This window comes from Balaenoptera borealis, assembly GCF_965194805.1.
Source record: "Balaenoptera borealis genome assembly, chromosome: X".
Lineage (NCBI taxonomy): Eukaryota > Metazoa > Chordata > Mammalia > Artiodactyla > Balaenopteridae > Balaenoptera > Balaenoptera borealis.
The window spans coordinates 88,126,225-88,198,313 of record NC_138881.1 but is presented as its reverse complement, the minus strand read 5'-3'; the positions used below and the strand labels follow the sequence as shown (position 1 = coordinate 88,198,313).

General features: G+C 38.9%; 1 protein-coding gene across 2 annotated transcripts; it reads right to left on the bottom strand.

The window, feature by feature from the left end:
* Positions 1 to 43,562: 43,562 nt before the first annotated feature.
* On the bottom strand, positions 43,563 to 70,874 carry FAM199X (family with sequence similarity 199, X-linked). 2 transcript variants are annotated; one of them, XM_082377395.1, is made up of 6 exons: positions 70,329 to 70,874; positions 62,325 to 62,544; positions 53,181 to 53,330; positions 52,642 to 52,803; positions 51,426 to 51,563; positions 43,563 to 50,010 (listed from the first exon to the last, which is right to left on the bottom strand). In XM_082377395.1, the coding sequence occupies exons 1-6, from the start codon at positions 70,523 to 70,525 to the stop codon at positions 49,840 to 49,842; spliced, it is 1,038 nt and encodes a 345-aa protein (XP_082233521.1). In that variant the 5' UTR covers positions 70,526 to 70,874; the 3' UTR covers positions 43,563 to 49,839. The 2 variants fall into 2 exon arrangements, with proteins under 2 accessions (XP_082233521.1, XP_082233520.1); XM_082377394.1 differs by having other exon boundaries at positions 51,297 to 51,563; positions 70,329 to 70,873.
* Positions 70,875 to 72,089: the final 1,215 nt, after the last annotated feature.

Genomic DNA, 72,089 nt, shown 5'->3' with positions numbered 1-72,089 from the left:
TAAGACCTGCCATTTGGGCACGTCCAAAAGGATTAAATACAATGTAAACCCCATCAACTAGTACACTAAGAGGACACTAAAGTCTAATTGATAGCTTGTTTGTTTGTTTGTTTGTTAATAGTTGGCAAGTGTTTAGGGAGAAGCCTCTTTTGTGACCCCTGTCCCCACAGGATTGAACATAATTGGACCTTCCTGCCTTAGGAATGAGTGATGGGATTGGGGACTCCTGGTTAAGGAGTGGAGCTGGCAGGGCCTTGGGTACCCTAACACTCTGGGTAACAGTGGCTCCTGTCCAGCATCCTGAAACTGAAACTGGGACCAAATGAGCTGACCTTGTCCTGAGCCCAGAAAGGTTTGGAGGGTAGGGCAAATTGGAGAACACAAAATTGACAGTGGTGACAATAGGGTGCCCAATATCTTATCTGGGGAAAAGGATTTTGGGTTTAGTGAATTTGGGTTTAGTTAAGCTAAACTTTCCTTAACACTAACGGCTGAAATATCAAGGCAGTGTCCAGGGCTTCAGCACCTCTCATGTCCCAGCAAGACAAGCCACCAAGTCCCTGGGACCCCCATGATCAGGCCTCCATTGACATACCATCTGTTTTGAGTCTTACGAGGTTTCAGAGAAAGAATGATCTGTTAAACGTCATTGAAGGAAACCTGTCTAAAAGTGCACCATGCCCCTATGGATTAGTTACTTCAGACTGAAGATGGGCTTTTCAAATAGGGTATGGTTCCCCTCGGTATGACTTTAATTGGACCCATCTTTATCCCACACTCAGCTTCCCTCACAACCATGATGACACTACTCCTGGTGAGAAGGGGGTGGAGGCAGCTGGACAGCGATAGCCCAACATTTCTTTACCTTGTTTCCAGGCATAGACATTAACAGCAGGGACCCGGTGCAATTCATCAGTTAGGCCTGCATCTAGGACTCGGAAAAAACCTATTAAGGAATATTAAAAATGAGAGACAAATCAATGTGCCAAAGTCTGGACTAGGCTTGGTTCACTAAGGGTTAGCTGAGGGAGGTGTGCTGTTTGCTTTCCTAAGATATTTTAGCAATAAGGGAATAGCTTCTCCTGCCTGTAGTGTAAAATCTCAATGGCAGACTTGCATGGTGTGTGTTTTCTATTATGACATTAACTGTTCAATATACTAAACCAATCTCTTTTTCCCTCTGATTGAAGGTTTGGTTTCAGAACAGAAGGGCCAAGTGTAGAAGAGAAGAGAGGGCACTGATGCTCAGAAATGTGCCCCCCGTTGCCTTGGGCCCCCATATGGGGATAACCTTTGATGAGCCCTATCAGGCAGTCCCTGTTTTAGAGCCTCCATGGGGATATGTTCCTGCAGTGCCACAGCCAGTCATGGCACTTGCACCACCTATGCTACCCGGGCCACCACCTCTGCCACCCGGCCCACCACCTCTGCCACCCGGCCCACCACCTCTGCCACCCGGGATGCCTTTGCCACCCCCACCACCTGTGCCTCCCTTTGCTGTGGGCCCTGTAGGTATGGCATGGGGCCCTGTCATCAATGGTCATCTCATGGGTCCCATTTTCTGAATATGGTATTCATGACAGTTCTTCCATAGTATCTTTGTACCAGATAGAAGTTGTTCACAGAACGTCAAAAGCAATTCACCAAAATCCTGTTGGATAAATTGAATAAATGGACAAAATCAGTACCTGTTGTTTTTGGAGAAAACATTGTGTTTTCAATAAAGATGCAAGTTAGCAATATATTGATTTTTTGGTGTCAAATGGACTAAGTTGGGTACGCGTGGGAATGGCTAAGACAATGCAATTCAAACAGAATGTCGAAGAAGCTTCCTTTCATAATGTAATAGCTCTGAGTCACCAGAATAGGTAACGGAGTCCTCCCAGTGCCTGTGGCAGGTTTACACTGACCACACGTTCTCCTCCCCCCATCCCCATCTGTACCCTGACCCGTTGGGAGCACATACATGTGCAAGGTGGGAAGGGATGACCCTCTGGTGAGAGTACAGTGTGTTTCCAGGCAGGGACATGTTCTATTCAAGGAGCTCAACAGCCATGGACTCTAAGGGAATCTTCCTAAGAGGCTGCTCACAGGGCTGTAAGGAAAGGACGTGGCAGCCAAACATCCATCCGGTACTCTCCAAATTCTGTTCACTGCCCTCCATTTTATGGAGGTGATAGGGGAGTAGGAACCATTCTGGTTCCAAGACACAAGAGGGGGCTCCATTAAGATCAGAAAATGGTTCTCTGTTTTCTCACCCCGCACTCCCAGCCCAAAAGAAACTATTATTGTAGCTTCCCCAGCCCAGAGGCAGACAGTCACACTTTGAGGTGTATTTTGTCACCCTCAACATCCGAGAGATGGTCCCCTGAACAGAGTTCCAGAATAGGCACTCATTAAAAAGAAGCAGATCTTTGCTTTACCCATAATGTCGTCTTCATGTAAAACTGCCAGGTGAGAAAAGAAAAACAAAAATGGGAGGTGGGAAAAGGAGGCCAGGCCAACTATTTTTAAAATATTACTTTCTTTTCAGTAGAACTCATGCTTCTGATCAATTTCTAGCAATGTACAGTGATTTTATGAACAGTCATGCTATGAAGTGACTGCAGTGACTTCAGATAGGGGTGTCACAGTGACACCAGAATTTCCTCGCACAGGAAGTGGGTTGGGGAGAAGGGACTTACCGAAGACAAGTTTCACAGCAGTTACATGTTCCTAGTTTGAAGGGAGGCTTTATTTTCATGGAAAAGCATATGACTTTTGCAGTATTGTCCAATACTTTGCATTCCTTTCTTCCCTCCCTTCACACATATGGATGCCAAATGTCAGCAAGGTGGTTGTATCAAATGTGGGACTCCTGCAGAAAAGAGGTTATTGCTACTGCGGAGGCCCCAGCCCCTGTTGGGAGTGAGGGACCTCCAGGATGCGCCTGTGCATACCCATTGCCATCCTCCCCCAGTGATTTTGAAACAACCATTCTCATTTCCCATTTTTGCCCCCTTTCCTTGTTGTTAAACATCAGGTGCCTCAATGCTGTAAGTCCTCTTGGAACTATGGGATCCGTACAAATTGAAGCTCCAGGACCCCATACAGCCTTGCCACCCTGAGACTCAAACAGTACCCAGTGCACAAATCCCACAGTTCACCCTCAGCTGCAGTCTGGCAAACACAGAACATTTTTTCATCTCAGGCTGCCTGGAAGAAGCAAAAAAGTAAATACCCTTCCCCATAAGTGGATGGGGTCTTCAAAGAGACATATATACTATTTTAAAAAACATAGGACTTCCCTGGTGGCTCAGTGGTTAAGAATCCGCCTGCCAATGCAGGGGACATGGGTTCGATCCCTGGTCTGGGAAGATCCACATGCCGCGGAGCAACTAAGCCCATGTGCCACAACTACTGAGCCTGTGCTCTAGAACCTGCGTGCCACAACTACTGAGCCCACGTGCTGCAACTAATGAAGCTCGCGCACCTAGAGCCTGTGCTCTGCAACAAGAGAAGCCACTGCAATGAGAAGCCCACGCACCGCAATGAAGAGTAGCCCCCACTCACCACAACTAGAGAAAGCCCGCGCACAGCAACGAAGACCCGATGCAGCCAAAAATAATAAAATTTTTTAAAAAACCAAAAAACAAAAAAGAAAACACATCTACTTCTTCCAGGTGCCAGATGATTTAAGGAAGGATGGTGGGATGGGGGCAGAGGAAATATGCAAAACGTTTCTGCGTAAGATAGGTTCCGCTCAGTCTGGGTTTTAAAAGGGAGAGGTCTTTTAAAATAATCTCACAAAGAGCATCCTCTTAAAGTGCATTTCAAATATCCCCAAAGCATAGATCAGAAATTAATTATTTTAATATAAGGAAATTATTTCCATTTATTAAAAATCATTAGAAATTGACTATGGGCAAATATATTTACCTGAGATAGATGGTCTATAAAGACCTATAAAGGTGGCAGTTTTGGGTGACAAATTTTAAAAACATAATCTCAGGAGAAGTACAAGTGCTTCAGCATTTTACAGTAATAATTCTGGATGTGCTCTTTCTTTCTAAAGTTGTTTCACATTGATGAACACATGACAGTTTTCACAATAGTCTTTTTTTTTTAATTTTTATTTTATTTTTGGCTGTGTTGTGTCTTCGTTGCTGCACGTGGGCTTTTCTCTGGTTGCAGTGAGCAGGGGCTACTCTTCGTTGTGGTGCGCGGGCTTCTCATTGCAGTGGCTTCTCTTGTTGTGGAGCACGGGCTCTAGGCACGCAGGCTTCAGTAGTTGTGACACATGGGCTCAGTAGTTGTGGCTCGCGGGCTCTAGAGGGGAAGTGCAGTAGTTGTGGTGCACAGGCTTAGTTGCTCCGTGGCATGTGGGATCTTCCCAGACCAGGGCTCGAACCCGTGTACCTTGCATTGGCAGGCGGATTCTTAACCACTGCGCCACCAGGGAAGCCCACACAATAGTCATTTTTGTGGTCAAATTAAGCAGGGAGAAGGTATGAGGTATTTGGGGGGAAAGAAAGCTTTTTTGATTAGAATTAGATTTATGTAACCTGGATCTTGTTTCAAACAAATCTAGTCAGAACCTTGGAGGTCTAACTTGGAAGAGCCTGAGAATCAAAATCCCAGCCATCCTTTGGACTACAAGTACTTAGGAAAAAAGGGCAAGGAAAGGAGAGACTAGAAATAATTATTTGGTTGAGAATACAAGTATCTTCCTTGAGATTGGTGTGAAAAGTGACTTTTTAAACAAAGAGTTACAGTACTGTAAGTGTATTTTTATTTATTTATTTATTTTGGCAGCATTGGGTCTTCGTTGCTGCGCACGGGCTTTCTCTAGTTGCGGCGAGCGGGGGCTACTCTTCGTTTCGGTGCACAGGCTTCTCATTGCGGAGGCTTCTCTTGTTGGGAGCATGGGCTCTAGGCATGTGGGCTTCAGTAGTTGCGGTGCATGGGCTCAGTAGTTGTGGCTCACGGGCTCTAGAGTACAGGCTCAGTAGTTGTGGCACACGGGCTTAGTTGCTCCGCGGCATGTGGGATCTTTCCAGACCAGGGCTCGAATCTGTGTCCCCTGCATTGGCAGGCAGATTCTTAACTACTGCACCACCAGGGAAGTCCCTGTAAGTGTATTTTTATAAAGGGGAAGAGAGTTTGATCTGAGTTGTTTTCAAAAAAACAATCAGACATTTGCTTGCATTCTGAACATAGGGTAATATGCTTAAAGTTGGGCGTGCTCTGAACACATACAGATATACTGTTTTCCCACCCAGACATTTATTGCTGGTATGACTCTCGGAATTGATGAAAACCTGAAAGTAAAATACCAGAGTCCTTCCCTGTATTTCCTGATTGGTAAATCCTACTTTGTCTAATTTGAATCCTGTAGCCCAGGGCCTCCTGTTGATGGAGGTGGGGGAGCTGGTATAAAGTGGTACATAGGCAGGGGTTCTCAGACCTTGAATGGACACTTGCTGTCAAATCATATCATAATGTAACTCTCATCACATACCCTTCTTCCTAAGAATGCTGCACGATTATCATTTGGGGATTCATTTCAGGCTTTCCTAATGCTCCCTCCCAACTAGTCAAGGCAATAGAACGTCCCAAAGAGAATGAACTCTTGTGTCAGACACCTCCTCTTCTTAGCAGACACTTTCTCATCTTCCTTTAATGTACTTCCACACAAGGTCACGTTAATTTGGCAAATGAGACAAATGTTCACAAGTCCTGCAGTCAAAGGACAGTGATGACAGAGAATCAGTCCAGTCATTTCATGCCACTCTTCCAAGCCAAGTGCCTTTCTTTTTCTGAGGGATACTCAGCTTAGAGGAAGAGACCCTGGTATTCTCTCTGAACTGGAGGGGGCTTTCACGGTCATCCAGTCCACCCCCTTCATTTTGCAGATGAGAAAACACAGGCCCAGAGCAGTGGAGTGGCCTGCCTTGGGTAGCATGCACAGTTCATCCTGGAGAAGGCCAGCCTCTGTGTGGCCGTACCCTCCCCTGGGCCCAGGATTTCCAAGCCAGGGGCAGCACACACGAGGCCAGGTTCAGCTCCTCTGTGCTCATCACCTCCATCCGCCCAGAACTCTTTCCTTCAAGGGGCTACAAACTCAAGGCTCCTTCCCAAGCTTCGGCACTGGGCCATTTTACCTCTAGGAAAAGTAAGCAGCTTCCCCTGAAGGCATGCAGTATCCTGGTGTCTACTCTTGAACACTGAACAGCAGGGGCTTGAGAGAGTGATGCAGTTTGTACCCTCCTCACAAAAGGCCAAGTGTGCTTCCGTTACAATAACCCGTGTTTCTCCCAATCCCCTGGCAAAGCTGTGCCTGCCAACTGGCAGCACAGAACATAAGCCATAGCCAGCTCTGGGCTTGTGTTGAATTAACTTTTTTTGTAAAGTAGGCTAATAGTTTGGAAACTGTCATTATGCAATTAGTATTCATTTTGAAATGTGGTTATTTATGCTTTGCCTTGATCAATGTCACACTCTCTCCTTCTCAGATGTCACTGCAATGCTCTGGGGCAGGGACCCAAAGTGCAATGGTGTAAATTTAATTTTCAAATGCACCCGATGGTCTGCATGCCTCCCCATGCAAAGCATAGATCTTAAGGAGACTGTCTGGATTCCCAACATTTACATGCAAATATTTTTAGACTCTAGGAATACAAAAGACTCCCTCTGAAAGCACACTCTGTTGTGCTTCACAAACAAGGGGACACAAGTGATTGAAGAGGCGGCACCCAGGCATGGGCAGCGTAATTGATACACCTGGACCCTTCTGAACCACAGCCCAGACAAAACTAGGGCCTCTCTGAGAACTGCAGAGCTGGAACACAATTTTCTATTCTTGGCCCAAGAATCTTGGTTTAGGAAAAAACAGGAGGCAGAGTAGAGATTAAGGAATAGTCTGACCAGTTCCCCTTGAACAAGGGAGACAAAGAGATGAAGCAAAAGATGTTTTGAAGTCAGGAGTGGAAATAAAAGGCCTTGGTGACCCACGTGCATGGCTGGGCCCTGAGCTCTTGCTGGGGAGTAGGGAGCTGGGGAGTTAGTGGGCACTGGCAGCTGAGTAGTGTCTCTGGGAGGTAGCCAGTGGGGCACAAGGAGGTGGCCCTGGCTAGCTGAGCTTTACAAAAAAGAAGAAAGGAAAAACAGAACTCAGGTTAATATGCAAATCAGTCCCTAATATCTCCGTCCATAGTCCCCATCACAAGATAAAACAAGGCGGCAACTCTTTCTCTTTTCCTCTCATCTCTACATTCCTTTAACTCAAATGATCACTTCAAGGGGTCTCACCAGGATTGAAATATTCATGAGGAAAGAGGGAAAGTCAGCACAGAGAGGGAACCCTATTACCATGTGATTGCCCCTGGCCCAGGTCCCCAGCCCTAGCACCTCAAAATAAAAACAAACAAAAAAACCCACCCAAAATGGTTCTATACCTTCATTTTATCCTGAAGGAATTTCTAAGGGTGTCCAGTGAATTCCATGGGCTCACCTACCATGTCAAAACCTCAACTCCAACAGGGAGTCAGATGGAAATATTGCAGGGTGCTAAGCTGGTTCTTCTGTTGTTTATTTAACACAAAAGCTTAGACTTCAGGAATCTGCATGGCCAAATCTGTTCTTGCATTAGGTGAACATATTCTATAGCCTCATAACTCTCTCGGCTTAACACTCTATTTAAGAGAGTGATAGTTTAATTAGGTCCCGTTTGTTTATTTTTGTTTTTATTTTCATTACTCTAGGAGGTGGATTGAAAAAGGTCTTCCTGCAACTTATGTCAAAGAGTGTTCTGCCTATGTTTTCCTCTAAGAGTTTTATAGTATCCGGCCTTACATTTAGGTTTTTAATCTATTTTGATTTTTTTTTTGTATGGTGTTAGGGAGTGTTCTAATTTCATTCTTTTACATGTAGCTGTCCAGTTTTCCCAGCACCATTTATTGAAGAGACTGTCTTTTCTCCACTGTATATCCTTGCCTCCTTTGTCATAGATTAGGTGGCCATAGGTGCGTGGGTTTATCTCTGGGCTTTCTATCCTAATGAAACTTCAAAGCTTTTGCACAGCAAAGGAAACCATAAACAAGCGAAAAGACAACCCTCAGAATGGGAGAAAATATTTGCAAATGAAGCAACTGACAAGGGATTAATCTCCAAAATATACAAAGAGCTCATGCAGCTCAATATCAAAAAACAAAAACCCAATAAAAACTGGGCAGAAGATCTAAGTAGACCTTTCTCCAAAGAAGACATACAGATGGCCAAAACGCACATGAAAAGATGGTCAACATCACTAATTATTAGAGAAATGCAAGTCAAAATTACAATGAGATATCACCTCACACCAGTCAGAATGGCCATCATTGGAAAATCTACAAACAACAAATGCTGGAGAGGGTGCCAAGAAAATGGAACCCTCCTACACTATTGGTGGGAATGTAAATTGGTACAGCCACTATGGAGAATGGTATAGAGATTCTTTAAGAGACTAAAAATAGAGCTACCATATGATCCAGCAATTCCACTCCTGGGCAGATATCCAGAGAAAACCATAATTCAAAAAAATACTTGCACCCCAACGTTCATTGCAGCACTATTTACAATAGCCAGGACATGGAAGCAACCTAAATGTCCATCAACAGAGGAATGGATAAAGAAGATGTGGTACATATATACAATGGAATATTACTCAGTCATAAAAAAGAACAAAATAATGCCATTTGCGGCAACACGGATGGACTTAGAGATTGTCATACTGAGTGAAGTAAGTCAGACAGAGAAAGATAAATAGCATATGATATCACCTATATGTGGAATCTAAAAAAGTGGTACAAATGAACTTATTTACAAATCAGAAACAGACTCACAGATGTAGAAAACAAACTTGTGGTTACCAAGGGGGAAAGGGGGGGTGATAAATTGGGAGATTGGGATTGACATATACACACTACTATATATAAAATAGATAACTAATAAGAACTGACTGTAGCACAGGGAACTCTACTCAGTACTCTGTAATTGCCTATATGGGAAAAGAATCTAAAAAAGAGTGGCTATATGTATATGTATAACTGATTCACTTTGCTGTACACCTGAAACTAACACAACATTGTAAATCAACTATACTCCAATAAAAATCAATTTTTTAAAAAGTGATCAATCCATTCATTCCAAACAGAAAGTAAGGAAGCTGGTTACCAGCTGTGATCCTAGTAAACATGTGGGACATGAAGAGATGAGGAAGTCATCTTCACAAGTCATGAGATCGCTGTCCAGGAGTAACAAGCAAAGTCAAGGCCAGAAACCAAGGTCCTTTAGCCTCACCCTACTCCTCCTTATCATTTCCTCCCCTGAGAACCATGAGAAAGCCTCAATTCACTGGCAAAAATCAAAAGGTTTTTTTTTTACATCTTTATCGGGTTATAATTGCTTTACAATGTTGTGTTAGTTTCTGCTGTACGACAAAGTGAATCAGCTATATGTACACATATATCCCCATATACCCTCCCTCTTGAGCCTCCCTCCCACCCTCCCCATCCCACCCCCTAGGTGGTCACAAAACAGCGAGTTGATCTCCCTGTGCTATGCAGCTGCTTCCCACTAGCTACCTGTTTTACACATGGTAGTGTATATATGTCAATGCTAATATCTCAATTCGTCCCAGCCTCCCCTTCTCCCGCTGTGTCCACAAGTCTCTTCTCTACATCTGCGTCTCTATTCCTGCCCTGCCACTAGGTTCATCAGTACCATTTTTCTAGATTCCATATATACGTGTCAAACGGTATTTTTAATAACTCTTTTAATACCTCCTCTGCTACATTTCAGGGACCTGTGCACAAGTGTAGCTTCTTCTCCCATATAACTGATAAGCCTTATAACATTATACACCATCCTCTCAATTAAATAACATCCCATTTGCAAGGAACTTCAGTTTATCAGGACTGTATATTTATTACAGGAAAAAACAAATTGCCAGGAAAGCCTTTTTCTCCCTTTTCTTAAATTTTAATTTTCCTGGGGTTTTTTTCCTGTTGCTTTCATTGTGTTATGCTTTGTATAATCTTTTAAAGAAAGTCCCAGGGGTCAGCACACATTCAGTCTAATTGCCTACATCTTTCCCAGTTACTGTCTCAGCAAAGAAATTTGATCTCCAGAAGGATAAGTCTGAAATACTACAACCTCACAGCCTATCCCCAGAACATGCCATGCTCATTTCTGACCCTACGTCCTTGCTTGTACTAGTCCTGTGCCCTCCCCTCATCTAGCTGAATCATTCAGGGCTTACCTGCTTCTCTTTTGCCTTTTCCTCCTTCTGTCACTGCTCCTTCCTTTCCTAATCCCTCCTACCCAGCTGTTGCCTCCCTTCCCTACATTCCTGTAGGCTTGAGGTATGGATCAGAACCTTCATAGCTTCTGGCATCTCACTGAAACTTAACCATTTCATAGATGCAATTCTTATATCCCTTACCTGCACAGGAAGCACCTGAAATTTCTGCCCACTGCGTCTCCTATTTTCTTGTTCCCCAATTGCACCGAGGATGTTGCAGAGTTCAAAAAACAAAAATCAAAACAGTGGTAATGGATGGTAACAGCTAAAATTTCCTGAGGGCTTATGATGTGCCAAATACTGTGCTGAGCAATATGCATGGATTATGATGATCACTATTTTGCAGATAAGGAAACTAAGACACAAAGAGGATAAGTAACCTGCCCCAAATCACACAGCTGATGAGTGGCTATAATAGAATTCAAACCAAAGTCTTTTCACTTTGATGTATACATACTCGTTGAAGTAAACTTTGAATTTTGTTTACTATGCTCTAAATTTGAGAGGAAAATGGACTAATGAATGTTTTCACAAGTTTTTCAACAGAAAAGATGGAAATACACAAAAACATGATTTTCTTGTTAAATTTCAATGCATCGGAAAGCTCCATTAGGAAGAAGAACCCCATTTCTTGGACATTCTGATGTATTAAGCATTTACTTTAATATATCATCATGCAATTTTCTGGATAAAACTTAAGCAGGTAAAATCATTCTGTATCAACCTGGCTTTTTTTTTTAAATTTGTTCTTCTACCTGAACTATTGGATATTTAACTGCATCCCTTTTTCTCTGTTTTAAGCTGTCCTTTTTAAAAGAGAACATGATCTCCCTTTCTCTGGGTGAATTATAAGCAGTCTATGAACACACAATATCATTGGAATCTGGAAGTGTCATACTTTAAAAAGCAAGGCAAAATCAGAGCATGAACGTGACCAACTCTCTCCTACTTTGAATCCAATGCTTCCAAAATGTTCCTATTTTAGTGGGTTTGTGTGTTTGCATGTTTTTTTAGTTTATTGGTATGGTTTGTCTGGCAATACTTATAAAAGCAGTTCGTGGATCACATATATGGCCAAATGATTTTCAGCAAGGGTGCCAAGACCATTCAATAGGGAAAGGACAGTCTCTTCAACAAATGGTGCTAGGAAAACTGTATATCCACTTGCAAAAAAATGAAGGTGGACTCTTACCTTACACCATATCCAAAAATTACCTCAATGTGGATCAAAAACCTAAATAACCTCTTCCCTTAGGGACCTGTTGCACTCAGATGCTCTGTCCTGGTCAGGCTCTGAGCTCTGCATTATTGGCTCTTCTCTCTTTTTTTTGGCATTATTGGCTCTTTTCTCTTTTGCACAAATGTGCACATGAGCTCTTTAGCTTGAAAATATCCCAATGGTCACATCAGTCTATTTCATTCTGTGCTTCTTTTGGGCATCAGAATGTCCCCCACTAGCTGCCGAGTTGCTCCCAGTGAGGTCAAACAAGAAACAATTGTCCATTTATGGCAGAGTTTTTCCAATGTGAAATTCCAACTGGCTAACCCAAGGAATTCGGGAAATATTACGTAAATCTAGTGGCCTAATACAGGGGTCCCCAAGCCCCGAGGCGCGGACCGATAGCGGTCCGTGGCCTGTTAGGAACCGGGCCGCACAGCAGGAGGTGAGCGGCAGGCGAGAGAGCAAAGCTTCATCCATCGCTCGCATTACCGCCTGAACCACTCCCCTCCCCGCCCCGCACCTACCGTGGAAAAATTGTCTTCCACGAAAACCGGTCCCTGGTGCCAAAAAGGTTGGGGACCGCTGGCTTAATATCATCAAACTCCTTCCTATAGAAAACATGAACAATTCTTCATCAGAGAAGAAAGCCTGGTGAGCCAGGCACTGACAAAGCCAGCGCCCCAGAAGGGTATCCCTGCTCACAAGTCTGCATTAACTAAGAGGTATTCAGGAAGGAAATTTTTTAAAGTCCTTTCAAAAACAGATTAGTGATTAAAATTTTTTTTTAGTCTTGCAATCTTTTAAACAATTAGTGGCATAATTGGTAAGGACCCACATATTCAAATGGACATAGACTGTAAAAAGCCCCACCCCCACCCCTACCCCCGCCCCTCCAGTCCCACCCCCACCCCTACCCCCGCCCCTCCAGTCCCACCCCCAAATCTCTGCCTTGGGGCTCTGGGTGCCAGCCACAGCCGCTAGAGGGTCTCAGATTGAGAAGAGGGGTAGCGAATGGAAGCCGAATGCCCCCGTAGCCCACGACACACAGTGGTTTAACTTCAGCGAAAAGGGGATCAGTGTAGTGATTCTGGAAATGAAAATGATTCCATCCTGTGGGCTGAGCTGAGCTTCCACTGGAACCGCCCGCGGCAAGCACGCCTACACGGGTCGCCCGCGCCTGCCTGCCCGTGCGCTCTGCCGCCCCGGGTTTCCCATTCAAGAAGCACATGCTGCTGGCCTCTCGGAGGGCGGGCGGGCGGGCGGGGAGGGGAGGGAGTGTTCTCTCTGGGACTAAAGCTCTTACCCACCAACCCTGGGGTGCGTAGACCACCACTTTTGCAAAGTTGGCTTTTATAGGCAATCAACACTAAAACTTACCCCCTGGTTTCGCCAAGGTCAAGCGACAGGGTTCCCCACTGAAAAAGTCCTTATTAGAAATTTCCCGCAATTCCCATCCCAAGTCACAAAACTTTTCTGATTAAATTTAGCTCATGAGTCTCACCCTGTGACCAGTTGTTTCTGCATAGAGGATATCCAATAGTGTGGTCAACTTTTTTTTTCCTTTAACATCATTTCATAAATTCTTTTACACATTTGATCATATTCTTCACATTGATCATTTTAATGTTTGCATTCGTATATTGGAATTTGCTTATAGTTTTTCCCCCTGGTAGATTATGAGCAATCAATAGCTATTTGTTGAATTAATAAACATCTTTGTGTGCATAGTTAGATATAGACATGGATATAGAGAGGTTGTTTTTTCTTTGAAATTATTTTCGCAGGCTACATTTATGGGCCTGGAATACATTAGTCAGAGGGTAATAATTTTTTCATTGCTCTAGTTACATATTGCTGTAGAAGGAGTTCTGCTTAAAAACACAGGGTTTGGACTTCAACACAGTTTGATTAAGCTGGTTCTGCCTATACTAGCTATGTGAGGGTGGACTAGTTACCCCACCTCTCTGAGTCACAGTTTCCTCCGTTATTAAATGGGAGAAACCAAGTCCCCCTGCACAGAAATGTTATGAGGAATGTGGGTTGGTTACTGCAGTTATTATGATCATCATTTCTAACATTATGTATTTCCCCCAGCCTCACAAATATTGGGTTTTATCTTTCAAAACAATTTTTTGGTTAAGTAGGTATACAATGGTACTTTTTTGTATTTCTACTTCATTGTCCCATAATGAGGTATACATATTTTTCAAGTATTGATTTATGCTATGTGCTTTTTTTGTTCTGTGAATTGTCTGTCCTCTTCCCCACAGTTGTAATTATACTTTATCAAATAATTGTGCTTATGAAGAGTTGTCTATTCTATCCTTAGATTTGATTTTACCTGATTTTAACTCAGTGAAAATCCCAGCTGTGATCAATTGTGCCCTATAGTAGATGTGTAGTTCTAATTTTTTCTGCATTGCTACCCAGTTGTTTCAAAGTGCTTACTTAATATAAAATATTTTGCTCATTGCTTTATGGTGTATATTTGACATCTGTTAATGTTATATATGCTAAAGCTACTTCCAACCTCTCTCCTCTGTTCCATTGATAAATATCTCACTTTTGAGCCAGCATGACAGTCTTAAAGATTACTGCTTTGTAGCTTGCTCTAATTTGTGGTGAGATGAGTCTTCCTTATTACTTTTAAGACTATTTTTTGGTTTTCTTGCTTATTTTCCCCTTTTAATCGAAATTGTGTTAAAGTTAGAAAATCATTGGGAACAAATTGTCATACTTACAAGTACGCTATCTTCCCGTTCAAGAGCAGGTGTATAGCAGGCCATTTTACAAATAACACCTGAAACTTAAACAGTCTGTTGGTATTGCTGAAGTCCCACAACTGTCCCTAATCTATTCTCTCTTTAGTAAGAGGGGCCAATTCTCTTTCTAACATTCAGCAGCTGTGGTAAGCAGAATAATACCTCCTCCCAAAGATGTCCATGTCCTATTCCCTGGAACCTGTGAATGTGCTACGTTATATGCCAAAGGAGAATTAAGGTAGAAGATAGAATTAAGGTTGTTAATCAGCTGACTTTAAAATAGAGAGATGATCTGGATTATCTGGATGGGCCCAATGTAAGCACAAAGGCACTTAAAAGTAAAAGAGAGGGGCTTCCCTGGTGGCGCAGTGGTTGAGAATCTGCCTGCTAATGCAGGGGACACAGGTTCGAGCCCTGGTCTGGGAAGATCCCACATGCCACGGAGCAACTGGGCCCGTGAGCCACAACTACTGAGCCTGCGCGTCTGGAGCCTGTGCCCCGCAACAAGAGAGGCCACGATAGTGAGAGGCCCGCGCACCGCGATGAAGAGCAGCCCCCGCTTGTGCAACTGGAGGAAGCCCTCGCACAGAAACGAAGACCCAACACAGCCAAAAATAAATAAATAAATAAATAAATAATTAAAAGGTGCTAATAATTAAAAAAAAAAGTAAAAGAGAGAGGCAGAAGAGTAGGTCAGAATGATGAGATGTGAAAAGGACTCTGAATGGCCTTGCTGGCTTTAAAGATGGAAGAGAGGGATCATGAGTCAAAAAAAATGTAGGCTGGAAAAAAGACAAGGAAACATACTAGTTTCCAGAGCCTCCAGAATGCAGCTCTGCTGACACCTTGATTTCAGCCTAGTGAGACCCATGTTGGATTTCTAACCTACAGAGCTAAAAGATAATAAATATGTATTGTAAGCCACTAAGTTTGTGATAGTTATTTACAGCAGCTCTAGGAAACTAATTCATTAGCTAAGTGAAAGCTGTGCAAGGATTCTCCTTATATGGACCCTTGTGCTCTCTGCCCTTAACCTTACTTCCCTGAGGCCAATAAAAATTAGCAGGCCTGTCCTTGGCCCCTGCCTTTTTGGCTCCCAGAACACAGGCAATATCTTTCCAAAAATTAGTTGTTTCTGTTTGGTATATTCTATACCACTTTGTTTAGCCCACCCACTTTTGCTCTTTGATCTCATCCCTAAAATACTTCAGAATCTGTAGGTGCTAAGAAATGGGGAAAAGTGAGCAGGGGACCTTGAAATCACCCTCCCATTATACCACCTCCCTGGGGTGGGGGGTTGGCGATTGATCAGATTTGTGACATGTTTACACCATCTCAAGACTTTCTCAAACATACGTCTTCCCCTTAAACTCTAGAAAGATTTCCAGAATCACTTGGCACTAGTTTTCAAGTATCTGAGAAGTTAGCTCTTAGGATGAAAAGCCAAGAGGCTTTGTGGCAGACTGGATTATGGAATTTCCACATCAAACCTGTTGTGCCTTTGACAATTAAAATCTTTAGAATTAGAATGAAAAATGCTCTTTCATTTCAAAGTATAAAGCATACTTCATTTTACTTCCCATATAAAAATGTATAGAAACACCAATCGTGAACCACAGGTTGCTGGGATAACGTAAGATAGAACTGATCCTTTTGCTGAGGCACTTTGGTGGCTATAGTACTATTATAAACCTCCCTCTTTTGGTAGCTTTCATTTATTGAGCCTTTACTCTGTGCCAAGTGATGTGCTAAATAATTAAAATGAATGATCTTATTTGATCGTCCCATTAATCCTAGGAGTTAGGTACTATTATTTCCATTTAAAGATGAGGAAAAAAATAAATAAATGAAGATGAGACAGTTGTTGCCCAGTCACAAAGTGAATAAAAGCTAGGATTCGAAGTCAAGTCCGTCTGACTCTAAAGCCCTTCCTCTGTCAAGATTAATAATGTGGTAAAGCACTGGGATGCTAGTGTTAGAGCGATCTGGCTTCCAGTCCTAGCTCTGCCGGTTGTTTGTTCCAGCTATTTATTCCTGAGAAAGTTACCTAACCTCTATGTCTTCAGCATTCTTCTCTCTAAAATTGGAATAATAGAGAACTGATGAGAGGAATAAATAATATAACTTGTGTACCTATCATAGCCCCTGGCCACAGAGTTAGTGCTCAGGAAAGGCTCACTACTATTACTCTATACTGCATCCTATCATCACATATGCCTTTCATATGCGGCACAACAGAAAGAGGCCTGACTACGAGTCAGGTGGTCTGGGTTCTTGTGGCAGCTCTATTACTATCTCTGTAATTTGCAAAACCCACTTAACCCATTGTATCTATGTGGTTTCATACAAAATTGTGAAAGCAAAACCCAGCCCCATGTAAACAAAGTTGTTCTAGGGAGCAAGTGAAATCAGACATATTTTTTTAAAAAATCAGAAAGGTATAAAGGGATAAAGATCTCACACAGACACAAGGAATCATTCCATCTGTTACTTTCTAGAGAACAGGATATCCTAGTCATATTTCTACTCCCATTCCCCTTTCCTAGACCAACCCTTCTTATTCTTATTTCTCCTCAAAGAAAGAGAAAGGAAATCAAATGAAGTGAATAATATGGAGAAGAATTAAAACGTTAGAGTGGATACTTGATGATAATGAAGAATTGGTCATGTTTTGGCTGTGATAGCAATACTATGGTTCTGTTGATAAAATGGGTCTATCTTTTAGAGACACATATTGAAATATTTACTGATAAGATGATATAATGTCTGGATTTGCTTCGAAATAATCCAGGGGTAGGAGGTAGCAGTGCTGGAGAATGGGTGAGGGCACTGATGTAACAAGATTGGCTATGAATGCAGTTGTTAAAACTGGATGGTGTGTGCATGGGGGTTCATCTTATGATTCTCTCTACTTTTGTATATGTTGGATTTTTTCCATAATAAAACTTGAAAAAAATCAAGGATTGCAAACTCACATGCCTACAGAGCCAGGCAGGTAACATAAATAAGTGAAGCAAATTGGATGGGAACTGTGGAAAACTGGGAAAGAATATGTCTCATCCAAAAGGGACGGCGGTACTCAGTTCCAGCTGACTGTTGCTGGATGGGAACGTGGGCCTGGGCAGCCAGATTTTCCCATTTTTTTCAAGAGAAGCCAAAAATAAAAAGTTTTATATGAAATCTTCCAATCCTTAAATGTTGGTAACTCATTCAAATATGTTTTATAGACACTGTGTTGGCCAACTAAAACAAGTTTGAGGACCAGATCCAGACTGCAAATGCCAATTCATAACCTCTGCCTAAAAGGCTAACTTTAGGCAAATTTCACAACTCGGAAGCAGTAGAAAGTAATGGAAAGCCCTTCCAAAATCAACAAAATTAGAATGCCATCATTCTGCCCTGACCTTCCTCATTACAAGTCCTGCTCCCATATATGTGTTGTTCTCCATCTTCCATTCCTACCTCTGAGTTTGTCTGACTTTATCTTTTACTCTTATTACCTAGTTCTGATCTCAAATCCCAGACCACTGAGAACCAAGACATCATGAGGTTCCAAGACAAGAGGCCTCACGATAAGAAACCAAGCTTTAGGCCCCACCTGACCTGACTCTTCTTTCTGGCACATTTTGCTGCTCTTTTTCATGATAAGCAGGTAACTTGGCAGAGTCTTAAGAAACACTGTGCCTCATGGGGCAAGAGAATGGGCTGGGAAGGGCAAGGCATCCTAGGGGAGCAGCAGGTCTTGTGTTATTCTTGAAACCCAAAGTAATTCACTCCTGACCAACAACCCACAGGGCAGGCCTTTAGTCATGGCGGTGGAGGGAGAGGGTAGGTCTGTTCTGAGACCTCCACTCTCCCTCCCTCCCTCTCCCGTGACTGCGAGCTTATGAGATGTCTGGTGGGGTGATAAACATACAGTTTTTCTGAGAGGTCAAGGCAGGCTTCGTTGAGAAGCGATGTTTTAAGCTCACATGAGAAGGATGAGTAGGAGTTAACCAGATGGCGAATGGATGGAAAAGGATTTTAGGCAGTGAAGACAGTGTGGGCAAAAGCCCCAAGGTAGGAGAGCAGTTGGCGCTTTTGAAGAATTGACAGAAAGCCAGTGTGCTGTGGAAAGGAGGAGGGTGGCTAGAGATTTGGCTAAGGTAGCAGGCAAGAGCCAGATCATGCAGAGCATTGTCAGACCCAAAATGGAGAGTCCAGTGAGTCCATGACACTGTGCTGGACATTATGGAGGCTACAGACACAGGGCAGACCTGGTCCCTGCCCTCCATTGGCAGACAGTAGCCAGCAGGATATTAGGCAAGTGCCACCAGGGTTGCTGAAGAATGTTATTCAGAGGTATTGAGGAGGAAGCAGTTACTTCTGAATGGAGGGAGAGAAGAGGTGACGATTACTTGAACCTTGAAGGATAAATGGAATTTCAACAGAGAAGGTGGGTAGAGAATTTCTGGCAGCGGGAGCAGCCTGCACAAAGGAGCAGAGGCAAGGCAGTTCGGAGCATAGTGGGGAAGAAAGGAGAGCAAAGTTGGGGGTGGGAACAGTCTTTAAGAAATGATGCTATCCTCTAGTAGGTCTGGTAGAGAATGGACTTGAGGACGCAGGGAGGAAGGGTAAGCAGGGCCAAAATGAGAGAGTAGCATGTACATATATACACTACCAAATGTAAAACCGATAGCTAGTGGGAAGCAGCCGCATAGCACAGGGAGATCAGCTCGGTGCTTTATGACCACCTAGAGGGGTGGGATAGGGAGGGTGGGAGGGAGGGAGATGCAAGAGGGAAGAGATATGGGAACATATGTTTATGTATAACTGATTCAATTTGTTATAAAGCAGAAACTAACACACCATTGTAAAGCAATTATACTCCAATAAAGATGTTAAAAAAAAAGAAATGATGCTATCGTCGTACAATACAACTTTGGGGAGACCTTGAATGCCAAGCTAAGAAGCTTTGTCTTCATTCTGTTGGTAGTGGAGAGTTACTGAAGACTTTTGACTAGAGAAGGCCTGTGTTTTAGGAAACTCTCTCTGGCAGCAGTATGGACAGGGAGAGAAGCCATAGCATCAGGCTTTTCTAGCAATGTAACAATGCCTAAATGTGGCTGGCAATAGGGAATAAGATCTGCCAAAAACAGGTCTAGATCTAATGACACCTTAGGGGAAAAGGATACTTTTTGTGGCTGTGATGGTCCAGTTTGGGGAAAGGGGGAGGTCCAAATAATGAAATGTGGTGACAGGAACACTGTCTATTCTGTATAAGTGGTTGATTTGGGGCAGGGGGGGAGGGACAGAGAGACTGGAGTGAGAATGAGAATCTTATTTATCGTGGATCACGAAAAAAGAATAATCTGCCTGACTTTTCACACAAACATCTGCCCTGGCCCAATCAACCATAAAAAGAAGAACCATCAAATACGGTGAACAAACTGACATTGGCTACTGTACAGCAAGACACTTACTACATAATCAAAGTAAACTTTCCAAGAGAAGCCGACCTGGTATCTCCAACACTTTATCACTTCTTTGACTGAGAAGAGCTGGATGTCACCTACAAGTATAGGATAAAGCAAACAAATTGCAATGTTACCTCCATAGATACTTAGATGGTAAATGGGGAAGGTACTGAGAATCCGGTATCAGAGCTAACAGTAATTTACTGGGAGATCATTCCTTTTGGTCCTAAAATCACTTGCCTCCTGTAAGCAGAGGCAAATAAAGCTGGGTCTAACGGAAAATGAGCATGATAATATCACTCTTTAAATAGTGTTAACAATATGGAAATACAATAGACACATATACAAGATATATAGCAAACACTTCCCAAAAACATTTATGTTTTTATACTACCTCAAATCATGTTAGCTTTTCAGTTTCTCTCAGTACAGGAATATTATTCTTTTTTAAAAAAAAAAATCAGCAATAATGAAACAAACCAAAAAATTTTTTAACTTTTGAAATTACCTCAGCAAATAAGTTAGGACCAAAGCTAAGCCATTATCTCCGGTTAAGAATATTTAGTGAAAACTTTTGAAATCTTCCATGAGTTGCTGAAACACACAGTTTAAGCATTCAAAAATCGGTGTAATTACCATATTAACAGACAAAAAAGAAAAACGGTTTCAATAGATGCAGAAAAAGCATTTGGCAAAATTTAACCTCCATTCCTGATTTAAAAAAAAAAAACCACTCTTAGCAATCCAGGAATAGATGGAAATTTCCTTAATCTGTTAAAGGCAACTATGAAAAATCTCCAGTTAATATTGTAATGGTAATAGACTGAATGCTTTCTGCTTAAGAACAGAAGCAAGGCAAGGAGGAAGTTGAGGGACTTGAAGCTATAGTCTCAATTTTCTCTGTGAAGGAGGTAATATTCTCTGCCTATACCCGGTACTCTAAGTTTATCACTCTGTTACTGTTCACAGATATTGAAGAACTAACAAAGAAGGAAAAGAAAACTTGGCTTTGGCAAGTAATGTAAAAGCCAGTCATTTATTAGAATCGCTTGCTCTGTAATAATCCACTAAGCATCACTGCACCAAGCACTACACAGGGCACGATGCGCACCTCAAGGATTTCTGCTCTAGTGAGGTAATAGTTCTCAAACTTTGGTATGCATCCAAAACATCTGGGAACGTATTAAAGTGTATATTCCTAGGCCTCACCTCCAAAAAGTCTAATTCAGTAGGTCTGGAGTGGAGCCTGGGAGTCAGGGTAGCTGTGTTTTTAAAAGCTTCTCTCAATCCCTGGTACTGATGGAGGTGGTTCCTAGAGTCCATTGGATACATATTGTAATAAAGACATCACAAATATGGCAACCTAATTTTGCTGTAAGGGCACTGGATGACTACGCTGTCACTTGGCATTCCAGCTTCCAAGTCATCAGTTTATAGCATCATAAACCACAAAGACATAGTCTTCAAACTTTCTCTACCCCTGCTTCCGAGGACCCCACTCTCTTCCGGGCTTCCTCCCTGTTCTCTGGCTGCCCACTTGACAATTTGATACGGACTGGCTATGTATTGAGATATGTGAAATTCCCAGAGGGAGAAGCGTTTTGTGGACCCCTCCCTGCTGAAATCATATTTGTTCCTGCTTCTCTACCTTCTTGGTCATTCCTCCTCTCCTCAGCCTCTGAAGGAGTCTGACAGCAGCGCTTGCTACTGGGATCATCTCTCTTCATCAGCAGGGCTATCTATGTACAAAACCATGGATCACATTATATGTGTAATTAAGACCATTTAACGTCAAAAGTAATTGTATGCAGTGAAAAGATACACTGGTAAACTGGCCCAAATTACAACTGTTTTCTGTCCACATTAATTTGTTTCGTACATGCCAAGTGCAGTTGAAAGAACAGCTGTCTGACAGGCCCTGAAAAGCGGCACTTGCTGTGAGTAATTTAAATTTAGCACTATTATCGTTTACAGATTGATTCTGCTTAAAATCAATAAGGGAAGGCCTGAAAGTTTTAAGCTGATGCTAATCACTTTGGTTCGGTAACTCCTTGTAGTTAAGTTATATATTTTTTCCTTCGTCTCTTAGTCATTGTAGCCTCTTGGGCAGCAAACCGTTTAACTGATCTTTAAATATTTCACAAGTTCTCTTTTCTTTCCCATCCCTGTCATCAAATTTAGCATCTAGAAATTTTTTGCAATAGAAAACTTTCTTCGGAGAGAGTTGATCACAAGTTCCGGGGGGTGGGGGTGGGCGGGAGAAGCAGCTAATAGAAATAGATCTTGAGAACAAAATAGGGCTGGTACCTATGGTAACTTTATTATGCCCTATTGACATCCTCTACTGTCGGCACAAGTCTTAGAATGAATATTGGCCTTGGAAGGACACTTAACAGATCATCTGGTTCAAGCTCCTTTTCTCAGACAGGAAAACTGAGATCCCAGAGATTCGAGCCTTGCCTTTCTTCTTCCCTCCTGTCCTCCCTCCTGCTAGCCTTCACTTGCCTCTGAGCCAGCCTAGACTCTAAGGTTAGTCATTTAAGTCATTTTATGCCTAGAACGCAGGAACCCCTGACCCTTTTGACCTGCTTTGTCAGTCCCCAAAACTGGGGAACCCCACTGGTTGCATTTACTGAATCCTCCTTGACTCACTCTCTGGGACTTGCATCAACCTACTGCCAAATCTAATGATTCTACTTCAGCAGTATTTTCCAAGTCAACCCATGCCTTCCTAATTCTTAATGCCAACAATCAAGTTCAGGGGCTTAGTGCTTTCCCCTGAATTATTGGCACAGCCTCCTAACTGTTTCCTATCACCAGTTTCTTTGTCTCCAACCTCATCTCCACTGCCACCCTCAATACAGCTGGAAGGCTAACATTCCTAAAACCAAGTCATCTTATGACAACTTTGCTTGAAACCTGTCAGTGGCTCCCTGTAATGGACAACACAAAGTCCCAACTTCATGGCCTGATATTCGAGTCCTGCTAAGAATTGATCCTCATTTATCCAGCCTCATCTTCTATTCTCCTTGCTGTACCATGTGTCCCAAACTAGACTACTAGCCTTTTCCCAAATGTACCCATGTTTCCTCTTATCCTCACCTTCATTATTAATCTTTCTAAGGACCAATTTAAATGTTCCCCCTGCCGCATGACACGCTAGAAAGTCTCTCTTCTTCCTCTTTCATAGCGCTTAATTATAATACAATTTTAAGAAAAATTTTGATTCTTTTATCCTTCCTACTCAAACTATAAGCTTCTTGACAGTGTGAACCATCTGCTTAATCTCTAATTCAAGCAAAAGTTGTGGTTTTAGCATGCAGCCACTGGAGCAGATCTGTGCAATGAAAATATAATGTGAGCCACATGTGATTTAAAATTCTCTAGTAGCCATATTAAAAAAGTTAAAAGACATAGATAAATTTAATTGTGCTCATATATTTAAATTCATATCAAAATATTAACATTGCAACATGCAATAATATAAAAATATCATTGAGATATTTTATATTCTTTCATACTACATCTTTGAAACCTGGTGTGTATTTTTTAAATTTATTTTTATTGAAGTAACATTGGTGTATAACATTATGTAAGTTTCATGCGTACAACATTATATTTCTACTTCTGTATACACTACAGCATGCTTATGCCCCCCCAAAATTTAGTTTCCATCTGTTACCATACCCATTTCACCCTCCCCACCACCACCCCTTCCCCTCTGGTAACCACTACTCTGTTCTCTGTTCTCTGTATCTACATATTTGTTTCTGCTTTTTCATTTATTTTGTTTTTGTTTGTTTGCTTTTATATTACACATATGAGTAAAATCATACAGTATTTGTATTTCTCTGTCTGACATTTTTCACTTAGGATAATACCTCAAGGTTGATCCATGTTGTTACAAAAGGTAAGATTTCATCTTTTTTATGGCTGATTAGTATCCATTGTGTATGTATGTATATATATATATATATATATATATATATACCACATCTTTATCCATTTGTCCGTCGATGGGCACTTAGTTTGTTTCCCTATCTTGGCTATTGTAAATAATGCTGCAATGAACATAGGGGTGCATATATCTTTTTGAATTAGGGTTTTCGTATTCTTTAGATAAATACCCAGAAATGGAATAGCTGGATCATATGGTAGTTCTATTCTTAATTTTTTGAGGAACCCTCCTACTATTTTCTATAGTGGCTGCACCAATTTATATTCCCACCAACAGTGTATGAGGCTTCCCTTTTCTCCACATCCTCACCAACACTTGTTATTTCTTGCCTTTTTGATAATAGTCACTCTGATAGGTGTGAGGTGATATCTCACTGTGGTTTTGACTTGCATTTCCCTAAAAATTAATGTTAAACATTTTTTATGTGTCTATTGGCCATCCATATATCTTCTTTGGAAAAATGTCTATTCAGGTCCTCTGCCCGTTTTTTAATTGGGTTGTTTGTTTTTGTTGTTGTTGAGTTATAGGAGTTCTATATTTTATGGATATTAACCCCTTATCAGATATATGATTTGCAAATATCTTCTCCCATTCAGTAGATTGTCTTTTTGGTTTGTTGATGGTTTCCTTTGTTGTGCATAAGCTTTTTAGTTTGATGTAGTCCTATTTGTTTATTTTTGCTTTGCTTTTCTTGTCTGAGGAGGTATATCCAGAAAGATTGCTAAGACCGATGTCAAAGAGTATGCTGCCTATGTTTTCTTCTAGAAGTTTTATGGTTTCAAGTTTTACATTCAAGTTTTTAATCCATTTTTGTATAGTGTAACATAGCTGTCTAGTTTCATTTTTTTCCTTGTGGCTGTTCAGTTTTCCCAACACCTTTAATTGAAGAGACTGTCTTTTCTCCATTGTATGCTCTTTGCTCTTTTGTCATAAATTAGTTGTCCATATATGTAAGGGTTTATTTCTTTTTTTTTAATAAATGTAAATATTCTCTCTTTTAAAAAAAATTTATTTATTTACTTGGTTGCACCGGGTCTTAGTCGCAGCATGCAGGATCTTCGTTGCCATGTGTGGGATCTTCGTAGAGGCATGTGGGATCTGTAGTTGCAGCATGCAGGATCTTTCAGTTGTGGCATGTGGGATTTAGTTCCTTGACCAGGGATCAAACCCGGGCCCCCTGCATTGGGAGCATGAAGTCTTAACCACTGGACCACCAGGGAAGTCCCTTAAGGGTTTATTTCTGATCTCTCAATTCTGTTCCCTTGACCTATGTAACTGTTTTTCTGCCAGTACCATGCTGCTTTGATTAGTACAGCTTTGTAATATAGTTTCAAATCAAGGCATGAGATACCTCCAGCTTTGTTCTTTCTTCCCAGGATTGCTTTGGCTACTCAGGGTCTTTTGTGGTTCTACATAAAGTTTAGAATTTTTGGTTCTATTTCTGTGAAAAAAATGTCCTTGGAAATTTGAAATGGATTGCATTGGATCTGTAGGTTGCTTTTAGGTAATGTGGACATTTTAACAATGTAAATTCTTCCAATTCAGGAGCATGGAATATCTTACCATTTATTTATGTCTTCTTCAGTTTCTTTCAACAATGTCTTATAGTTTTCAGTGTACAGGTCTTTCACCTCCTTGGTTAAATTACCAGGTGTATATTTTAAATTTACAGCATGTCTCAATTTGAACTAGTTACTTTTCAAGTGCTCAATAGTCCCTTGTGGCTAGTGGCTAGCAAATTGGACAGTGAAGCTCAGGAGTCTTGCTGCCATGGTTCAAATCCTGGCTCTGTAACTTATAGCTGTGTGATCTGGACTAATTGCTTAACGCCTATGTGCCTCAATGTGAGTATCTATAAAATGGGAACAATAATAGTACCTACCTCTGCAGTGAAGATAAATGAGAAAATATGAGTAGAGAGCTTTAGTATCATCATCTTTGTAGTTACTGCAGGGTCCAGAGAACATCCATGATTGCCAACAATGAAGGCTTATTGAGTTGAACTGAATTCTGCTGAGTTCCTCAAATAGTGGACGGATTAAAAAGTAATGCTTTGGAGTGAGAGGGCCATAGGTTTAAACTCTAGTCCTGCCCCTTCTTAGCTCCATCCCTGACCCCACTTCTCTCACCCCAGCAGCCCTCTTGTCTTTTCTGTTCTGTAACACCACTTTAATAGCTATACCTGCTCAGGTAGGTGCCTATGCTCCTTTATCTCTGGACAGGAAAAGCCCCTCTGAGATTGATAACCATCCCCACTCTCCACATCTCCCCCTTACTGCGCATGTGCAGTTGGTCAGTGGCAGCCGTTTTGTCTCACTTTCCTCCCCATCCCCCGACCTGACATGACTTTCTGAACTCTTCCTCAAACATGGTTGCTAAGTTGTTAGAAATCATTGCTCTGACCAGCAAGCGCCTAGGTAGTGTATTTTATTATAAATGATTTATCCATATTCCAGGCTTTGTAGCAACATCAGCCCAAATGCACAAACTCAGGTGTAAAACCTCAGTCCCAATTGCCCTCCAGTCATCTCTATGACCTTAAATCAGTGACTCTCAGTGTGGTATGGGGAAGACAAGAATCAGAGTCACTTGGAAGAAAGTGTTAAAATATAGATTCCCAGGTCCCACCTAGATCTGCTGGATCAGAATCCCTAGGCATAGAGCCTGGGGATCTGACTTTTTTTTCTTTTTCTAAGCAACTCTCAATTGCAAATCCACATGAGGATGGAAGGAAGGGTAATGAGAGCATGGAGGATTGTATAGAAAAAGAGGGTGGTAGTGTCAAAGAAAAACTTTGCTTATCTCACTCTTTTTCACTTATTACTTTTCTGTTCCCCCTCACCCATGAAGGGCAGAGCGTAGGCAGTGGCAGAACTGTTGCTGGTTATTCTGACTCTGCATCCAGAACTTACTGGGAAGCCTGCTCTTGTGTCCAGGTTGTATATACACTTAGGACAATTTGACTAATCAGGTTATAGAAGTATGCTAAAAGGAAGTAATGGTATGGCATGTTCCCCTTCCTAGGGCTGTAAACTTTTTAACAGGATTCTAGGAAATAAATCTTAAATGCAGGAATGACCTATGATAGAATTTCAACCCTGCAGCAGATTGGTGGAAAGGAGAGGGAGCTACTGAGAAGTGGAGACCCAGAGAGAGGAGATTAAGGAGAATTGTAGCAATTCTTTTTTTTTTTAAATATGATGTATTTATTTATTTGGCTGCATCAGGTCTTAGTTGCTGCACGCGGGATCTTTCATTGCGGCTTGTGGGCCCTTTGCTGAGGATTGTGGGCTTCTCTCTAGTTGTGGCATGCGGGCTCCAGAGCACTCGGGCTCAGTAGTTGTGGAGCACACGGGCTTAGTTGTCCCGCAGCATGTGGGATCTTAGTTCCCTGACCACGGATGGATGCCGCATCCCCTGCATTGGAAGGCGGATTCTTAACCACTGGACCACCAGGGAAGTCCCCGAGAATTGTAGCAATTCTGCTGATATACTGTGCTGGCAATTAACCCATAAAGGGACTCATTTTCTATGTTGCTCCCTGGAAACAACCCTCTTAGGGAATCACTGGGTGCTGCCAGGTAGCATTCTTGTTTAGCCTGAACCCTGGTCTAAAAAGCATCTCGTTCCTAGGAAGTGTGCGCCCCTCTAAAGTGCACTGTGCATATGATGGTGGCTCCATGAGTCCAGCTGGACCTTGGCAAGACCACAAGGCTTGGTTAGCAAATCCAATGGAAGTGGCTGGTGGCTGGCCAGATCTATTTGGTGACCTCAGTGGTTCTCCCTTCTCTCGTCTGTGTGGGTATTGAGTTAGGTCTAGTGTTATCAATTACAGTGTTTGTATGGGAATGAATTTTTTAAAAATCATGAACCATTTTGCCTAAAGAGTCATCACATTTTAACTAGAAAAGCCATGGTAATAGGCAGCCATCCTTATGTGTTCAACAGGAATCTGCAAAGCGCCTATTTGGTATGCAGTACTGTGCTCTGTGCTGTCTCTTTGCCCTAGTGGGTCCCTTTGCCAAGAATGCATGACTGCTTCCTAATCTTGTCTTTTAAGACAAAGCTTAAATTTCTCCTCCTCAGTCTTCCCAAGTCTTAAGTGACTCACTTGCCAGTCACTCTCCATCACATTACCTGATTTTATCTTCTTCATAGTGCTTTTGTGTACCTGAAATTATCATTTCCTTTTCCCCTCTCTCCCTCCTTCACTTTCTCCCTCTCTCCCTTTCTCTCTCCTTCCCTCACTTTCTCCTTTTTCTCTCTCTTCCTCTCTCTTCCCCCTAACCCCCTAGAATGTAAGCTCCAGGAAAGAAAGCATGTCTTGTCTGTCTCTCAGTTCAATATTCCCAGTGAGTAGCCACTCAAAAATTATTTGTTGAGTACATGAGTGAGACACTTGGAAGATAGGAGTCTTCAGCCAGGTCTTAAAGGGCTTGTCCATGGATCAGAAGGGAAACTAGCTTTCCAGGTGAAGAGACTAGAATAGAAGGATCAGTGACCTGAGTGTGTTGGGGGTTGGAGGCGGATCAGAGGGGAGCAGCCAGTTCATGGCCCAGGGGCCAGGTTAGGAAGCATTGAATGCTGTCATTGGAGGAATGGGAAGGTATGGAGGGAACAGGAAGAGTACGTAGGATGCAAAAACCACAGATGCTGTGGTGAGGATGTACATGATTTAAAGAGCAGTGAGGAAAAAAATCATCTGGTTATTGAATAGGAAGAAATAATGAAAACAGGGTTTAACAGAGTTTATCCTAAAAGAACAAACTAGAGCAAAATCCAGTCAGGTTCTACAAGTGCACTTGTTCCTTAAGTAAATCCTTGTGGGTGAACACAGCCTAGAACAGGTAACTGCCTCAACTCTCTCATGCTTCTTTTGTCCTTTCCATAAAACAGGAACTTAAGAAATGTCATCAACAATAATGATACAATAGCAATTCTATTGTCAGGCGCTAATCCATACAACAGTCTTATTAGATAAGTGCTATCATTAGCCCCATTTTAGAGATCAAGAAATCGAGACTTGGCGAGGAGATTACATAATTAGCCCAAATTCAATCCCAGATCTGGTCCAGAGTTCTATTGACCACTCTGTAACTTGGAGGTTTCAAAGATAAAAATCCCATTTGGAAACTTACTGCAAAAAGATACCACCTTGAAAGAAGCAAAATAAAGTTAGAATAGGAATTTCTGACCACCAAACCCTGAAATGAAAATGCTGTATTTGTATGCTGCTCTGACAGGAAGCAAATCTAAATGTATTATGAGGTACTATGTACTCTAAATGTATTATGAGGTACGTCATAAATGTATTGTGATCGTGTTAAGAGCAAGGGCTTTAAGAATTTGGGAAACCTGAATTTGAATCACAGCTCAACTACTTCCTGGGGGTCTGATCTAGGTTAGTGAACAACTCTGAGCCTCAGCTGCCTCATCTATAAGATGAGGATGATACTAGTACTGAGGTCATAAAGATGTAGTGAAGATTAAGATTAAGTAGACTAACACAGGTAACTTGTCACTGTAGAGGACAGAAGCACCAGCTTTAGAATCAGGGTTCAAACCTAGTTCAACAATCTAGTAGCTGTGTGACCTTAGGCTGGATACTTTACCTTTGTGAGTACTGGTTTTCATATGTGTAAAATGGGAAAGATAATATCTGCAACTCATTCTACCAACAAATATGTATTAAATGCCTGTGGTGCCAGGCATTCCACTCAGTTTGAGGGTAAAAAGATGAATAATCTTTATCTGCAAGGAATTTACAATTTTGTAGTAGGAGACACAACCAACACATAAGAATATTATTACAAGGATTACGATACAGTAAGGGACCAAAGAAAGGAGTCTACAACTCTATGTGGAGGAGTTAGGAAAGGCTTCACAGAGGAGGTAAGGAAGTTGTGAGAGCCAAATTGGATATATTCTGGAGTGTCAAATGAACAGTGAGTGAAAGTAGGTTGGAATTGGAGAATGAGATATAGAGATTTAATTTTTTTAATAAATTTATTTATTTTATTTATTTATTTTTGGCTGCATTGGGTCTTTGTTGCTGCACACGGGCTTTCTCTAGTTGTGGCGAGCGGGGGCTGCTCTTCGTTGCAGTGTGCGGGCTTCTCATTGCCGTGTCTTCTCTTGTTGCCGAGCACGGGCTCTAGGTGCGCAGGCTTCAGTAACTGTGGCACACAGGCTCAGTAGTTGTGGCATGCAGGCTCAGTAGTTGTGGCACACGGGCTTAGTTGCTCCGTGGCATGTGGGATCTTCCTGGACCAGGGCTCGAACCTGTGTCCCCTGCATTGGCAGGTGGATTCTTAACCACTGAGCCACCAGGGAAGCCCAAGATTTAATTTTTTATTGTAAAGTATAACACATACAGGAGAGTGCATAGGAAGTAAGTGTACAACTCCGTATATTGTCACAAAGTCACTACAAATGTGTAACCAGCACCCAGATGCTCCCCCCATGCCCTCTCCCTATTACTACTTATTTCTTCTTCTCCAAAGGCGACCATCACTTTCACTTTTAACAGCAGAGAATAGTTTTTCCTGTTTTTGACCTTCATATAATTGGAACCATACAATAGGTTCTCTTTTTGTGTCTGGATTGGTTTTTTCCACATTGTAACTGTGATATTCATCCATACGGTTTTGTGTACACTATATTATATAGTATGCTATTGTCTGAAGACAACACATTTAAAATTTTTCCATTCTTTTGTTAATGGAGATTTAGACTGCTTTCAATTGGGGTTGTTGCAAATAATGCGGCTATGAATATTCTTGGCGCACATATGCATGCATATCTGTTGTATATATACCCAGGGATAAAGTTGCTTTGTCAAAGGGCATGTATATGTTCAAGCTTAGTAGATAATGCCAAGTTCTTTTCTAAAGTGGTTGCACCAAAATACACTTTCACAAGCAGCAAAGTCTGGGAGTTCCTATTGCTCCATATCCTTGGCCAACACTTGGTATTGTCAGTCTTTTTAATTTCAGTTATTTGGAGGAGTATGTAGTGGTATCTCATTGTTTTAACTTGTATTTTCCTAATTACAAAAGAGGTTGAGCACCATTTCATATGTTCATTGGCCATTTGGAGATGTTTTGTGAAGTACCTAAGAAGTCTCTTGCCCAGTTTTTAGTCTTTTTCCTGAATTGTCAATCTTGCCTTTTATCTTCTTTACCATATTAAGGATAGTTATTTTAAAGTCCGTGTCTGATAGCTCCATTATATGGAGTACTTGTGAGCTTGTTTCTATTGTCTGTTGTTTTTCTTGGTTTTTGTTCACAACATTTTGTTCACTTTTATACATAGCTATTTTTGAATGAGTGATGAACACTGCATATGAACAATTGCAAAAGATAATTTGAGGCCTAGAATGAAATTGCCTTACCCAGAGAGCTTTCTTGCAAGTGGCTAGAGTCCCAAGCAATCTGGTATTATCTTAATCCAATTTCAAGGATTGAGATTATTGGAAGCTGGGCTTTTGTTCCTGCAAGGATTGGTCTATTTCTAGTTTCCCATTATTCCTAGGATGTAGCCTTTTGAAGTCCAACTAAAAGCTTTGGGCAGAGTTGTCAGGCCCTTCCCTCCTTGGTGAGCTCTGGACTGCAGCTTTTTTATCTCCTTGCCCCTTGAAGCTGTCAAAGTACTGCTTGGCTTCTCAGTCATAGAACAGTGTCTTCTGGAATCAACAGAGGCCTTATAGGAAAAGTTGCCGCAAATGTCAGACTCATCTCTCTGAGTTTCTGCCTTTTCTTGGCCCTCTAGACCTTGGCCTCCAAATTTCTTTATTGCTTTGAAGCAATGTGTGTGTGTGTGTGTGTGTGTGTGTGTGTGTGTGTGAATGCATGCATGTACACACACACATACACTTTTCATGGTATCCCTCAATGGGAGCGTTGTCCAAATTCCTAGTCCACCATTACCAGAGTGGAAATCCTGCTTGAAACATTTATTTTAAAATATTACCTCACATAAGCCTCACAATAATCCAAATTATTCTCTCAGCATCACATAGCTAAAAAGTGGGAGACACAGCAATGGTAACCTAGTCTCTCTGATTCCAAAGTATAAGTAATAAAACAAAGGGCAATGTAGCAGCTTGCATGGTACATGATTAGAGCTGGCTAATTAGTTTCATTAGTTTCATTCCATCTCTAACATTTAATGCTAATTCAAGTATTATAGGAAAAGGAAAAATCTAAGTGAGTTATACGTTCAAGAAAGAAATATATCAAGATAAGAATGGCTAATATATATATTTATGTATGTATATATATATATATATATATATATATATATATATCTCAGAAAAAAATAAGTTGAGGCAAGTGGCTTCTACAAAATGAAGAATGCATTTGTCCCCCCTTTCCATCCTCATTACCATTGCCTTAGTCGAGACTCTAATCGTCTCCCATCTGGATTTCTCTCTGTAAATTCTATTCTGCAAAAGAAGATAAGGATGATCAGACTTCCTAAGGCACTAATAGAGTCACCACCCTGCTTAAAAGCCTTCAAACTATAGCTCTAGTATTTCCCTTGATGCCACATGTCCCTCCAACTACCCCTCATTTCCCTGCTCCCTTTCATAGTAAAGTGCTTCAAAACAGTTGTCTCTACACTGGCTATCTTCATTTCCTTACTTCCCATTTTTTTCTTATACCCATTTCATTCTAGCTTCTGCTCCTGAACATTAAAAAAAACAAAAAACAAAAAAAAACCTGCTTACTTTTTAGGTCACCAATGACCTCCATGTTGCCAAATGCAATGGACCATTTTCCTACCTCATCTTAGTCTCAGTAGCATTCCACACAGTTGTTAACTGCCCCTTTCCAGAAACACTACACTAGCTCCTCTTCTGACTTTTCTTCTCCCTAACAGCTTAATGTTGTTGTCTCAAGTCTTGGTCGTAAGAAACACCTCTCTATCTATATTCCCTTGATACATGATTCCATCTAGGCCTAGGTTGAAATACTACCTATCTGCTGTCTCCCAAATTTACATCATCAATCAGACCATTACTGAACTTTAGCCTCATTTATCTAACTTTTTATTTGGTATTTCTACTTGGACACCTCAAATTCAACATGTCAAAACAAAACTTTGATTCTCACACTACTCAATCCCTCTCCCAGTTTTCCTCATCTCAGAAAATGTCATCTTTCCCTTTCCGCCACTATCATCCTAGTCCAAACTACCATCATTTCTTGCCTAGACTATACCAATTGCTTCCTGACAGATATTCCTCCTTTTATCTTTGTCTTCCTATAATACAGTCTCCACAGAGCAGCCAGAGTAAACCTTTAAAAGCCTAAATCAGAACATAGAACTGCCCTTCTCAAATCCCTGTTTCTTCTGTACACCCAAAGTGGTTACACCTAGTATGAAGAATAGAATTTGTAAGATAGCCCTAGAATCATATGTATTTGTGTGTATGTCTAACTCTTCCTAAAAGAAAGCTAACATATAACTTCATAGACTCCACAGTGCCTTGCATATTTCTAAATATATACTAAGTCAGGGGTCTGCAAACTTTTTCTGTAAAGGGTGAGTTTTTAGACTTTATAAGCAATATAGCCTCTATATTTTGACTACTTATCTCAGCCACTGTAACATGAAAGCAGCCATGGACAAGAAATAAAGGAATAGGTGTGGCTATGTTCCAATAAAATTTTATTTACAAACCAGGTAGCAGGCTGGATTTGGCCCACAGGCCATACTTTGCTGAGCCCTGTACTGTGTCCTGAGTCTCATCTTGACAACATCAAAGAAAAATGAATACTGTGGTAGCCATGAAGGTGCACCAGTCAGAGACAATCAGCCTCCAAGAATGCAATCATCCAACAGCTTCTACATGCAGGTTCCTTTAGGGCCTGCTGTTTTTAAGCTGAGGCCATGTGCTTCTCAGGCAGCTCTCAGCCTATGACTGAGCATGGTAGTGGTCCAAAGGCTTGCCATTTCTGGCCAGCACAGGGCAATCTTTGCACACGAGTAATCTTTGCAGAGCGCCCCATTCAGCTGGCCGAGATTTTTTAGAGCTGTGCTGCAATCTGAGGCTTTTCTTCCCCAATTCTCCTTTCTTCCCTCTTTGTTTTCACATGTGTCAGAATTGCATCACAGTCTAAAGGCAAGTAATGTGATGGCAGCTTAGACCTCAGTGGTAGCAATGCTAGTGGTGAGAAGTGTTCAAGTTCTGGACAAATTTTGCAGATAGAGCCAACAGGCTTTGCTGATAAATTGAGTGTAGATTGTGAGTTAAAGAAAGGATTCAAGGATGATGTCAAAGATGATTCTGTAGAGTGAAGCTGTGTTTTCTAGTTCATTTCTGCTATTTTTATTATTACTTGCCTTCTGTTCTCTGTAGTTTTACTTGGTTGTTCTGTCTCTGAATTCTTTTTTTTTTTTTAATTAATTTATTTATTTATTTTCGGCTGTGTTGGGCCTTCGTTTCGTGCGAGGGCTTTCTCTAGTTGCAGCAAGCGGGGGCCACTCTTCATCGCGGTGCGCGGGCCTCTCATTATCGTGGCCTCTCTTGTTGCGGAGCACAGGCTCCAGACGCGCAGGCTCAGTAGTTGTGGTGCACTGGCTTAGTTGCCCCGCGGCATGTGGGATCTTCCCGGACCAGGGCTCGAACCCATGTCCCCTGCACTGGCAGGTGGATTCTTAACCACTGCACCACCAGGGAAGCCCATGTCTCTGGATTCTTAACTTGTACACTTAATGAATTAATTTAAGCCTTTCTTCTTGTTTTAATATAAGCATTTAAGGCTATAAATTTCCCACGAATAATATTTAGCTGCATACCATGAGTTTTGATGCATAATATTCTGTTCCATTCAGTTGTATTTTTTAATTTCAGAATTTCTTCATGGACACGAGTTGCTTAGAAGTGCATTTTCAAACTTCCAAAACTATGGGTTTTTCCTAATCATCTTTTAAAAATTTCTAATTTATCTGCATTGTGGTCAGAGGAAGTGGTCTGAAGAAGATTTTTTTAAAACTTTGTTCAGATGCTGTGTCGGCTTGCTGAAAATTCTGTAATAATTTGGCATAGTGTTCTATATATTCCATTAGGTTAAGCCTGCTAATTCTGTTGTTCAAATCTATATCTTTATTGAATTTTTATCTGCCTGGTCTAAAAAATACAGAGAGAAAATTGTTCAAAATTCCCACTATGATGTGGATTTGTCAATATCTCCTGTAGTTCTGCAAATTTTGCCTTGTATATTTTGAATCTAGGTTGTTAGGCACATTCAAGTTTAGAAGTTTTGTATTCTTATGGTGACTTAAAACTTATCATTACTTGTGATCACCTTCTTTGTAGTAATGATATTTGCCCTCAGGTCTATTTTGTTTGATATTAATACAGCTAAACCACCTTTCTTTTGATTAATATTTGCCTGATATATGTCTCCCCACTGTTTGACCTTCAACCTTTATGGGTCTTCATGTCATAGACATGTCTCTTTTTTAGTATAATTGACACACAGTGAAATGCACAGATCTTAAGTATAATCATCCTTCCTTCTTGAATATCAGACTTCCTTCTCGGATTATTTTTTTTTTCCTGAAGCACATATTTAGAAACATATTTAGAGAGTCTGTTGGCGGTAATCTCTGCTTCTGAGTTTTAAAATGACTTTATATTGCCCTCATACTTTTAAACTTTTAATTATTAAAATATTCAAACATATTTAAAAATTGAGAGAATATAATTAACCTCCATGTACCTCCTGCCCAGCTTCAACAATTATCCAATCATACCAACGTTCTTTCATCTTTACCCCACATACTTTACCCACACCTGAATTATTTTGAAGGAAATTCCAGACATCATATGAATTCATCCATAAATATGCCAGTATAGATCCCTAAAATAAAAACTGTTTAAAAATTAAAGATAACTACAATATCATTATCACACTAGGAAAAATTAATGATTATTCTTTAATATTTGAGATTATTGAATATCCAGTCAGTGTTTTTGGCTGTGTTGGGTCTTTGTTGCTGCACGCGGGCTTTCTCTAGTTGCGGCAAGTGGGGGCTACTCTACGTTGCGGTGTGAGGGCTTCTCATTGGGGTGGCTTCTCTTGTTGTGAATCACGGGCTCTAGGCATGCGGGCTTCAGTAGTTGTGGCTTGTGGGCTCTAGAGCGCAGTAGTTGTGGCGCACGGGCTTAGTTGCTCAGCAGCATGTGGGATCTTCCTGGACCAGGGCTCGAACCCGTGTCCCCTGCATTGGCAGGCGGATTCTTAACCACTGCACCACGATGAAAGTCCCTCCCATGTCTCTTTTAATTGATAGGATTCCCCCTCCATCTTCTTGTTTTCCTTGCAATTTTTTGTTCAGGAAATTGGGTTGTTTGTTCTGTTGTGTTTCCTAGAGTATGGATTTGGCAAATTGTATCCTTTTGGTTTCATTTGAGTTCATTCGAACTCAAACCAACTAGCTATGTACAATCCTGAATCAAAGAACACACATATAAACCAGGCCATCAAAATTTACACTTAATTTCTTCCAGAGGTATGCAAACAAGGACGGCATCACTTCCATCCAATGTGAAGTGCTAGGTAATCAGGCATCCTCCGTGTTTACTTACTATTCCTTTACAGTGTTTTACATGTATACCAAATGGTGACTTAAAACAACTAACAAAATTTAACAAAAAGATCAGATATCAGATAGAACTGGTAGACAATTTAATTTAAAAAGTGAGGAAAACATCAACTACTTGAAGAAATGTATGTGGTAACGTGGGGAAAGGTAGATGGAGAATTTGAAATTTTTAACTTAAAAACATATTTCTTTAAAAAATCAAGGAAAATGAGAACCTACTGTATAGCACAGGGAACTCTACTTGGTGCTCTGTGGTGACCTAAATGGGAAGGAAATCCAAAGAAGAGGGGATATATGTATACATATGGCTGATTTACTTTGCTGCACAGCAGAAACTGACACAGCAGTGTAAAGCAACTATTCTCCAATAAAAATAAATAAATAAAAATATACAGTTAAGACAAAAAAAATCAAGGAAAAGCTAGGTGTCAAACTCCTCTGCTACAAATGATGGTGTTTTAAATTATATAATAATTTACTTAATCTGAATTCTTTGGGGAGGTTTTAAATGGTCATACTCTCAATGGAAATAAATCTTTTAATAACTGTCTTATTTAGATATAGTCCTCTGATGACAAGGCAATTTTCTGATTGCACATGAGATAAATGGAGTTAATACCATTAAGCAAACATGAAACTTTTGTTGTACTGTGATCATAGATGAGTCACTAAGTAAAATGATTAATCACAAATCAGTGTTGCTAGGTTCACTGAGTGACTATTCTTCCCTTGCAAGGCAGTTAGAAACTCTAAATTTATAAGCTAATGAGTTTATTCTAGCTATAAACAGACACAAGCATCAGAGTATTCAGGAAATTTGTACGCAATTAACCTAAAATGATGACTATCTTAAAATATATTTTGGCATATTTCTATCATACAGGGTATTGTACAAATATATAAAATGAAATCAAATACCTGCAGATAAATTTTGAATAATGGAATACTAAGAGAACTATTTTAATGGAAGAAAATTTTAAAATAAGAGAATTTCAATACATGTCACTACAACATTAAAGAATCATAAATTATCTTCATTTCATCAGCCTATAAATGGCTGTACTTCATGTTGCAATGACTAGAACTTGTAACCTTAATAAGTAGCATTATCATGACCTAAATCATGTTGAAAGGAACAGGGCTTTACAAAGAGACAAACAGTATTCGTGCTTTCAATAAATATCCTCTTTCAAAAACAGGAGAAAATGAAGAACAACATTGTTTGGATTTTGTAAAGAACTCTATTTGATTTTAAATCTTCATTAATCTCAGATTAACAAAGCTATTATTAATATTAAATTAGCAAAGTTCTTTGCACATGTGCAAAGGAAGGAACCATGGGGATGTAAAAAAGAAAATGAAGACTAGTGGGGAAGACAAATAAACCCTGCTAATTGTAAGAAAGAATGGCATACAGGCTAAAGCTCCTTTAGATTACTTCCTTCCCACTTTCTTGGCATTAAAAAATAGCTTTCCTTTAATGAAATGCATCTTGGTTCCATCTTTTGTGAAACTCTGAAAACCAAAGCAAAATAATGTAAGCTGTGTGAGGGCAGAGACTGTGTCTGCTTATTTACCACTTATCTCCTAGTGTTTACCACAGTGCCTACTATATAATAAGCATTACATAGATGAGGAAGCAGCAGCTGAGTTTTCCTTTGCAGGATAACAAGGATGCAACAGGAAGTTATTTCATTGTATATTTAGTAAATAATGTATGAGTTATCTATTGCTGCATAACTAATTACCCCAAAATTTAGCAGCTAAAAACAACACACATTTATTATCTCACAGTTTCTGTGGGTCAGGAATCTGGACATGACTTAGATGGGTGCTTGAGCTTAGGATCTCTCACAAGGCTGCAGTCATTCCAAGGCTCCACTGGGAAGGATCTGCTTCCTAGCTCACTCACGATTGTTGGCAGGATTCAGTTCTTCATGGGCTGAACAGGCCTTGGCAGAACTACCAAGGCCTCAGTCCCTTGGTTTCTTGTCATGAGGGCCTCTTCGCTGAGCATGTCACAGCATGGCAGCTTGCTTCATCAGAGTGAACAACCAAGGGGACAAGAGAGAGTACAAGCAAAACAGAAGTCACAGTCTTTTGTAACCTAATCACAGAAGTGACATCCCATCCGTTTTGCTGTATTCTGTCGGTTAGAAGCAAGTCACTAGGTCCAGCCCACACCTAAGGGAAGGGGATTACACAAAGGAGTGAATTACCATGATCTTTGGGGGCCACATCAGAAGGTGAATGCTATAAATGGTGAGTAGACTGATTGATTTGAGTGTAGGGTAAATGAAGCAATGCACAGATGATGAAGCTGGAAATAGACTGCAGTCAGGCCGACTGTGGAGGCTCTTGAGGTGTCCTAAGTTGTCTGAACTTTGTTCTGATGCTTGCTACTCAAAATGCAGTTCATGGACCAGCAGCATTCATATCACCTAAATACTTGCTAGAAAGACAGAATCTTGGGCTCCTACCACAGACCCATTTAATCAGTCTGCCATTTTAACAAGATCCTATGAACATTAAAGTTTCTAAAATGCCGCTCTTGTTGCTGAGAAGGAGAAAACAGCTTCTGTGAAAAGATTGAACATGGAAGGAAAAGGAGGGGAAATGAATCAAAGATGACTATGTTTTTTGAAAATACAAGATCGGATTTGGTCTGATCATGGCATTAGGAGATTTACAGAAGAATATGGTTGACTCTCAATATCAGTGGTTCCCACACTTAATTCTGCACTAGAATCACCTGAGGAGCTTTTCAAAAGCTCCTTGGAGAAATTCTGATTCTAGGGCTGGAGCATCATGTAGTGCCAAAAATAAAGCGCTAAAAATACAAAAGGATAGGGGTAGGTCAAAGGGACACTGGAGCCAACCTTTAAGATGGGGGGGGGGACGGAGGTCCAAGAGGGAGGGGATATAGGTATACATATAGCTGATTCACCTCATTGTACAGCAGAAACTAACACAACGTTGTAAAGCAATTTTACTTCAATAAAAAAGAAAAGAGTTCCTGACACCCAAAGTTGGAAAAATGTGAGCAACAAAATAAATAACATAGTATTAGGTTATAACCCAAAGTATAAAATAAATATCCATGAATCCATACTGATATAAATGACTGAATAAATAAATAAATGGAGAGGCAAATCTCCAGGAGGTAGAATGTATTTCCTCTCACCACTGAGTATGGGATGGACTGAGAGACTTGCTTCTGAAGAACAGACTATGAAAAGGAAAACATAGTAGCTTTGCAATGGCTAACACTAGCCAGGTGACCAAAGCTAGCATGACTAGTGTTAAAGTCATGTTGATAGGATGCACCCTTCAGGATGATGTGATGAGAATGGCAACTCACCTCCCCAAATCTCAAAACCCCAGTTTAACCATGAGAAAAACTTCAGACAAACCCAAACTGAGGATGACACTCCACAAAATACCTGACCAATTCATCTTATATTTGTCAAGATCATGAAAAACAAGTGAAGACAGAAACTGTCACGGACTGGGGGAAGCTAAGTAGATGTGATGATTAAATGCAATGAGGGATCCTGGATTGGATTCTGGAATAGAAAAAGGATATTAGTGGGAAAACTAGTGAAATCAAATCATGAATGAAGAAATAACTCTGAATAAATCTGTAGTTTAGTTAATAGTAATGTACCAATGTTGATTTCTAAGCTTTGACAAATGTACCATAGTTATAAGATGTTAACATTAGGGCACTGGGTAACAGGTATACAGGAATTCTCTGTGCTATCTTTATAACTTTCCAGTAAACCTAAAATTATTCCAAAATAAAATGCTCATTACAAAACAATAGATGTCCAGGCCTCACTGCCTGAGATTCTGGTTTAATTTGTCTGGGTGGGTGAGGGGGGTGGGTGGTTAAGCACGATTATTTTAAAAAAATTCCCCAGGTGATTCTGGTGTTCAGCCAGAGTAGAGAATTATTACTCTATACTAGTGGTTCTCAAACTCAGGTATGCGTCAGAATTCTCAGCAGGGTGGGGGTGGAGCGTGTTAAAACACAGATTGCTAGGCCCCCATCCCCTGAGTTTGTGATTTGATAGGTCTGGGGTGGAGCCTGAGAATTTGCACCTCTTAAAAGTTCTCAGGTAATGCTGATTTTGCTGGTGTGGGGTCCACACTTTAACTACTGCTCTATACCAAAATCTTATAGTGATTTCTCTCAAAACAGTGTGAAAAGTAACAGCATGATACAAAGCAGTGTTATACAGTGCAAAGAGCACTAGTCTATAGCTCAAGAGACTTGGATTCTAGTCCTTAATTTGTCATCATTCAGCTATAGGATGTGGACGAAGCACTTCATCTCTCTTAGCCTCAAGCTTCTCATCTACAAAATAGGGAGACTGGTTTAATGACCATTAAATCAAAAAATCTATACCTCTTTCAACTTTTCAGATTACCATCTAGTTCTGTTATCTCAGACTTGATAAACAATTCCATAAAATCTAACCCAATATTTCTAAAATATTAGTGGAAGATTTTCCTCTAGAATACATGCTATGATTATGAAGTAATGAAGGCTATTTTAATCAATAAGCCAGAGCTAATATTTCAAATTAATAAGATCTACATTTCATGTCATCACCAAACACCTAGTCCAATGATGTTGTCATTGCCCAAAATACTTTTGGAACTCTTTTTTAAATATACATCAAAGCCAGTTTTTAGGCCATACAAGAAAGACAGTCTTTTAAAATCACACTTCATTGACCAAATGTAGCCAGCTTTCTCACCGGCACGTAACCACCAGACAGCCCTCCAAATGACCCTTGGTTATTTCTAAAAACCAAAATTGCCCTAAAAGAACAGAGTCTTAGCCATTAGGGGAAAGAAAACTCGTTTGAGAACTTGATGAAAGATACACTGCCCTCCCCAGAAAAGTACATCAGCATGCAAAAAATTTTTGCTGACAATTTTAATCCCTAGACTCTAACTCAGAAACTCCCAGTCTGGGGAAATAAAGATGTACCACTACTAAGAAAATCTAAATGTTCTGAAAAGACTCAGAAGGAATCCTTTGGAGGCACCTTCTCTGAAGGAAACAAATGCACAATAGGAAAAGCATTGGGCTTGGGGTGTGAACAAGGCACCTCAGGATTTGGATGATTTGGCTGTGTCACTAACCAGTTTGGAGCGAAGAAGTCACTTTCCTCTGAGTGTCAATTTCCTCATTTGCAAAGTGGAAGAGGAAAAGGGATTGAGCTACATCAATGGTTCTCCATGTGTTCATTGGACCAGCATCAGCATCACCTAGGAACTCATTAAAAATGCCTACTGAATCAGAAACTCTGGGAGTGGGGCCTGGCCATCTGTGTTTTAACAAGCCCTCCATGGGATTCTGATGTACACTCAAGTTTGAGAACCACCAAGCTAAATGATCTCTAAAGTCTCTTCAAGCTCTCAAATTCTACAATTTATTTGGAAAGTATAAACTTCAGTAAGTTAAAATAGAAAACCAGAACCAATAGTCTCGGTCACATCTGTTGAAAAAGATTTTCTAAAATTAATTTCTAAGGGATAAAAGCATAAGAATCTCTATTTTTACCTTATGTCCCCTATAGTACCCATGCATAACTCTTTACAAATACTAGACATTCATATCTTTACCATGTGGTCCAATTTGGCTGAAAAAGAAAATTTTTCAACCCAGAGGTAGGTGAGACAGAAAATACCTGGTTCAGCTTATCTTGAACAGTTATTTCCCTCCCTTTTGCCTGCTATCCAAATTATTCCATGGTTTTACTAACAAAGTAGTACGGAAAAAATCTGGACTTTGTTTTTATCTAAAAGCAACAAGTATCTCGTTTTCACTGAAAATGTGCTCAAGACACACCATCAGGACTTATCAAGCAATAATAAAAATTATTATTCTACCTTAGTGCTAACAAAAGCAGAATGATTTTGAAATTAAGACTAATGGTTATGGTTTTGATTTCAAACGAGTAAACCAGATATTTGATATTAAGGAATTATTTTTAATGAGATATGATGATATAATAGTTATGTATAATATAGAACTATCCTTATCTTTTAAAAATCTGATACTGTAATATTTAAAAATGAAGTATGCCACCTGCGAGCTTTAGTATCATCAGTGTTAAGGTGAGTGGGTAGAGAGGAAAAAGAAAACAAGATTGGCCATGAGAGAAGAGTTGAAATATGGGTATGTGGGGATTCATTTTACTGTCCTACTTCAAAATTTCTATAAGACAAAGCAGAAAATGTACCAATTCAATTATCTGCTGTTCTTGAGAAAAAAAAAAGCATATAATGGGATCCTGGCCACCAAATGAATAAACTGGAATGTTAAAAATGTTATTCACCCATTACAAAGGGAAGTAGCATTGTACCTAAATCTAGTATCTATCAAGCTATTACTAACAAACACAGATAATGTAATATAAACATTCCACTTACCATGAGATTCAAACTGATAGTGAGGGAGAAGGTAGAGATTGTCAGACCTAAGTAAGTGATTCTATTAAGGCTCTCACATCACAAGAATAAAGAAACACTCTGAGGGATGATTCTGAAATTTACACTTCTACGTATTTGTAAGCACAGTTTTTAAAAAATGGAGGCTTTAAAAATTTATGTCCCAGTATTGTCACTTAAAATTGATTTTGCATCAGAGAAGGATAAACTCATAGAAAGCTCCATGGTAGCACTCTTTGAAATAATCAAAACAGAAACTGGCACCCAATTTCCACGTTATTCAAACATTAAATTGTATTCATAGTCAAATGAAATAGTCAATATTTGAGAAATTTCTCCATTAAACCACCAAGTTCCCAACATAGATAGTGGCTTTAATGAAGTAGAAAATGAAATACAGCTCACTCTTCCTCTCACACCAATCACTAATAAATGATTAGTGGGCAGCAGTTCTGAGTCACTGATTACTGTTTACTGGTAAAATGATGATAGTGGTCACTGCATAAAACATCAAATATCTAGATCAGTACTATCCAACAGAACTTTCTGTGATGATGGAAATGTTCTGTAGCTTTTCCAATATAGTAGCCTCTCACCGTATGTGGCTACCGCGCACTTGAAGTGGTGCTAATGGGACGAAGGAACTAAATTTTAAGTTTAATTTTAATTCATTTAAATAGCTACATGTGGCTGGGGCTACCATAATGAACAGCATGTACAGCTGTAGACTACCTAAGAAACACACAGACACAGACACTTCACTTAATATCTAACTCACATTTATTAAAAATTGAAGATTACAGAAAAGCATGAATATTGGCTTTATTAAACAAGCTCAATTAACTTACCTTTGACTAACAAATCAAAGCATTTAATATCACAAAAGGAATTTTGAGCATGAGGTCAATTCCAACCTCTGAAATTAAAAACAAAAGAAAAGCAGCTAAGACATTTTCCGAAGGAGAGAGCAACCACAGACCTCCCTCTGGTGGCAGGAGATAAAGTTGCTGCTGAAAAGCTGACCTGCTTCTGTACCTATACATAAAACTGCTCACAGACATTTATATAATTATAACTTAAAAAGACTCTAGAACAATATATAAGGAAAATAGATCTGGTTTTTTGGAAACAATGTTAGACCTAATTTTCACTTACTATGAATGCTAATCTCTCTAGAAATCTGATCTTTCCAGGAAAAATAATGATTTGCCAATGACATTTGGGAAATTGGAGCTTTCACAAAACAAAAGTTTATGAAGCCTTAACCAAACCATGAGCAAAAGAAAAGAGAGAAATTCTTCTCTGTTGATAAATGTTCTGGGATGAGACATGAAAAGGAGTAGAATCAGAAGTATAAAGTAGTAAGCAGCAGTGGGTTTGTAAGAATCCATGGTACATCAAAAGAGACAGTTTAAAATAGTACAAGAGTTCTTAATAACCAAAACACTTTTCATTCTGATAATCAGTTTCAAAAGACAGCTCTGCCACATTGCCATTTTAATTACAACCATATATACTCATTTAGATTTAACTACTGAACTACTACTTTCAAGTACAAGAAGAAACTCAAAATAGAAATGACTTGCATTACAGCTATTGCTTTTCCCTCACAGCTTCAGGAAAAACAGCTTTTATATACACTGTAGTAAGTACAGAATGTACAGAAGACAGTTATATATACAAAAGTGCATTAATATAGTAATACATTTAGCAGAAATACAGGAAAAAAATCCTGGTTAACAACCTGATACATTACAGTATTTAAGACTACTTGAAGATTCTCCAAACCAGTCAACTTCCTACTTGCTTTGGTTATGATATTGATGCTACATAACTAACCTTTGAAACTAAAACAAAAAATTGAAAGTTTTAACCGTTTGTGAAATGTTTTACATATACTTGTGTTTATCCTTAATAGCTTTTGAAAACAGTTCTATAAAACTCCCAACACAAAGATTTAGAATGGATAATACCTATATCTAAATTAGAGTACTCAAAGGAGAAATTAAATTGATCCACTATAGGAACAGACATGGTCTGCTCCATTCCTAAAAGCCTCAGCTTGATAACCTAACCCCAAAGTCTCAACTTAAATCCAATTGGTCAGCTACTATTAAAGAGCAAGCAGCTCCACAAAACAAGCCATGGCTTCAGGCCACTGTTCCTTAGAACAATTCAGAATAGGTAAGTGTTAACTTGTCATTTATACATATTAATTCTACATCTACCTTTATATAGTCAAAATGCATATGTATAATTAGAACAACTCTCCTCTTTTCTACCCTCATCCCTCACCACAAAAAAAGAACACAGATTTCCACAGGTTCCATTGACCACAAAGATGTAACAAAGAAATTTAACAATAAAAAGTATTACATATTGAAATCAGAGAAGACCAAATCAGTTCCTCCAAGTTCAGTATGAATATCTAATTAAAAATTACTTTACCATTATGTGATCTAGGTTAAAACATTAATAACCTTAATTTAAAATATAATTGTGAAGGGGGGCTGAAAACAAATAATTTTAATATTAGAAAAAATATGAAAATAAAAATTTAGTGAGTCAACTCAGCTATACCATGCAACCTCCTTACTCTTTTTTATCCTTAAAAAAAATTTTATCAAAGTATAGTTGACTTCTTACTCTTAATAGCCAGTTAACCTAGAGGAATTTTCATAGTTCCTTCTAAGCCTTTTGGAATAAGTAAATAAGTAAGTTATTTTCCAAAGAAATAAGAATTAAGCATTTCTAAGGAGCTATGTTCCAGATACTGACAGGGATGCCTAGGTCTAAATATCTCTCAGATACCTCCTGCCACTTAGCATAATTTCATTGTAAAGATAAAACTTATCTTACTTTGTCAGACTTAAAATGAATCCAAAGTTACCACAGTACATGTGTATACAAATACTTATTTTCTACCTAATAGTCCTTTTAAGGATTAAATTTACCTCTAAGTTTAGACATGTTGAATGTCAGTGTAATCAACATCACTACTACTATTTGAATGTAACTGGAAATTTTCCTATCAACCATCTCAAACTATATACTGACTTTAAGTAACCCCCTCCCAATTCGAAGCAAACGTTTTTTCTTCTAGATAGAAGTGCTAAAAGGTAATTTGTTAAAGGGAAAAGGAATGTTCAGCTATTACATGAATGAATACAAAGAATTCCTAAAGTTAACAAGAGAATCAACTTGCTATATAATCTCTGTTCTTGAAGTACTTTTGCCTTGAAAATTATCTTTCCAGAGTTATCTGGTTTTAAAAAGTATTCTCGGGAATTCCCTGTCAGTCCAGTGGTTACGACTCTGCGCTTTCACTGCCGAGGACCCGGGTTCAATCCCTGGTCGGGGAACTAAGATCCCGCAAGCCACACAGCGTAGCCAAAAAAAAAAAAGTATTCTGGTTTATGACTTTTTTCAGGGGAAAAAATAAAAGAATACATTAAGCTATACTTTAGTTGACTTCAATGTTCTTCCATGACCTAGCTGGGCCAAAAATCAAGTTATGCAAATGAAACTTGAGATCTGAAGGTTTTTGTTTTGTTATACACTCTTATCATTGATTACGTGGTTTGATTTAATGCCTTTGCTTACTGATATCCAACAGCATGGGCATTTTATAAAACGAATTACAACATTTAGATTACTTTTGAGTTTGGAACAGCCTGATATTGACGAAAAGTACAGAGTTCACCTTTAAGGCACATGAGGCTATATAGAGTAAGCCACTAACAAAAAATTCTGCTAGAGAATCCTGGGAACAAGACTTCTATATTTGTCATGTACTAACATTTTTGGCTTAAATATGAAGACATTTGATCAATTTCACAATTTTTAAAGCTCATCAGAATCTGGATACCTTTATACAATAGTTTCTTGAAATTTTTCCTTCATGAGGGGTTTTAGCACTTTTAAGAGCTAAATAAAATGAAATGTCCACCCAATTCATGGAGTCATCGAATTACAAGTCAGTTTCTGGGATTAATTCAGCAATATCTAGTTAACCCAAAGGACTGACGGAACGGACAAAACTGCCAACACACCTAACTAAAAATAAGACAAGTCTCAAGAAAAAAAAAAGTTATTTTACTCTAAGTTCTTCTTGGGATAGAATGAATTAGCCCTTTATACTCCACTACACATTATACTACATTGCCTTACTTTAACTCCATTGCAAAACTGTGGAAAAAGACATGCCATTTTGTTTAAACTCAAGGTTCACACTTTTAAAAGCTGTGGTAGGGACTGACAGGCTTCTACGAAATCTTTTTTTTTCAGTTTTGTTCAGATATAATTGACATACATACGAGATCTCTAATAAAATGTTTCTGGATAAATCTGATGTGACTTTATCATGCCCTTAATTAACAAGGCTTATTTTTTATCATGCCCTCAGTTAAGAAGGCTGATTTTTAAAAGGAAAGACTTATTTGCTCCAACATCAACTCTCTACAGATGAGAACTGACATTGGAGCAAATAAATCTCACATTTTTATTAATTGGTTAGTTGGGGTTTATATTTAAAAAGAAATAAATATTGAGTTGGATTTGTTTTAAATTGAACTCCGAAAGAGACCAGACTGAATTTATTACTTATTCCAAGAAAGAATTCAAACTTCAATTACCTACAGGAGGCAATAAAACCAAAAAAAAGTATAGCACATTAACAAAGATGAGAATTTTTTGTCTTTTTCTGCTGTTTATTTGTGGGGGGGTAGGTAGAGAAAAACTTTGTAATCTCCCTCTTCGATGATAAGCAAACCCAAGTTGCTTAATTTCTTTTCTTTTCATTCTTTCAATCTCTTCCAAGCCAACTTAATGAGCTATCTCTAATTTATGGTACCGTAAAAACAGCGCATCCAGTTTACACAAAATTTCATGGCGCACTTTACTATAAACACTCAAACCTTTATAAACTTTAAAAATTGGCTCTGTGGTGCTTTGGTAAACTTGTTTAATAGTGACTTAAGTTAAATCTAGGGTAGTAAGACTACGTGATTGTTGGGAGAATAGAGGAATTGGTCTTATTAGGATTTTCTTCTACTGGTCACTGTCAAGTAAACTGTTGCCAAGTGTTTAATAGATAAATGCTGCTCTATGATCTCCAAAAGTAGCCTGTTTTCCTTGAAGAGTAGGTAAAGAGAACAGGCAATCATTCCCTGGAATTTTGCTTTTGCTAAGAGCAGGTAGAGAATTCACCTGTATTTGCTCTTCTCTCCATTTACTCTTAATATATTTGGAAGGGAAAACAACGAGGTGGACCCTTTCTGTCTTCCTCAGAATATTCTGGGATCTATCCCCAAGCTCTCTTTGGGCCCTCTAAGCTAGTTAGAAGCACAAACAGGGGGTAAGAGGAAAGTCAGAAGGACTACTCCAACTGATAACCATATATACGTATATACTTTTTAGTAAAAATTTGAAGTATGAATTTAGTAGTCTTCGAAATGTTACAACCATACCACAGTCTTCAGCAAAGCTGCAATATATCTATTTTTTCCTCAGTTTCAATTCTTTAACCTTCAGGGAACCAAAATAAAATCAAAATTTCAAAACACATGACTGTAAGAAAAGGTTAAGCCTTTCTATCAACCGAGAATTAAGAATCTAAGTTGTTAATCTTTTTAACAGGTTACTTGATATGATACAATGTAAAAAAAAAAAAAGTAGGACTCTATCAACCGCTGACTCTAGAGTTTAAAAAATTATTGATTACAACTCCTCCTACAAAATTATGATTACCTACCAAGTTTCCACAACAAAAAGAAAATTATGAAAGTCAGAAAGCAGCTTGATTGTCAGTAGTATCAGTTTCCTTTTTTTTTTAACCCATGTGAATGTTTAAAGATTTGTGGAAAAATAAAAGGAATCACACTACTTCTAATGTTCATAACAAACTCTCCATGAAAACATTTAAAGAGACTCCATGAGTTCACATTTAAAATTAGAGTTCTATTAGTAGCCAAGAAGCTAAGTTTTTTTTTATATCTCACTGCTCTGTATTTCTAGCGATTTATAGAGTTTAGCAGAACTGTAAGGGTTTTCTTTAGTTAATTTTGAACATTAACCTGTTCACATGCCAGAAGCTGTTACACCAAATAGTTAAAAATTAGAGCTGTGCTGAAAATAAAAAGACCTACAAAAGAACTTGATAGAGATATTTTCTGCCTTTAAAACCGTTTCACAGCCTAAAATTTCAAAAAGCAGTGGAAAAGTAGAATTGGTTGTTTTGCTTAATTGATTTCTCCATTTGAATATTAATCAACATAGCATCAAGTCTAAAATTCAGCCACTAGTAACATTATTTTCTCAGTAGTCATCACTTGCAGAAAGGATTCTGAATTTACATAAAGTGAAAAACAAAAACAAACCTAACGAAAGATATCAGGGCCTGATTTTACACCTTTGAGTTAATAATGAATGAAAACAGATAGAACTAAACCTAATGAAGGCACTATTGTAAACAGCAATCCACACCCTACCCCAACCTGGAAAAAAGATGTCCACTAGGAATTGAGAATTATGCTACGGCCCTTTAGAAAAACTAAACTAAGAAATCATAACATTAAGAAGGAAACTGAATTATGATCTCTACATATGTATACTGACATAATAGACTATTTGTCAGCAGTACCTTAAAGTCTTCTAAACTGTAAAAGTACTAGTCTTTGAAAAAGCCCACTTAACCACCCTGAAGTTTAAATAGTCAAAACATTTACTAAATCAGTGGTTCTTAAAACTAGAGTGTGTGGCAGAATAACCTAGTGCCTGTTAAAACACAATGCTAGGCCCCTCCCACAGCATTTCTGATTCACTAGGTCTGGGGTGGGGCCCAAGAGTATGCATTTCTAATAACTTCTCAGCTGATGCTGAAGCTGCTGGTCTGAGGACCACCTGCTGAGAACCACAGACCTAAATTATGAATAGTACATCAGCACAGCCCTAACCAACAAAAGTTTGGTCAAGATGCATGTAAACAAATAAGGATAGAATAATGCTTAGAAAGAACGTGGATAAATTCACCCTTATTACATCAAAACATCTACATCTGCTTCATGGTCTTCCTCAGTCACTTTCAAGGACAGCACTTCTTCATTAAGGAATAGCCCACTGAGCCTCTCCTTCCGAGCCTGCCTCTGCTCTTTCAGCTGCCTCTTGCGCAAGGCCTTCTGCTGTAACTTCCGCTGCTTGGATCGCTTCTGTCAAAATAAAAATTTCTAAATCAGTGAGGTTCAGTTCTGGCCTATCTACCCCAAAGTATTTTATGGATCAAATTCTATATTTTCTGATTAGAGATGTTCAAATTCCTCTGCAGTACAATCCTGGTTCCAGTAAGTGAGCCATTAGCTTAGACATGAAAATGATTCTTCAAGATTCTATTTCAATGGTATTTGACCAGTGAATCTTCTTATAAGGAAGGGTTGAAACTTGATCATTTGACTAGTTATGGATAACCAATCATTTCTTAGACATTTTTATATCAAATTAAGGCACACTGGTGTCAGTGCAGAGGAAACATGTAGTGAACAATACTGAATACAAATATAGAGAACATTGTCAAAATCTCTAATGCTTATGCTTTTAAGGTGCCTTTCATCCAAAAGCACTAGCAATTTTACAATGGCTGGGAAAGAACCATGTCTTTTTCATATTAAGCAAATACCATCTTAAAAGTCCATTAGAAACCCAGTGGGTACTCTATTCCTTGTCACTGGTGAACTGATGCCAAAAAGGAATGACCACATATCCAAAGGAAACCCATGGCAATCAACAAATCTGGCTATGTTTCTGCTACTTTGGTAAGAACCAGGGAAGGAATCACTGTGTATCCTTGTCACCACTGGGTTCCCAAAGAGTTATAGAGAAACCCTTATCATCCATAAGTTGGCTCCACACTGTCGCCACTGCAAGGAACCGAACTCCCCTGCTAAGTGTCACAGAACCATTCTATATACATTTAAACTTCTTATTTATGTGCCCAATAATATTATACAGAATTTTTTCAACTGTCAGAAGAGTAGACAGAAATTAGAGAAAGCATTATTACATTTTAAAAAGAGCTAAGAAGGAACATTCAAGATTAAAACATTAAGAAAACATTTAACACACACAAAAAACATACAGAACATTTTTAGGAGCTAATAGACAGCAACATCAGCAACATAGTAAGGTCCGCTTAGTAGTAAGCTGCAGTCAGTATTGCAATCTTGAGACTCACTCATTATTTCCATCAATTTATCTTACTTAAAACAGACATAAAAATCAGATAAAATTGAAGGTAATATGGCTGTGGGTCAAAACAGCATTTCAAAGCACTCAGCCTAGAGGGCTTTGATCAATAGGAGAGAATCCTGCTTGTTCAATTAAAACCAAAACCCACAGGCATCTATACAGCAGGATAATTATAACTCTTCAAGAAATTTATATGAAGGAATACTAATGTTAATATTGAAAGGTAAAGTTTTGTATTGATTAGACGTTTTACTTTTGAATCCCGAATCCGCTCTGCTGCACTTGCAGACAAGTTGCTGTCACTGTGTGCTCGACTCATGTTGGCACTGGAGTTTGAAGCAGAGTTTCCAACACTGGACCCACTGCTGCTTGCAGAACTGACCATGCTGGCACTGCTGCTGCTGGCACTGGCACTGGCACCGCTCACTCCACTGGTGCTTGCGCAACTAAAGTTGCTTCTCTTCCAGGCCTCTCTTGCAGGCCGTAGGCGAGGGCTATGCTCCTTGATATAGTTTCTGACCTTGGAACAGACAGACAAAAACTGGTTACTGCTGTTCCTCGACATTCTGCCTTCAAAATAATGGAGAAAAGAAGAATATTGTACTTAAAATTGTCAAAAGTGCTACAGATGCACATAGGTAGAATATAAAGACAAAAGAAATCTCTAAATGTAGAAACAAGTACCAGAAAAATTGACAATGTTCAAAATTCTAGAATACATATTATGAAGTTAGATTTTTAAAAGCATATAAAATATAATCAGTAAATGGAACGCTACTAGCCTCTAGAATTTAGGATTATAAGAAAATAACACTCAGAAACAGAAACTAACAATAAAATAAAATGCATAAGAGTAGGCATTTTTTAAAGGTTGCACCTTAAGATGATTTAAGTAAGCTGCTGATTATATCTAAGATTAGAGTGTTTCCTAGATCTTAGCTAGGGGCCCACAGTACCTGTCTTCAAATGCAAGGCATCAATTTACCATACTAATGAAAAATGGGCTGGAATGTAGAAAATTATAGTATGTCTGTTGAGAGAAATACTGAGAGAAATTTTTCATAAATGATGATAAATGCAAGAAAATAAAAATTAGAACATAAGTATGCATTCAGATATGCATCAGAGAAAGAGAAGTAAAGAAGATACCAGAAATGTGTACCTCAGAATAGCAGAAGGAAAATTCATTGTTTTATCCTAGCCAGGCTCAATTACAGCATAAGACTATTCAGATCCCCCAGCTCAGATGTTCACTCAAGTACAGCTCTCAATAATCAGTATTTTGATTCTGTCAATTGGTCTTCTGTAAACTGAGTTAGAATAAATCTATACTTTAGCATAACCACCCCTTAAATTGTGAAATTAGGTTTCAAAATCTGCATAACTAAAAAGCAGGTTCTAGATCCACATGGTCCCAGAAAGGTACAGCCAGGTGAGATGTACATAAAACCTCTTAAAACCACATGTTCTAATATTACATTTCACAGCAGTGATTTTGACCTTAATTATTTATGTATTTACATATGACTATTCAAGTATACATGTTATAAAACAATGGTATTTTCAATAGCTGTACAATCTGTATTTTCTTTACATACCTGCTTCAGTTTTTCATCTGTGAGACAGTTAAGTTCAATAATAAACTCACTGTCTGTAGGGGAGATTTGAGCAGAAGGATCAATTATTTTAATAATATCAAGTTGCTCCCGAAGACCCATCTCAGTACTGACTTTACGACTCAGATACTCAATATATTCCACCTATATGATGAAAAATTATAATAAACAAGATCAATGCCAAAACCTCTGATCTTTTAGTGTATAATTTTTAATGTTTTAAATATCAGAAGCACTTAATATTATATTTGTTCCCTGCAAAACAATTAGTTAGAGCTCAAATTCATATTTACTAAGCAATCCACATTTATCCAGTAGCTTTAAATAGGCAATAAATCAAGCTTCACATATGTGTGGTTTTTTTTTTTTTTTGGCCACACCAGGCGGCATGTGGGATCTTAGTTCCCCGACCAGGGATCAAACCTGCATCCCCTGCATTGGAAGCGCGGAGTCTTAACCACTGGACCACCAGGGAAGTCCCCCACATATATGCTTTTAACTAAGAATGTTGAGATCGCTACCTGTTCATCATTTGTCATTGCACTCCAAGGAAGTTCATCTAAATTCCGGTGCTTGTTTTTCTTTTTAGGAAGCAGGCAAGGTGAACATGGAATACTGGGTATGACATCAGAAAGTACATCACTCCCACTGGCAATGTCACTGCCTGGTAACTTTATAAAAATAAGGAGAAGGGGGCAGGGAAAGAAAAATTAAAATAAATTTAAATGCCACATGTTTTGCATTGATTAAAAATGACTTTAATAAAAGACTAATGACAAATACAGAATCAGAAGACACTAACTCTGATCCACTCCTATGTTAGACAAAGCAGCAACATCAACATACTCTTTGTATATACAGTCACTTATTCAATGAGAGATATTTTCCAAAAGCTTAAAATCACAATCAAGGCTTGTTAAAATGCTAACTTAAGAGTCAATCATCATTAAGGTTTTAAATTCATAATGTGAATGTAGGACCCACACAGCATAATGAATAAGGAGCACTAGTCTCCATCTCAAGAGACCTGAGTGATCTGCCACCACCTGGCTCTTTGCCAGACACTGTGCTAGACATACTGCCAATATAAAGACAAATCATGGCCCTTGTCCTCATGTCTGTATTCATAACCTCGAGACAATTAAACTAATTTAAAATATGTTGTTAATATAAAGAAAAATACTTTAAAGACCAGAAGTATTATAAAAGAAAAATTAGAAAAAAATGGCAAGAGACAACGTGTAGACAAAGGAGAAAGCAAGCAAGCCTAACACACAGAAAATCAAATCAGCAAAAATATGTGCTATAATTTTATACTGACTATTAAAAATCAGTTAGAATGGATTTAATTTTTTAACAGCTTTGTTGAGCTATAACTGATATACAAAGAACTGTACATATTTCATATATACAATTTGATGACTTTGGACATATGCATACACCCATGAAAGCATCATCACAATCAAGGTAATAAACATATCCATCACTTCCAAAAGTTGGAATGGATTTAATTTTAAATAAATGTGTTTAAGTCATTTTTCAGAAAGATAAAATATTTTCTTCTACCATGGGTACATAACAATCTTCAAAAATAATGTTTTCATTTTTACAATGCACAAAACAGCACCTTTTTGTTGTTTTGGTTCTATAGACTTTGCAATTATATCTGAACTCTAGGTGATTACTAGGCTTTTGAAGTTACCAAAACATAAAAGCCATTTTATCCAAGCAGATTACTGCAATCACATGTGTTTGGCCTCCTATTGTATCCACAGCACTTTAATAGGTACAGGGAATCCAAAGGAGTGTAAGTCGTGGTCCTTACACAAGAACTTTATATTCTACTTGGAAAGATAATACAATAGCACAAACATATAATTTTTGTGCTATAATATAAACATAGTGTGAGTTGAAGCTACAAGATTAAAGCTTAGAGAACTACAAGGGGGCAGGCACTGGGGAGTCAACTGCATAGAAGAGATGAGTGAAGCCACAAGAAGGGGGTTGATCACTACACAAGGTGACCATGATGTTTAGAATGAAGTTATCCACGTTAGCTATTACTCTTAAAAACCACATTTCACTTTGACTGTCATTGATGAATCTAAGCATATAAGTGACATCCAACAATCTGTATGACTTCCTTTAAAATCTCATTAACTAACACTGCTTGTTCACCCTTAGCCCAAATGTTACCTAGTCAGTGTAATGAAAGAATGATTGCTGAATGCACACATGAAGGCCATCTCTTTTTCAGCCTTTAACGTCAGTAAAACATTTTGCTATTTTCCCTTTGAAAAACTTCAAATCACAACATTACTATGTTAAAGATCTCCCTGGGGTTCCTAAAACAAAATGAGATGCTCCTTATCAGATGAAAGGCCTCCCCTACTTCAAGCTCCTTTGATAAATTAGGTAGAGAAAGGAACTCTCAAAGTATCTATACTCTCAAAACTTAAGAAAAGAATTCATCTAAATCTTTAGCCTATATCGGCTAAGTGCCAGACTGTATGTTAAGCATTTTAATTTGTGCCTTTAATTCTGTTTACATGTTTGTTGGGGGGTGGGTGGTAAAGATAGGCAATTAATGATTCTTTGGCCATTTTTTTCTGGGGAGAGGTTAAAAGATCCCAAACAGAGTTCAAATCAAATCCCAGCCCCACTGCTCACTAGTCATGTGATCTTGTGTAGGTTAGTTCCCTTCTTTGAGCTTCAGAGTCTTCAGTAAGTTATGGTTACTGTCATCCATCTCAAAGGACTGTTGAGAGATTTACGTAAGGTAACATGCCTGGCACATGGGTGATACTCAATAAATCGCAGTATGTCCCTTTTTCTATACCTTGCCATAGTTTTAAACCCTTTTAAAAAAGGAGCATAAACCCTCAGAGAATACCTCATGTTGCTAAAGTGGCTGGGTTAAATTTCACAAGGTAGTCTCTTGGAATGACAGCATGGGGAAAAGGAAAAGGTATTCAGGTAAGGAGAGTAAGTTAATAAAACCATAGGTGGAAGAAAAAAACATAGGATGAGGTTAAGGAGACCAATATAATTAAAACAGAAAATCAGTGCTAGGGATTTGAAAGTTTAACAAACGAACTAGAGCTGTTATGTGATATGAAGAAGTAGGCCAATAACATTTCTAAGTAGAAGTAGTAATGATGAAATTGGTCTTGAGGGTAGATGAGTTAAAAAGCAGTATGGGGACAAAACAGAGGAAAGACTGGAATTAGGAAGCTCTTTTCTTGTGATCTGGGCCTGGACTAAAGATGGGAGCACACAGGGAAATTTTCAAATGAAATATAATTTATAAGATTATTTGATAACTGAATGGATAAGGATAATAGTCAAATGGCCATATGTGAGACCAGAAGAAAACTGGCAACATTTCACGGTCATACAACCCACCCTGGTTAACATACAACCCTTAAAGACCTCATTTTTTATGGCAAGAGACCTGAAGTAATGTTACATAGATCTTCTAGACCTACACCTCATTTTACAAATAAGGGAAAAATGATATCCAGGGAGGGTCATACGGTTAGTGGCAGCATCCAAAGAAGGACACAAGTCTAGTGCTTTCGACTATGTCAGCCTGTCCTGCCCTGCAGGTAGTTTGGAATGAGAGAAGAATGCAATTTGGGATATGGAGAGTTTGCAGTGATAATGAGAAAAGCAAGTACAAGTGTCCTTTGAAATGACAATAATCATTTTACAATACACTATAAGACATGTCACAAAGCAGAGTCTTTTTTTTTCCCCCATGGAAACACTGTAATTGGAAGTTGCATTACTGATCAAGGACTCAGCATCAGATAATGGGCTAGCACTAAATAATAAGGTCATTCAACTGGAAATGTCAAGTAGTCAATTGGAGATATGGGATTAGAGCTGCAGATGTACAGGAGAATTAATTGTATGTGCTCCTGTGTATTTATTAGACAGCAATTTTCCATTTTATAACTGATAATATACTTCAGGATAAAAATGCTTAATAATTCTCATCTCGTATTTTTCATGGACAACAATATTTGGTATATCTATATTAGAATCAGTAATTGTGACAAGTAAGGAAAATTAAATCAAACCTCTGCCATATTTTCTGCAGTATGCAGCAAAATTTTATGAGTAAGCTCATTTCTGTAACAGCTGATGCGCAATTTCAAATTGTACCTCTAGGTTTCAAGCATGACAGCTGAATTACTCACTCTTTAAATTTTCTATGCTTTCCTGCTCAACAATAAAATAATTTCTCAAGTTCTAAGACTAGTCAAATATATCTTTAATAGTAAAAGGACTGCAAGCAAAGAAAACTATCAGCAAGGCAAGATGTTTTCATGCTACTTCAAATGCTAAAATGCTACTTCATTCTAAGGTTAAAATCCTGCCTTATCAAGCAGTTAGAATTTCTCTTCCCAGAGAATCTATGAATCATTTATATTTACTTTAGTAGTAACTGAAACATCTGTTTAAAAGAAAGATTTAAACAGATGAAGATTTTAATCACAACAGAGGTAATACGAATTTTTAAACTACAGTCAACGATTTTTAGCCTACATTAATCCTAACACATAATTTGTAATTATCTTCTGGGGTAATTTATTGTTCATGATTATGAGATCCCACAAAGACAAGAGAGCATTTTAAACCTTTCAGCATATTTAAACGGCAAATATCCATGGTAACAGAGTACCTACACTCCAATTTCAGAAGTGGAAAACACATTACTAAGGCAGGCCTTATTTTTGTTTCAGTGTTGTCAGTCATGTGCATTAACAGTGAGTGGTCGGGGATAGTTTTCCACTCTACTCATAAAATGAGTGAAGAAGTCAGCAATTAAAATTAAAAAGCGCCTGCCATTTTGCAACATTACGGATAACTCTAAATTAAGTCACATGAAATAAGCAGAAAAAATATTTATCAGAATTATCAGAACTCCATTTGCTTATACTGTGTTAAGAATCCTTGTGGTCTTATTTTCAATACAAAGTGTGCACTTTAAAAAAATGAGTCACTGGGAAGTAGGGAAGGGAAGGAATGGGAGCTTGGGATTAGCAGAGGCAAACTATTATATATAGGATGGATAAACAACAAGGTCCTACTGTATAGCACAGGGAACTATATTCAATATGCTGTGACAAACCATAATGGAAAAGAATATGAAAAAGAATATATATATATATATATATATATATATATATATGTATGTATGTATAACCAAGTCACTTTGCTGTACATAAGAAATACAACATTGTAAATCAACTATACTTCAATAAAATTTTTAAAAAATGAGGCACTGAGAAATAAAAAAGTACCCACACAAAGATGCTCACTGCTGTGTTATCTATAATAGAAAAAGAACTGAAACAGACGTAAATAATGGAATGGTTTCATAAGTTCTGGCATACTAGAGTACCAGGACTATTATGTAGTCATTAAGTGAATAATTTGCAGATCATGAAAAAGTTTATATGTTAAATGAGAATTTTATTATAGTATCTTATCCAGAAGAAAAGGGAACACTGCCCAACTCATTCTATGAGGCCAAAGTGATACAAACACATCACAAGAAAGGAAAACTACAGACCAATATCCCTTATGAATACCGATGCAAAAGTCCTCAACAAAATACTAGCAAACCAAATCCAGCAGCAAATTAAAAGGATTATATACCATGACCAATTAGGATTAATCCTAGGAATGCAAGGGTGGGTCATCATACAAAAATCAATGTAGTACATCAAACTAACAGAATGAAGAAACTGCGTGATCATCTCAACAGATGCAGAAAAAGTGTGTGACAAAATCTAACACCCTTTCAGATAAAAACACTGAACAAACTAGGAATAAAAGGGAAATGCTTCAATATGATAATAAAGGACATTTGTGAAAAACCTACAGCTAACATACTCAAAGGTGAAAGACTGAAAGCTCCTCCCCTAAGATCAGGAAAAAAACAAGGATGCCTGCTTTTGCCACTTCTATTCAACACTGTACTGGAGATCTAGCCAGGGCAATTAAGGAAGAAAAAAAAAAACTATCCAGATTGGAAAGGAAGAAGGAAAACCATCTCTATTCAGAGATGACACGATCTTAAATATAGAAAACCCTAGGGAATCCACACAGAAAAAGAGAACTATTAAAGCTAATATGTAAGTTCAGCAAAGTTGCAGGATACAAAATCAATATACGAAAGTCAACTGTATTTCTATACACTAGCTATGAATAATCCAAAAAATGAAATTAAGAAAACAATTTCATTTACAACTGTATCAAAAGAATAAAATGTTTAGGAATAAAGTGAGCCAAGGAACCATAAGACTTAAACACAGAAAACTATAAAACATCATTGAAAGAAATTAAAGAAGGCTTAAATAAAGACATTCCAGCCCATGTTCATGGATTGAAATATTTAATAATACTGTTAAGACAGTAACATTCCCCAAATTGATCTACAGAGTCAATGAAATCCCTATCAAAATTCCAACTTCCCTTTTTGCAGAAATGGACAACCTGATCCTAAGCTTTGATAAAGAAGAACAAAGTGGGAGAACTCACACTTTTTGATTTCAAACCTTATTACAAAGCTAGAGTAATCAAAACATAAGGATAAGGATTTCCTGGCATAAGGATAGATATATGTCTCAATGGAATAGAATCGAGAGTCCAGAACTAAACCTATAAACACCTATGACCAATTCATTTCTACAAGGGTACCAAGACCATTAGATAAGGAAAAAATTAGTCTTTTCAACAAGTGGTGCTGGGACAACTGGATATCTACATGCAAAAGAATGAATTTGGAAGTCCTACCTCATGCCATATACAAAAAGTAACTCAAAAGGATCAAAGATCTAAATGTAGAAACTAAAGCTCTAAAATTCTAAGAAGGAAACAGATGAAAAATCTGCATGACCTTGGATTAAGCAATGGTTTTTAAAATATGACATCAGAAGCACAGAACTCTAAGAAAAAATAAATTGGACTTCTATAAAATTTAAACTTTTGTGTATTAAAGGACACTATATCAAATGAAAAGACAACCTACAGAACGTGAAATATTTTTGCAAATCATGTATATGATAAGAGCCTAGTAGCCATTACATATAAAGTACTCTTACAATTCAACAATAAAAGACAATGCAATTTAAAAATGGGCAAAGGATCTGAATAGACATTTTCCCCAAAGAAGATATACAAATGGTCAATAAGACATGAAAAGATGCTCATCATCATTAGCCATTAGGGAAATGCAAATCAAAACCACAATGAGATACCACTTTACACACAGTAGGATGGCTATAATAAAAAAGACGATACCAAGTGTTAGAAAGGATGTGGAGAAACTGGAACTTTCATGTATTGCTAGTGGAAATGTAAAATGGTACAGCCACTTTGGAAAACATTTTGGCAGTTCCCCAAAAAGTTAAACATAAAGTTATCACATGACCCAGCAACTTCCAGTGTATATCCAAGAGAATTAAAAATATACGTCCATATAAAAACTTGTACCTGAATGATCACAGCAGTATTATTTATAATAGCCCCAAAGTGGAAACAATCCATCAGTTGATGAATGAATAAACAAAATGTTATGTATCCATAAAATGGAATATTCAGCCATAAAAAGGAATTGCTATGGACTAAATGTTTGTCACCCCCCAAATCCATATCTTGAAGTCCTAATCCCCAACATGATGATATTTGGAGGTGGGGCTTTGGGAGGTAATTAGGTTTATACGAGGTCATGAGGGTGGAGCCTGTGTGATGGGATTGGTGACCTTATAAGAGGACCAAGAGACCAGACCTATCTCTCTCTCCCACCTCTATGTGAGGATACAGCAAAAGGCAATCATCTGCAAACCAGGAAGAGGGTGCTCACCAGAACCTGTCCATGATGGCATTCTGATCTTGGACTTTCAGGCTCCAGAACTGTGAGAAATAAGTGTTTGTTGTTTAAGCCACCCAGTCTATGGTATTTGTTATAGCAGCTCGAGCTGACTTAAGACAGGAATGAAATACTATATGCTATAACATGGATGAACCTTGAAAACATTATGCTAAGTGAAAGACCCCAGACACAAAAGGCCACATGTTATATGAGTACATTTATATTAAATATCCAGATAGGTAAATCCATAGAGAAAGTAGATTAGTAGTTGCCAGGTGATGGGGTCAGGGGGAAATTGGGACTATCTACTAACAGGCATTGGTTTCTTTTGGAGTGCTAGAAATGTCCTGGAATTAGATAGTGGTGATGGCTGCACAACACTGTGAACATATTAAAAATCTCTGAATTATACATGTTAGAATTATTAAAATGGTATATTTTATCTCAATTTTTAAAATTTTTAAATAATTTTTATCCAAATCATATTTACAACTGTATATGAAATAGAAGCATTTGAAATAAAATAAAATTTAAAAATAGAGGGGCTGTGGATTATATTTTCCTCTTTAAAAGCCTCTCAATTTTCAGTATAGCATTGTTTATAACAAGAAAAAACTGAAACCAACCTAAATATTCATTATTAGGGAACTGATTAAATTATGATGCAGTTATCAAAAAGAATGAGATATAGTACAGGTAGTTGAAAAAAGCAGAGGGCCAAACAGTGGCTGAAGTATGATCCCATTTTTGTGTGTCTTTTTTTTTTTTGGTGGGGGGTGCCCTCACTGAGCAGTATGCGGGATTTTAGTTCCCCGAACAGGGATCGAACCTGTGCCCCCTGCAGTGGAAGCGCAGAGTCTTAACCTCTGGACCGCCAGGGAAGTCCCTTTGTGTGTTTTTAACGCTGTGCAAGCATACTTGTATCTGCACAAGCTCTTAACAGTGGTAACCACAGAAGAGTGGGACTTGGAGACTTATTTTTAATTTTATGCTATTTGGTATTATTTGATATTTTAATAAAAATTGCTTGAAATAAAATGTTTGATTCATCTTTTGGAAAACAACTTCAAGTATTTAGATGGCTTTCAAACATAGTAGATATTCAAGTATTTGTTGAATATAACAGTTGCTGTATGCAAGAAAAGCTTTTTCAAACGTTATTGTGTTTTACAATCAGAAAATGGATGTTGCCATAACATGATCTACATTTTCTGAAAGACTGTTTGGAAATGCTGCCTTATGATGAGTGCAATTTGCCACAAAGCCATTTTATGTGGTATATGTGCCACAGAAGAAAAAACATTGTTAGGTGAAAAACATCTCTACGTATGAAGAGAATACAAAATGAGAAATTATATTCCTAATAACAATGAAAAATTATGTATTATGTAGTGGTTTGTGATCTTAGATATATAACGTGACCTTGATGTAAAGGTATTGTGCCTATAAGGACATGAAGGCCATTTATCAATAAAGAGAAAATTTGCTTGGATTAATGCACAGAAAGGTACTAATGATATATAATAATAGGAACATTATACAAGTATTAAATTACATGAAAATGTACAAAAGGTACCTGTAGCGTGAGAAGCCTAAAAGGTACGTTAGCAAAAATAAAGGATACATATTTCTTCTAATTCTTAATGCTGTCAGAGAATCTCCAAGACTGAATAAACACTGGAGAAATTTACTTTAAGGTAGAGATGAAAATACCAAAACAGAAATTCATACTTCTACTTATGGAGTAATGATGGCAATATAAGAAAAAAAATCCTACCTGCCATTCAAATTCGCTATCTGACCAATCCCAGTATGTGCTAATAGAAGAAGAGACATCACTGCAGACACTCCCCTCAGGGAATAAATCAAAAGACGTGAAGTCCTGATCATCTAATAGGGAATAGCAATCATCTTGATCTCCAACAGAAACTGATGAAAACAGCTCCTCACTGCATTCTGAGCTGGCCACACTTGTTCCACAGGAAGTTAAGTTCCACCTTAAAAACAACACAAAAGAAATCACAACAGAAACTACAGAATCCACACAATTTTAAGATACAAATAGGATATGATTAGTACATTTATGAGGAATATGAGCATATTTTTAGATACGATAATGATATTGTGATTATTTTCAAAAGAGCTCTTATCTTTTAAAGATATATACTAAAATATTTATGAATGAATATGTCTGGGATTTGTCTCAAAATTATAAGGAAGGGGCTGAGGAATGAGTAGGGGTATAGATAAAGCACACTGCCATATGTAATTGTTGAAGCTGCACGATGGGTATATGGGGTTCATTACACTATTCTCTACTTTCATATCTGTCTGACTGGAGTCAGACTGAGTTCAAATTCTTGCTCTGTCACTTACCTGCTGTTTGATCTGAAGCGAAACAAATCCTCCCCAAGCCTGGGTCATCATCTTTAAAATGCGGTTACTATTTACATTATATGAGAATGCATACAGAGCACTCAGCAGACATAAAATGTGCTCAATACATGGCAGCTATTATTATTAAAGAAGAGAGTAGCCAGTGCAGGGCAGAGAAAAGCACCAACAAAGTACACAGGTAGAAGCTCAAAGTGTTTCTTATATTTAAATAACCTTTACATATTGATGATATACAGGATCACTGCAAAGATGTTGGAACAAGAAAGGAGTGACGAATAAGATTAAAATGACCAATAATTCCACTAACTAACAATAACTGATCCATAATGTTTTGGCACTTTTTTCTACATGCATATGTATATTTTTACAGAATCAGCATTGTGTGTGTGTGTGTATGTGTGTGTGTGTAGATAGATATTAGTATCCTACTTTTATTCACTTAACATTATATACTGAACATTTACCCAACTATATTACTTGAAAACATTTTAATGCCTATATAATATTCCACTGATTAAATGTATCATAATTTATTTAACATTACTCCTTCAATAATAGGTACTTAGGCTGTTTCCAATTCTTTTCTTGGTATGACAAATAATACTGAGATGAAACCGTTTTGTTTATAATTATTTATCTAAATATATAATCTCTCAACATAGATTATTTGAAGAATTACTGAGTCAAAGAATATGAACACTTCTAAGGGTGACAGTATACTTAGCCAAGTGCCTTTTCCGAAAAGGCTGCACTAATTTGCCTTCCCCAAAGCAGTCCATAAAAGTGCTCATTTCACCACAACCTTAACAGCACCAAAATTTTCATTTTTAAAAATTTTACCTAGCTGATAGGAGAAAAACATTTTATATCAATTTTTATTTCTTTGATTACTGGCAAGAGCAAAATTAAAAATAATTATTAGCTATTTTGCTACAGCATTTTACTAGGTATTAATATTTTCCTTGTTGATTTTGTTAGAGTTCTTTATATGTTAAGGATATTAACATTTTGTCTGTATTATTCGTTGTAGTATTATATATTTTTAATTTTTTTATCTTGAAATCTACAAATCTGTTTTCTTTTATAAATTTCCACTAGCTTTATATTATTAATGAGATAATCTTCATTGCTTTGGCAGTAGCCTAGGGAAATTAACCCTTAAGACATGATTTAGTATATCTGATACTAATAAGGTACTAAAATAATGACTTCCTGAAGAAAAGCTTGTTATTACCTATTATTAGGTTGTTTCTCACCTTTCATTAAATCCAGTTTTTTCCTGAATTGTGTATTCATTTTTTAAACTTCCCCTCTTATTTTATATAGCTAATCTTAATTCCAAAGTTCTTGATTTACAAAATTTGGGCATCCTGACAATTTTATGGCACCTTTTCCTTTGTACTAAAGGTAGAGTATTTTAAAGCACTGAAACACACACACACTCTAAACTATTATAGTTCAGTAATATAAAACCAGAAGTCAACAAACTTTTATAGATAGGCAAAAACCTAAAATTCACCTAAGAATCCTAGAATACCTTGTAATATTACCTAGTTTCATCACGTGCTTGCTAGGTAAGCAGTATCCTCATTTTTAAAAAATCAACAAATCTGGTAGAATTAACCAAATTGCCTCAGTCATGCAATAAGGCAATAGAAAGCTGTGAATGACAATTACAGTGAAAGTTCTGTCCTTTCACACACTCAACAAACATTTAGTCAGCATCTTCAGTGCGCCAAAGCACTGTGTCATGTACTAGGAAAAGCTGTTAGATAATTGTTTTTAATGAGAATTTCTCTTTAGCTTCGAAAACTTAGTAGAAATGTGTTTCCCTTCACGAGTAATAATGACTCTTTTTTAAAAACTAAGCCATATTTAATAACCTAATCATTAGATCACTGACAAGGGAGTCAGGAATTTGCTTGGTTTTGTGCTCTTACCTTAGGGCAAAATCAGGATGTTCCTCAGTTTTCCAGATCTATAACTTTATAACAGATATTACAAGGTTCTGGGTATTCTTAGAAGCCTTAGCTCCTTGTTCTTTTCTTTTTCTTTTTTTTTAATTAACAGCAGCAAGGAAATTGGTCTCATACTTGAAACAATCATTTACAAAATAGAAAAATAGTACTTTGAGTTTTTAAAAAATTCTATTATCTTCTAATATGCAAACATTCTTATTCTTATTATTTTAAGACAAGGTAGATAAAAACCAAGTAGGAAGTACTTTCATCCACTGCTGGTGGGAATGTTAAATTGGCACTGGCATAATCTTTCTGAAAAGCAATTTGGTAGTGTATATATAAAGAGCTTTAAAAAGGTTCATTCCTTTGGACTCAGTAATTGCCTTGCTAAGAATCTATCCGTTTCCCCAAATAGAATTTTGGAAAAAAGATGTATACACAAACATGTCCAAACAATATTATAATAGCAAAAAAAGGAAAAACAAATGCCCCCAAAACATTGGGAATAATTAAATGATATATCTATATCTGAATAATGGTGTTTTAAAAATCATTAAAAATCATATTTTCAGGCTATTTATTGAAAAAGAAAATAAAATGTAACTGCAAATAACCTAGTCACAAATTATATATATAGCCGGATCCTGATTTTTAAAATTATATATGTACAAAGAAATAACATTAGAAGTAACAACAGGGAATTCCCTGGCGGTCCAGTGGTTAGGACTCGGCACTTCCACTCCGGGGGTGGGGGTTTAATCCCTAGTCAGGGAACTAAGATCCTGCTAGCGATGTGGCACGGCCAAAAAAAAAAAAAAGGTAACAACATCAAAATGTAGACAGCTGTTATCTTTAGTGAAAAGGATCATAAGTGGTCTTTACAGTTTCGTATATGCCCACAATTTTCTATAATGAACTTTTATAATAGAAATTTAAGAGATGCTTTTAGACTGTTCTGTTGGTTTCAAATGTGTAATGGAAGGGCACTGTGCACGTGTGCTCAGCACTGAACTCTTCAAATTTACAAAGCCCTTACATCTTACTCCACTAACAGAAAACTACCTAACACTAAGATCCTAGCTATAACCATGCAATTATTCACAAAGGAGACTTTCTCCATATTTTAAAAGAAACGTTGAAAAGAATCCATGAAATGGGGTTTAACTCAATAACGAGGCTTGCTGCCCAAATTTTAATTTAAAAAAAAAAGCCAAGAACATTTATCTGCAAGGCTTTTCAGCAAGAATACACAGATGAAAAGATTTCAGCGGTATTTTTCTAAAATTAAGAAAAGCATGTGCACCACATACATTCTTCTGCAGCCCTTTCTCTCTCAGGTAGACCTATTACCTCCCAGGATAAGAATCCAGCCAATGAGCACTGTGGAATACAGTCCTACTGTCAAGTTAATGAAAGTCATTCCAAATCCATGCTATTTATTCTCAGTTAACAGTCCTCTTTGTATTCTCACTGACTCCCTGCCAGAATCCCCATACAGCCACCCTGACTTCTGCTACTCCTCTGGAGCCCAACAGGCCATCAAGGTCCCAAGTTAGAGCAGATGACACAACCCCCCTACTTTACTCATTCAAATTTCCAACTCTCCTCCCAGCGACCTCCATTGTCTTGGGATCCTTACCCATCCCTCCTACCCCCTCTACAGTCTGGGAAGTAAACAACATTCCATGTCATTTCTATGGCTAATTCTTCCATTTGGCCTTTTGAGTTAATCCCATCCATCTCCTGTCATCCCACCTGCTCTTGTATTTTCAATTTCTCTCTTTCCTGTGGGCTGCTTCTAAGGAGCTAAAATATCTGTTCTTGGAAAATACATAAATAAACAAGGCAAAAAACAAATGAAGAAACCTTCACTTTTTTTTCCCAAATTACCACATCGCTCCTTCCTTTCCCTGCTAAATTTATTGAAAAGTGTCTTCTATTCTCTCAACCTCTGTAACCCCACAGTTCCACTCCTATCACACTACTGGAATCTCTGTTCTAGAAATCTACATTTCTAGCCTAAATAGTTCTCCAAAGCCTGATCCCCATTCTCAATTTGTCACAACAAGCCCCCAAACCAAATTCCTCATGCCTCTGTAATACATCTCACTTCATGAAACGTGGTTCTCCCACCTGTAACTCACAACTCTTCTGCACCTCTAATTCTCTAACAAGACAGGAAAACTGTGGGTAGAACAAAAGGCACACGGTAGTCTTGGGCTTTTGCTAGTTAATGGTGATTGAAAATGGGGCTCTGAAATCACAGAACTGAGTAACTGCTTTATACAATACGTAGTTCATTTTGTATCCTGCCAATAGGGTATACAAAAGTGAGGCACTGTCCTCCCACATGCTTTTCACAATTGTTCAATGTCAAAGTACTGATGTACTCCTGAAAGAGGAAGAGAATAACACACTGAGTAGTTCATATTAACCTCCTTCATCTCGCAACTTAATTACATGACCTACCAATATCATTATATTTTTTTTCAATTTGCTAAATGATATCCTTTTTTGATGACAGTGGAAGTTACCGTGGACAAATGCTAAGAGAAAACCCACAATTACACCAGAAATATCCTGTCCCCCAAACTAAAAAAAAAAAAGCCTTAGAAACTATATATATATTCCATATTGATATTTCAATTAAAAATGAAATGTTTTAAGTTTTTTTGGCTTACTGAAGTTTATTTTATTCCCCCCAAATTCTAGACAAACCCAACTTGGTGATAAAATCCTAAAAGATACTCCTAGAAAAGTGAATTCTCAGGAAGCTGGCTATGTTCGTGTAATTTATTTTCCACTGAACCCAGACCAGTGACACACCAATCTAAGTCACAGGTGACTCTAAACGCAACAAACATTCAAACTTAGGAATCATAAGTAATAGTGCCTTGACTCTTTTGATTAATGAAGACTGCATAGATACCCCAGAGTCCAGTAAACGAGCAGACACAAAATCATCATCACCATAAGGCCCTTATCAACAGCATTATTTAAACAATCTCCATAGTTTTGTTATCAGGTAACAAGGAAGAAGCAAAATAAAGGTAAATCAAGTACCTACCCACTGACAAGCTTTCTATTTTCAATGAAACTTGTTTTATAATGATTAAACCCAAGGCACGATATCAGAACTCAACTATTCAGATCTGATTTGTTTTGGATTGTTGCTTGAATTGGTGAATGATGTGCTGTGACCCATACAACTCCAAAATAAAAGAACTCCCTAAACTAAACTTTGCCCACATACATGATTTAGCTGTTTTCTTCTCCCTGAAAAGAAATAACTGGAAGCATATGGTCCTCTCAAACGCCATCCTGAGGAGCGGGGTAAGAAGGCAGAACGTTCCAGAAGGAGAAAAGATTTAAAAAGCAAGGTAGCCTAGGGCAGAAACATCACCTGCTGTAAGAATTGCTAATTCTGCTTCCCCTTATCTCAGCTGAGGAGGGTACAGAGCAAGATAGACTAGACCTCCTGCTACCATTCGAAGCCTTGTGAAAAGTAGGGTAGGAGAGGGGGGGTTTTAAGAAAGCAGGCAGTAACTAGAAAAAATGCTTGACTTGGGAAAACTGGGGCTGAACAAGAACCTCCCCCTCTATCTTCACCACCTCATGCTGGAAACAACCTTGACCCTACCAAGGTCTGTAAGACAAGGGGTAGAAAAACACAAGGAAAAAATGGGGAGGAGGAGAAAGAACAGAACAAGCTGTAAGAAATGTATTATTCACCATGCTTCCCTCCCCATCACCCCCACACATTTTGGCAGCACTTACCCTCAGCCTCTGTCCCCACTCCTTTGCCCTCATCATCAGAGCAGGCTAATTCTGAGATCATTTAACTTTCCTGTGTATATGATTTATTCCAGTGCTGCAAAACTTAAAATATCCAATATGTGCACAAGTATTCTTTCACCTTATTTTCCAATGCAAACAATTCTAAGCACACTTGATTTCATAAATGTTACATTCATGCTATAGTCACATCATGGGTTTCTGTGAGTTAGTCTAAGAAACCATAACAACCATTTATAACACTGGAGCCATTAGTTCTGTTCCAAGTTTCATCACTGGCTCCGAAGGAGTAATCCTGGCTTTGCCTGACTCGGTTTTATTAACTTTAACACAGTCTTTTCTCTCTGGGCCTCAGTTTCCTCATTTTTGCAATGAGGATTTGGAACAGTTGTAACAAGTTTACTACCGTTTTCTTTTCAAATGTGTTATAGCGATGTTCTGTATGATTATTTAATTGTAACACCTTGTTTCCAGACTATAACTTTCTTTTAGGTAAGAATCATATTTTATATATTCCTTGTACTTGGTAGAAGGTTAGTAACTCTGTAGATTGATTTAAGGGGTTGGGGGGAGCATGCAAAAGGCATTAGAATGTGGAAGGATTTGTTTGTGTTCATATTGTAAAGTGGACCAGAAATCAGAACTAGACTCCTTAATGCAACTCCAGTATTTTCCATAGCTGAATCCCTCTCTCTCTCCCTCCTCCCTTGTTCTCCACCCCCTCCCAGGCTTCTGTGTGTGTGTGTATACACACATATACATATAATATGCACCTATGTTATAGGTTGGGGTATATGTAAAACATCTTCAAATCCCCCACATTTGATATAACACAAATACCTGCATCAGAGAATTCTCCAGAACACTCTACTTTCCAATAAAACCAGTTAGGGGATGCACCCTCTGAATAAATTTGTATAAGCAAGCCCATCCTAAGCTTCGCTGCATCCTTCCACTGGGGGAGCAAACCAAAGGATGTGCTTCAGGAAGGAATCTTCCAGATTTAAGCTTATACATTTTGGCAGGGCCTAAAGCGCTAGGGCAAAGAGTTCATTGAGCAAAGAAAAAAAAAGAATCGCCTGGTTTCCTAGAGCTTCACTAAAAAATGGGGGGTTGGGAGGTGGAAATAGGGCTATGAGACAGGTTAAAAATTGGGAAAAGGTAGATTCTAGCTTTTAAAGTGCCACCTTTCAAAAAGATCGACTTTTGATTTTGAGCCATCCGAAATCCTCTCTATGGAGGACTGGATTGTACCGGAAATGGAAGGGGTTAAACTTTTGAGGGTGGATGAAAACAGGGAAGCATCTAAGAATCAAGGGTTGGGGTTTGGGATTCACAGGGTACAGATGGGGCGGGAGGGGGAAGGGAGGAGTCGCTGGGTCAGAAGATGAATGGGGGAAAAGAGAGAGAGTAAAATGCCGGCCAAAAGGAAAATCGGAGGACAGGGGTGAAATAGGGAGGGGAAGAGGGAAGGAGCCCGGGAATGAGCGCTGGGCGGAGGAAGGTGGGGGAGGGGGCGACTGGAAACGCAGACCCGAGGCGGAGGGCCAGAATGGGGGGAACCGGCGTTCTCCGGCTGGAAGCAGGGGTGTGGGCAGTCTGCCCCTGCCCTCAGCGGAGGTTTGTACCTGTTGGTGTGGAAGCGGTGGAGCGGATCCGTGCGATGGCAAGACGAGAGCTGGCAGCCGAAGTCGCTGATGTCCAGGCAGCCCGGCTCCTCGCTCGGGCAGGTGCCCACCCCGCGAGGGGGTCCCAGAAGCGGGAAGGGCTCCTCGGGGGTTAGAAACTTCTCGTACGAAGTGGTGGCTGACGCTTCGTCGGACATGGTTGGAGATGGCCTGGCTCGGGCTCCCTCTCCGGCCCCCGACTGCTCCCGCGACCGTCCCTGCCCCCACTCTAACCTGTCCGCTGTCGCCGCCGCCGGGGTGTGCCCGCCGCAGCTCCCTGGCAGGCTGCGCACCGCGGCCCACCGCTGCCCGGGGAGTGCCGAGCGGCACGAAGCGGCTGCTCGAGGCTACAGGCGCCTGCCGGCCACTCAGTCAGCGCCTCAGTGGCCTCTTTAACCACCTCAGCCGTCGCTGCCGCTGCCCGGCCCAGCCCAGTCAGCGCAGCGCCGCGCCGCCGCCGCCAACCGGCCCGCCCACTGCGCTCGCCGCTCGCAACTGCAGCACTCAGCCCGACACCCGCAGGGAAGGGAAAGGCGGCGGGAAGCCGCTCCCTGTGCCCCCTGCTGGCGCGGAGGAGGAACTGACTCTCCGCCCGCCGCAGCCCGCGCCTCCGGCTCCGCCCCGCCCCGCCCTGCCCTCCACGCGTCGAATCAGGGATTCCAGGCGCTGGAGAGGCCCGGCGCTTCAGGTCAACCTCCTCCTCCGGTTTCTCACCCTCGGCTGATTACTAAGCAGCAAGCCGCAGTCCTGAGAAAAGGGACTTAGCTAAGGTCACACTGCGGTGCGTGAGAAAGAATCCGGAGGCCCTGGTTCCCAGCACACTCGATCACCCTGTCCCAATTCAACAAGTAATTATTGAGCTTCTGAAGTGTGTGTGCCCAGCACTGTGCAATGACCTGCAGGGGAAGTGGGCCAAGTAGGAAGAAATAGTCCCTGCTTCACCCTTGATCACCTAACCCCAGAATTGCGCAACAGCCACCAGGCTACTTAGAGTTGCTGGACACGTAGTGTTCTTTTGTGCTCTGTGCTCTTGCACGCATTATGCATTCTGCTTGGAATGCCCTGCCGTTTCTCCACTGCTAATCCTTAAAGCCCAGCTCAAACGTTACCTCCTCTGTGAAGCCTTCCCTGACTCCCAAATGAGACTTAGGTATTCCCGCCAATGCTCCCGTAGAAGATATATTATGGCGCTAAACTTGTTCAACTTAAATCAACTTACATGCTTTTCTTTCTTCCTACCTGTTTCTCTTTTCTCTGTTTTCTAGACAGTGGTTCCAGATCTTGGACACTTAAAATTTTTAAAAATAGTCGGAGGAAAACACAACATTGCCAATTACTTATTTTGCCAAACAAAGACAATTTTTAAAACTACCTACTACTATTTTATAAAAGGAAGCACATTTTAATATAAAATGATAAGGGCATAATCTCTCAATAAAAAAATATATTTAGCTTCATGGGAAAGCATCACAATGAACTTTGAGGGAAGCATAGAACTAAAGTAGGTGGAAAGGAGAGGAACAGTGAAAGAACGCAGGAGGAAGGGAAGGAGAAAGGGGGTTGGAGAAGTGGGGAGTTTTCACACGAGCCCCAAACAGTCTTAAACTCGGTGCCTTGTCCTACCAATGCAACTTATAATGAAAACAGCTCCTCAACCACTCCTTAAAATTTACGTCTTGCTTCAGTTATTTGGTTACCCAACTGTTGAGTATGTGTGTCTTC

Coding starts and splice junctions, on each gene's coding strand:
- FAM199X (XM_082377394.1), bottom strand. CDS start 70,525: ATGTCCGACGAAGCGTCAGCCACCACTTCGTACGAGAAGTTTCTAACC. Junction 62,545..70,328: donor CACCGCTTCCACACCAACAG/GTACAAACCTCC, acceptor GTTGTTTTTAAG/GTGGAACTTAACTTCCTGTG. Junction 51,564..52,641: donor CAGATGAAAAACTGAAGCAG/GTATGTAAAGAA, acceptor GTCTGTTCCAAG/GTCAGAAACTATATCAAGGA.